This window comes from Oryzias latipes, chromosome 18, assembly GCF_002234675.1.
Source record: "Oryzias latipes chromosome 18, ASM223467v1".
Classification (NCBI taxonomy): Eukaryota; Metazoa; Chordata; class Actinopteri; order Beloniformes; family Adrianichthyidae; genus Oryzias; species Oryzias latipes.
In genome coordinates, this window is record NC_019876.2 from 24,402,726 (window position 1) to 24,474,472 (window position 71,747).

The 71,747-nt window shown below is 42.5% G+C and overlaps 2 protein-coding genes across 10 annotated transcripts; one reads left to right on the forward strand and one right to left on the reverse strand.

The window, feature by feature from the left end:
• Window positions 1-10,098: 10,098 nt before the first annotated feature.
• Window positions 10,099-34,291, forward strand: nat16 (N-acetyltransferase 16 (putative)). 9 transcript variants are annotated; one of them, XR_002875290.1, is made up of 7 exons: window positions 10,099-10,414; window positions 19,112-25,686; window positions 26,435-26,660; window positions 29,714-29,938; window positions 30,054-30,397; window positions 30,518-33,569; window positions 33,617-34,291. XR_002875290.1 is itself a non-coding variant. In XM_023966156.1 (7 exons), exons 4-7 carry the CDS (start codon window positions 26,445-26,447, stop codon window positions 30,744-30,746), a joined length of 1,014 nt encoding a protein of 337 aa, XP_023821924.1. In that variant the 5' UTR covers window positions 10,099-10,414; window positions 19,112-24,456; window positions 25,642-25,686; window positions 26,435-26,444; the 3' UTR covers window positions 30,747-34,291. The 9 variants fall into 9 exon arrangements, 8 of the variants coding, with proteins under 8 accessions (XP_023821924.1, XP_023821922.1, XP_023821925.1 ...); XM_023966156.1 differs by having other exon boundaries at window positions 19,112-24,456; window positions 25,642-25,686; window positions 30,518-34,291; XM_023966154.1 differs by having other exon boundaries at window positions 19,112-19,285; window positions 24,246-25,686; window positions 30,518-34,291.
• A 2,064-nt stretch (window positions 34,292-36,355) lies between these two features.
• Window positions 36,356-53,787, reverse strand: LOC101168276 (peroxisomal acyl-coenzyme A oxidase 3-like). The gene is made up of 19 exons (XM_023966137.1): window positions 53,660-53,787; window positions 52,107-52,269; window positions 49,627-49,724; window positions 49,419-49,554; window positions 47,441-47,515; window positions 46,650-46,739; window positions 46,424-46,567; window positions 45,469-45,557; window positions 45,136-45,232; window positions 43,444-43,626; window positions 42,585-42,707; window positions 42,337-42,457; window positions 42,144-42,266; window positions 41,842-41,955; window positions 41,210-41,325; window positions 40,027-40,201; window positions 39,894-39,961; window positions 39,731-39,817; window positions 36,356-37,696 (listed from the first exon to the last, which is right to left on the reverse strand). The coding sequence occupies exons 2-19, from the start codon at window positions 52,224-52,226 to the stop codon at window positions 37,577-37,579; spliced, it is 2,079 nt and encodes a 692-aa protein (XP_023821905.1). The 5' UTR covers window positions 52,227-52,269; window positions 53,660-53,787; the 3' UTR covers window positions 36,356-37,576.
• Between the last annotated feature and the right edge of the window lie 17,960 nt (window positions 53,788-71,747).

Genomic DNA, 71,747 nt, shown 5'->3' on the forward strand with positions numbered 1-71,747 from the left:
CAGCAGCAGCAGCATCAGCAGCAGCAGCAGCATCATTAGCAGCAGCAGCATGCTACCATCACAGCTTATTTAACATTATGAACTAATATACAACAATAAAACACAACAAAAACTTTGTGTTACAGCAGAGCAGACAGACACACAAATCATAACTAATGTTACAAGTTAAGGCAGAGCAAACATTTAAGAATAAATATCTTAAAAATGACGTTATTTGTTATATTTGGGCCTACTTCAGTTTTGGTCATGATAGACCAAACAAGAGATTTTTCCTCTGCAACGTTGTTGTTGTTGTAGGGCAGGTAGCATTCGAATTTAGAAAACGTGCATCTAGCTATGCGATAATAACCTTTTCTTTGTCTCTTTTCTCCTCTTCTTCTCTTTTCTTTCTAAATTGGGCACCAGCTTTGACCTTTTTTCTCCATATTTCAGATGTTTTTGCATTTAGCATAAATGTCCTGACATAGGTATCAAGTCTGTCGACTAAACCAACTGTCATCTAAGTGAAGAATTTTTTTTGTTTTTCCATTTTTTATTTGGGCATTTCACACCAAAATAACCCAAAAAGCATGATTTTTTTATACCTTTTTTATACCCGCAGCCCCCCCCCCCCCCCCCCCCCAATTCGCTACATGGCGAATTGGGGGGGGGGGGGGGATTTCATTAAGCACTGAGCCGCGGCCCGCGACCGTTGCCCCCCTGGAAGAAGATCCAGCAAGGTTTTGCGCATGCGTTTTGCGCTCCGTGCTCACCTCTCAGCCTGCACCCTTCACCCCGCGCCCCCTCCCTTCTCCTTCTCACACACATTTGCGTCTACTTCTCAAAGACAGGAGGGAGCGCAGCTGCGGGGCGGGGGCGCCGCCAGGTTTCAGGCTGTTACAAACTCTGTGATATAAGTAAACCAATAGTGGTGCATAAAGTATTTTACAAGAGCTGAGCCGCTGGCGCCGCCCCTCCGTCATTTTTCCGCCCCGGGCGATCGCCCGTGCCTAAAACCGCTACTGTTTATTAGTTAAAGGTTAAATGTTGACTTAAATTGACTTTCAACAAGCAGAAAAACGGTTTTGTATCTGGATGTTTTTGCTAGTTGGTGACTCATAGTTTTTGTTTTTAAAAGTTAAGTTTCACACGGTCAGTGTGTTGTAAAACACAAGCTGGTGAAAATGACCTAAAAATCACTAAAAAATGATAGAGTATTGCAGTAAAAAGTAACGTGTTACATTCAGTCATTACTTTCATAATGTCTTATGTCACTGGTTTTAGTAAGTTTGATTGAAAACAGGCTGCCGGACATTTGAAGTCTGGATCATGGCAGAGGACACAATTCCTCCTCCGCTTTGGAGAAAAGGCTACAGTTTGTGGAGGGATTCCCCCCATTAGAGTACACAAGGACGATTTGACTTCCGTTATCACCACAGTAATATTATCCAGGAGGCTGTTAGAGCATTTAAATTCAAAATTACAGAGGGCCAGAATGAAGCAGAAAACCCAGATGATTGTTATAAGATTTTGTCTTCTGTTAATGATAGAGATCGGTTTGCTAACTGAAGACACAAGGTTGTAAGTGGCATGAATAGCATGGATGCAAACAGATGAAAAGTTGCCACACTCACTAAGCTTAGCACTCTTTGATGATCCAGTGACAAAAGCAGAGATGTTGGATAGAATGATTAGCATTTTCATTAGAGAATGGTCCAGGGTTCCAGCTACGTCAGCACTGTACCTTGATATGGACGGACGGCAGAGGCTGGAGCTTCGTCTAACAGTATAAATGTGCTAAGGCAAGACTGGAGACAGCCACATCACATCAGGGTTCCAGCTGTGTCTAGCACAGCTCCACACGTTTTTGCAGGAAGGAAGTGGAAACCAAAAGACGCAGTGCTGCAGACTCAGGCAGCACATAGAGATGTGGATGGACAGGAGCAGCATGAACGTAGTGGCTTTGGTTTAAATTGATCTCAGCAGTCATGGTGCAGAGCTGCTCGAGCTATCAAGACAAAAATGGTTGTTAATGAAAAAAAGGCAAGAAAAGGTTGAATTATGAGCAAAAGCAGCAAATGAGATAAGGAGGAATATAGAGTAGGAAAGTGTCATGGAGGGGTAGAGGAAGGCAGAATGAAATGTTGTTAGGAGAAGAATTTGAACAGATGGATGAGGACCCGTCATGTTTACTGTCTTCAAAGGCAGCCTCACTGCAGCACATTTCATCAAGATGTAAGGAAAGCCTTTCACAGGGGAGACTTACATGAAGGCCTCATCAAATGTCAGGATGCTAAGTAGCAGCAATTGAAGGCGAACACATAGAAAGAAATGCAGAAACAGGGAAGGGCGTTTGTTCATGAAGGAGAGAAGTGCAGCATACTGACAGTCTGTGGGAAAGACACTGATCAGTTAGGAATAAGACAGCCATTAGCAACTAAGAAAGGATTTGGGAGGATTTGGTTATCGTTCCTCAGACTATTGCCTGCACAAATGTAACACTAAATTTGATTGTATCATTGAAGTCAGAAGATCTCATAGAGCTCACAGTTCCCTGGGAAAATTCTGTAATTGATCCAATGTTTCACTTTTTTCAGTGTTTGCTGGCTTCTAGATGAGGTGTGGGGTGGTGTCCCGTCATTATAGAACTAAGGAAAGTTAATTGACTGGAACCATTGACCTGGTTTGGTCTTATTGATTTTTGGGGGGATGAAATGATGTTTAGCTGTTAGTTGCATTTCAATTGAATGTTTTTTTGGATGACTTTAGTCTAGCTAACAGGCAGCATTAGGGCCTGCTAGTGGTGGAGCTTTGCAAGTTGTAACTTGATTGCCTTTTGATGACTGATGTCATAGCTCCACCTGTCCGTCGGTGCGTCCGTCCGTCCATCCATCGTCTGCTCATCCGGGACTGGGTTGTGGGGCAGTTTAAGCCAAGATGCCCAGACTTCCCTCTCCCTAGCTCCTCTGGAGGGACCCCTAAGCGTTCCCAGACCAGTCGATAGATGTAGTCTCTCCAGTATGTCCTGGGTCTTCCCCGGGGGTCCGCCCATTGGGACATGCCCAGAACACCTTCCCAGTCTTAGGTGACTGGTCCAGATGCCTCCTGGACACCTCTACTGGCTCCTCTTAATGTGGAGGAGTGGCAGCTCTGTGAACCCCCACCTTAATGTGGTAGAGGACTTTGAGAACTTGAATGATGTCCGGGCCTTTTGCCCCTTGTAGGATCTCCCATGGGTGACGAGCCAGACAAAGTTGAGAAATACTCTGCAAGATGTCGCTAAGTCGCCTCTGATTGGGGTGGCCACTGGGCCCCCACTCTGGAGCCAGGCCTGGGGTTGGGGCACGCAATCGAGCACCTGCTGGCCTGGGGCTCCTTCCACAGGGCCTGGTCGGATCCATCTCAAAGAAATGAAGTGGGATCACTCTCCTGTGGGTCCACCATTTGCAGGAGAGCTCAGAAGGGGCTGGTGCGTGGTGTGGGTGGCAGTCGAAATCGAGTGCCTCAGTGGCCCAAACCCTCATGGAACTTGGATGTCACAGGCTTTGTGCTAAATCTGCCTCTTTTCTTCTGTTTCCTCGTCTTTTTTTGTAGAGACTTACAATGCCAATAAGCCTGACTCAACTGAGGAAAGTTTGGTTTATCCCAACATCTCTCTCTATTAATAATAAGAATTCACATGTTGAAAAAACAACCTCCAAAGTCACACAAACGAGTTCTGGAATTGTGTTTTAGCTTTATTTTTCTATACCACAAAAACCAAAGTGTTCTTGTTTTAACATTTTCTTATTGTTTTCTCTGTTAAACCTTAATATCAACCAGCCCAAAAACGTTTGAAAAATACATTTGAGAAGAAACTTGTAATGCTGCTCCTTCTCATTAAAACTGTTAGTCTTGAAGGCCTTTTTTTCCCTTTTTAAAACCTTAATGAGAAGTTAATGTATGACAGCCAATCTGACAATAAACTTGTTTTTTTATTACTATGTAAAATGTTTTATTATTTTGAAGTGTTTTTATGTTTGCTGGTCATCTCATGCCAGGACTCCAAACTTCTGCCAATGGTTCATTTCAAGCAATCAAAGCCAAATTGATTCCCACTCAATGTCTGTCACGTGTGTTCACTATTTATAGAGAATTTTCAGAATACAACAGTCTGTTGATCTGCTTTTATGTATTGAAGGAAAACCGAACAATTACAATTTGAACTCAGAAATGTTAACCGCAGATATGAAAAACAAAAAATTCAATTGCTTCAGGGTTTTGCCGCTGCTCCTTTTTCGTTTCTTTGTGTTTTCTATCCCAAGAATCCAGTCAGAATGGGACTAAGACCCCTTTTGTCCTGCTTAAAGTTAAAATATACTGTACTTCTTTTGATCAGGAGAAACTCCATCCTTCCAGGGCTCTTTGAAAAACACCTTGTGTTAGCACACAGGAAGGAAGGAAGGAACCAGCAGGCTGTGAGGTCCCACAGGCCTGTTAATGTTAATCACTGCATTGGTCTAACAGGCATTCATTTATATTCAGACTCCCTAACTGTGCTCCCTCAGTATAAAAGCACCCTTCTCATTGCAGGCGTCCTCTCATTCATCCTTGCTTTGTCTGCTTCTTCTTAAGATCAGGGGCGTGTCCAGAGGGCTGGATGGGGGAGGGGAACAGGTCCCTAAAAGCTCATTGGTCACTGCAGTGGCCACCCTCACCAATAACCCTGCTTTGATTTGTGGTTGACCGTGTCCGTCAACTCACACAAGGCGCCATGCATGCAGAGGACAAACGCTGATACTGGTTCAGATCAGTTTTCCATTGACCAATGCTGCAGTCGGAAACTGGTCTGGTCAGGGAGTTTCCACCAGATTTCAGAAAGTTAGCAGCTCAGACTTCTCTCATATGAGGCAGTGCAGAAATTGTAAAGCAGAAGTTCATTTCACACAACATCATTTTTTTGTGTGACTTTTTTCACATAACCCTTGTGCTATCTTAGTTGACCCCACCCTTCCATTGACGTGTTCTCCCTGCTATGACAAAGGTGGATAAATGTGGAAAGATTTCATGTAATCTATGGACACCAGTGAAGATCACAAATCATTGAAGAAAAAACGTTCAGCGTATTGTGGGTCTAGATGACCCAACTCCCAAAGTTAAAGTGCTTAGGATTGCATAAGGGATTGGAATTGGAAATGGTTTATTTCAACCAGTCAAAGCAAAATTAATACGAAACAAGACAAACAACAAAAATATATATGTCAACAAAGATTTATCAAATTTAGGATAATTAGTCACAACAGTGATCTGAAAATAAGCATGCACCCACACACACTAGTTAATAATATAATTATTACTCCTGATCATAAGTAGATATATTAGCTCTTTTGGATACAACACATGACACAATGAAAACATTAAATATTATGTTTGTCAAAAAGTGTTCAATATATTGCTTGAAAGGTAGTGTTAGGAAGCAAACTTGTAGAAAAACAGTTTGTAATATTATGAGAAATTAGGTCAGAAAAGATGGCGTTTAACCCTCAAGATTGACAATTTTTCTTTAAATTCTAAACATGTATTTACCCTAAAAACACTGCAAATGAATTTCATGAAAACATTCATACTGTAGCGACCTGGGGGTTAGCCCCGCCTTCAGCCCCTAAGACTCATGGGAAGTGGGGAGTTTTGGGGTGAAAACCTTGAGTGAGAGGGCTGGAAGCATAAGTGACTTCCATGCTGTTTGGGCTGTGTGTGTGCGTGCTTGACTAAATGGGTTTGATGTTGAAAAGGAATCTTTGGTTCTCTTCCTGTTTATTTTCTCCTTGAAACTATCTGGTGTTGTGCGGTGTATGGGGCATGGAAAACTCTCTAATGAAGGCACTTCAGTAGCAGCTTGGTTTTCGTTCCCTCGCTATAGTGACGCACTGGCAAGGTCGTTACAATACATATGTATCAGTCTAATTGTGGTTAACTGATATTGAGAGGCCACAGGTTGAACATTTGCATTCCAAAGTTGACTCAACTGCCACCTTCAAGTTTAGCTTAGCTATGACCATCTGTGCTTAACATTACAGTTCACTGTAGACACCTTGATAGAGTCTAGTATACACCTCAACAATATTATCCTTTTTCTTCTCTCTCCATAATGCTGATCACTGTTTCTGTCTTGTGATTTCTATTTTTGAGCATTTTTTGTCATCCTGAAGAGCTGTGGAAAATGCATTTGTCATTTTCACAACATGTAACACCTCTGTATTGGCTCCAAGGACAGAGGCATGACAGAGAAGCAAAACGTTTTAAGTGAACGAACCATTGACTGTATATGATAACTGGATTGATTACCCCCTCGGGTTACAAATGGAAAGTACCCCCTGGTCCAAGAAGCCAAAATCCCATTGACTTCTACAGAGAGAGAAACAGTTGTTACTTGGCCTATCTTTTTGTCAGAATAATATTCTGGCTCTGATATTTTTTTCAACTTGTTCTTGTTTATCCTCTTTTTTCTGATATTTTTTCTGTAGTGCCATTAATTCAAGTTATAAACAAGCCAATCAGATGCCTCAATGAAAGTATCTGGTCTCACGTTGAACCTTCAGACTGTTTGACTGACAGATCTCATGTAGCCCACATTCAAGTGGTAGGGGTGTGGACTTCCAACAAGCTCACTCCTGATTAATTAGAGTGGTTGCCACACAACTGTTGACACCTCAGAAAACATAATATACATCCATTGTTAATCAATAACCCTTTTATTACTTTTTTTTTTTTAGCTCAATTTAACCTCTATGTAAAATGTCTTTAGCGTGAATCCTTTGTGACACCCAGATATCTCCCTTTTCACCCTTTTTTTGATAGAAATGTAGTGGTAAGCTCTCTCGCCTCAAGGCGAGAAGACCCTGGTTCAGATTCCGGCTGGGACCTTTCAGTGAGGAGTTTTCATGTTCTCTCAGTGCCTGCATGTGTTTTCTGCGGCTTCCTCCCACAGTCCAAAAACATGCACTGTTGGTCAGTAATTGTCAGTAATTGTGTGTCCCTGCGATGGACCGGCGACCCATTCAGGCGCACCCTCCTTTATCCAACATTAGATGGGATAGGCTCCAGCAATCCTGTGATCCCAAATGGGATTAATGATGTTTAAAAAATTGATGTAAATATTAAAAACATCACACAAACACACACAAATCCACAAACTCTGCAGTTTCATGGACACCATGCTGTTTTATACGATATTTTCAATGCGACATTCACCAGCAGACAATGAAAAAGACAACAAATGGAGCAATACATTAAAAAAACACTGTCTTTCTGAGTCTAGTTCCCAGAGGCTCTTTTAAAAAACTCAGAACATAAACAAAATTCATCTGTCACAAATATTGCTATTGGATATCTTTTTCTGACAGGAACCAGGAAGTGAATGTACAATGTAGACGTACTGCAGATCATCCATAAATGTTCTGCTTGTGTTTGCAGAGATGCGTGTGGTTAATGAGAACATGCTGTCAGGGTTTGTGTGTTATCGCCAGACGCTTACATAACACAGCACCGTGTTGTTGCTTTGGCTTGAAGCAACCAAAAAAAAAAAAAGAAGAGATTATTAAAAAATACTGATTTTTGCAGAATCTGGTCAAACGCTCAAAACAGCAGAAGCAGAGGAAACTAGGGACTCATCGGTGCTTCTTTCTTTCCACCCAAAGACCGCATGGAGGTGGACAGCTGGTGTGTGACGTCCCCCACTTCTTTGTGTTGAGCTGATCTGAAGCCAGTTTTTCCTCTCTCAGGTTTTTATCTACAAGGTAGATAAACATGAATTAAGCTTTATGCTTGTTTTGTGTCTTTGATTTAAAAGATTCAAAGAATATTATGTATTTGAACATTGTGTTCTCTCTTAGGCAAAAACTCGTGTTTTTGCTCCGTATCTGGTGTCCTTGGTTAACCCATGAAAAACCAGATAACTGTTCCTGAGAGTCAAGCAGGATCGAGGAAGTAGCTCCTAATTATGAGTATTTGGACTGAGTCCACTGTGGATTCAACAGTCTACCACTTGTCCACCAGGGTGGAAAAATGCTATTAAAATTCTCCATAATTGCAACTTGACATCATCTTTTACCTCTTCTCCTGGGTTTTAGTGTATCTGACCAAACCCATTTAAAGACCCTCTCTAATGAAAACTGACCCTGCTCTGATCTGTTGTTATGCATCCACTTCCTGACAGACCCGTGTGCGTCTTTGTTTTCCTCATCCGAGCTGGCCACTGAATGGCTGGATAGCTCTGATATTGCTTGCCATTTTTGTTGTACTGATGAATTAACTTTGGGGTTGTAAGGGGGTGTAAGTTAACGGTAGAGAGTGCAAATAGAGGGATTATGGGAAATGGGGTTGGCTTTCTCTGTGCCAACAGTTCTGCTTAAAACTCCCATAAACTACACCTGCTCATGCAGAAACTATATCCTCAACATGATCGTTTATTTTAGACTTCTTTCACTTTCGGCTTCTCCCATCAGGGGTCGCCACAGCGAAACAACCCTCCCTCAAGGATGAGTTGCATGGGTAACTTGGCAATGTTTTTACGCTGGATGCCCTCCCTGACGCAACCCTCTCAATCCAACTGGGCTTGGGACCGGCACAGCAGCAGAGAAGGGTATAGGTAGCAGACCAGATTCGAACCCTGGTTTCACGGACGGAAGGCGCCACAAACCAGCATGAGCTAAACCGGCCCCATAATCGTTTATTTTAGACTAAAACAACATAATCATAATCAAAAGACCAAAGGAAAAATGTTTACAGTAGTTCAACAAAGGACTGAAGTGTTTGTAACCCTTGTGCTATCCTAGGCACTTTAACGTTGGGAGTTGGGTCATCTAGACCCACTAGACAGTGCTCTGAACCTTTTTTCTTCAATGATTTGTGATCTTCACTGGTGTCCATGGATTACATGAAATCTTTCCACCTTTATCCACCTTTGTCATGGTAGGGAGAACACGTCAATGCAAGGGTGGGGTCATCTAGACTGTAAAGGACTGTCTTACAACCCCTCTGCATCCTGGGCAAGGATGTGGAAGCGGTCAAGGAGTATAAATATCTGGGTGTGACTATCGACAGCAGACTGAGCTGGAGGAGCCACAGTTCTGCTGTGTACAAGAAGGCCTGCAGCAGACTCTACTTCCTTAGGAAGCTGAGGTCATTTAATGTGTGCAGCAAGATGCTGGGGATCTTCTACCAGTCTGTGGTAGCCAGCACGTTATTCTCCTCTGTGGTCTGCTGGGGAAACAGCATTGCAGTCAGTGACACCAACAGACTGAACAAGGTGATCAGGAAGGCGGGTTCTGTCATTGGCTGCAAACAGGACACCTTTGAAACAGTGATGGAGAGGAGGTCACTGAACAGACTCCTTTCAATCATGGACAACCCAGAGCATCCTCTCCACCCTGTTCTGGACAAACAGCGTAGCTCCTTCTCTAGGAGGCTCAGACAGCTCCGCTCCAAAACTGCCCGGTACCAAAAGTCAATCATACCCAATGCAATAACCCTGTAGAACAACTCACTATGCAAAAGATAACCTTTGCACATTTTTTTATTTTTTTTTATTAATTAATTTATTTAATTATTTATTTATTTTATTATCTCTTTATTTAGTTGTTTTCTATTTTGCACATTTCTTTTGCACATCTTTTTACTTGCACTGTTCTGTAAATAGCTTTTTGAATTATAATACCTTGATGTCTGTATTTATGCTACATTTTCTTGTTCTTGCTATTTTTTTTCTTAATTCTAAGTATTTTTTTCCCTCTGCTGTCAGTTGCTATGGTGACAAACAAATTTCCCACGTGTGGGATCAATAAAGTATCTCTGATTCTGATTCTGATGTAAGATAGCACAAGGGTTACAACATTTGCTGTATTGGGGCTTATAGATTATTATTCATCTCCATCATCATCGAATTCTCCGTGAAGAGGGTGATTCAGTGCAACCTGCTGGTACATTTGAATGTGAAATTATTCTGATTTGAGTTGGGATTGTTGGATTAAACATGTTTGTGGTGATTGGATTATCTCTCTGAATAAGACATTGCTGGTGAATTAGTGCTATAAATAAAATAAAAATGAGAATTTCTCTGTATTCCTGTCTGATTTTCACTCTTCAACTGAACTATCGTGACGTGTTGTCCACAACAAATCGGTTTCATAATGTTGGCATCACGGATGCAGGAGGCTGGCGGCCCGCGAGTCGATGGTGAGCCGGGAAGATGCTGGAAACTGGAGTCAGGTCAGACGTGACGTCAGCCCCGAGGGCGGGGCCTGTCCCGCGGCTCTTCCACAGAGAGCGGCTCTGTCATTCATTCATCCCCGGACCGGAGCATCGAGCAGCGGCGCAGCCGGCACACCGACAGCCCCCCTCCATCGCCTCGCTCGGATCACCGTCACCAGGCTCAGCGGACGCCCGGCCTCCCTCAGCGGTAAGAGCCGCACGGTGCCGGCCTGCAGAGCGTCTGCGGCCGGCGGGAGAGACGGGCGAGCCGGCGCTGCCCCGACCCCCGGCCCGCCGTTAACGTTAGCATCACCGTCCGGGTCCGCGGCTGAGCTGAGGCTCCGCTCGGTAAGCCCTCATCATAGCGGAGCTCCGCGCATCGGATGCGTCGATTTGTTCCATGGAAAAATTTCCCGCAGTGGGTATTTGCGCGGTTTTGTCAGCCTCTTTGCGGTGAAACAAGCCTGTGGGTAACCTTGCGGGATTTCCTCCCCCAATCGACGTCTCCTCCTCCTTCGTGGGAACCGCTGATATAAAGAGGACACGCGGAGAACCGGCTCGCGGGGCTCGGTCCACGGAAAACGACGCAAATGAACGAAAGAAGACATAAAAAGAGAGAAAAAAACAAAATCAAACGTGAAAAAAACCTCCGTGAAACCAACACGGGGGAGCCGATCCGTGAAGGCTTCGTGACGTGGGATCGAGGTCACCCTCATTCATCTCTGCTGCAGTCCTGCAACACTGATGACAACGAGCCGACTCAAATGCACCAAAACGCCCCCCCCCCCCACTCACACCTCACAGTATCCCCCCCCCCCCCTATCTAGGGTCACGTGGGCCTCCTTTTCCCCCAAACTTTCAATTTGTCATCAGGTCAGTCCTGGATCTGCAAGGTCACACTGCAAACAATAAATAAAAAATCCTGACATTTAGGGGGGGAAAAGCCACACGTACTGTAAAATGTTCGTTTCATGTTGATGAGGTTCTGTACATCATGCTCCCTATTGGTTCTGTGTCAGCATGAAACCACAGAACTGTGCACAAATTGTAAAGCTCAGAAATCTGAGTTCAAGTGTCAAACCTGTACAGTGAAACAGTGAAAAATGTTGTTAAATCGACCTTTTTCTCCCTGGATCGATGAAGACCAGAAAGAAATGCACAAAGAAGGAAAAGCAAAAGCCTGAACCGTGGGTCAGACCACTCTGTGGGAGGGGGGTTTACTGCAGCACAATCAATACAGCATCATTGCAATTACCTCAATTAATGAGATAACACATAAGTACAGAAGCCCAGAGAGGCCATGCCAATAGGAGTCTATGTGGAGACCGTCATCCTCAGGTTATTAGTGGTTTATGTTATTAGATAATTAAGCTTCCCTTCTGCTAATATCTTTATGTGGGTGATCATCTTTATTCCTTCAGTTTGCTCGAGATGTAAGAAACCCAAGTTGACGTGTGTTGGAGAAATCCGAGTAAACTGTAGATGACCGGGAAGTTGCAGTGACAGATCCTTTTGCGATGAAGGATGCTACAGTTTCCCTAAAGCAGATAATAAAGGAAGCTTTTAAGCTGCTTAGTACGTGGAGAATTCAACCTGCTGTTATCAACAAACCTCTGGTCAGTGTATGATGTATGATTGAACTGCATGCAAATATTAGAAGTAATAAAGTAACAATAACTTCTTGTTCTAACAAAGAAACAGACAATAAAGTAATAAAAGAGTTCAGGTCAAATCCAGTCTACAGTCCATGGAAAACGATTATACATCCATAGATCTATGTGCGGTGTTTAGAGTGAATCTCAATTCTACCCCTTAGTTTGACCCCTTCATTTCAAGTATGGGGGTGGGGGAGTCTTTGTTCTGTTTGGATGGGGAGCAGCAGGAAGGTGGGGGGCCAGAAGGGAAGAGCTACACAGCCCTTCAAAAGAAAGACCACACGAAGGACAACACAAACTACCAAAGGGGTAAGAGACATTTCCCATCTCCTTTGTTCTGTTTAATGTTGCATCCAGTCTTTGACCGTGGGGGCAGGGGGCCAACGTTCTTCTGGAGCTTTAACACTGGGTCTGGTTGCTTATCCACGGTGGAACACACCTGACTCAGGTAATCAGCAGCAGGTGGGCTGAAGGCGTCCAGGAAGCAAGAAGGATGGGAGTTGGATAGACTGTTGGGTTCTCTAGTGTTAGTTTGTCATTCCTGCTGTTTAGCACAGCACTAGATCAAGTTCACACAGTCAAACTTGCAACCATCAAGGTCTGTTTCATGAAGTCCTCGTGCGACTCCATAGCCTCCATGTTTTGTGTTTACTGTCACATTGTTCAACCAGCTCAGAGGCCGGGAACCAAGCAAGGACAAAAAAAAAAACGACAGGACGGCTGCTGAGGTAAATATAGCTCCAGAGCAGGGGTGTTCAACTCCAGGCGTCCAGGGCCACTGCCTTGCTTCCTGTCGAAGCACCCCAACCCTCACAGCTTCTTATTGGCTGAACACATCCAGATTATCAGTGGTCTGACTGCAAGAAACAGTGGACCATAAGGACTACAGTGGGACGCCCTTCTACCGAGTCTGTCAGTGCTTGCAGTTCCAGCCTGTAGGGTGGAGCTTTTGGAGGAGCCCTTGGAGGCTCCGCCTTAGCCCGATAGGGGTAAGTGCCAGGGAAGGGCAGAGGGGTAGAACTGAGATTCAGCATTACTGTGAGATGGATGTTAAACCGACCAGTGTCCTTTTGCTGGGAGGTTCACAACAGTTTGTTTGGAACATGAAGTAATCAGACTAATAGATGACGATGAAATAAAAACCCTGTTCCAGGTAAGTGTAAACATTGAGCTACTTATGTCCGATTGACTGAGCTCTGCAGGGGAAGACCATTTACTGAGAAAATGGTGCAAAGGTCTGCGTACTTACCGGTAGTTAAAAATGCCACTGCAGGGAAACTGTCATGAGAAAAGAGACACAAACGAATAGTTAATGTTCACCGGAGATCAGAAAAAGATGGAAGGAAAATCAAAAAGACACGACGAAGGAACCAACTTTATGTCCTTTCAACAGATGCAGAACTATTGGGTTTTAAGCCCAAACAAAAAATAGACACCGAGTATGGAAATCTACATTCATACATGGAGATTTTACAGACAAAAAGTTCTGGAAGATAGAAAATATGCAAATGTTTTCTGATGTTCCACACTGGAAAAACAATTTACATATTTTAGCTATACTTTCACTGGGGTGGGGTGGTGGTGGTGTGGACTAAAGTAATCAAGAAATATGCAAATAAGTGCACCATTAACTTGCCTAATTGAAACATTTTTGCAACCAATAAAAAACATTTTTTTGGAGAGAAAAAAAACTACAATCAGGCAATTAGCCAATGATATTGTACACATGTAAACAGTGAGTTATTTTGGACGCCAAGCACTAGAGAGGTGATTTCTTTTCTCTCTTAATAATTCTAATTCTTCAATTAGGTAGCTGAAGATTTTTGAAGCTTCATTTTCAACCTCTCATGTTAGATAATTTCTAAAAAAAATCAAAGAGCGTCGGAACTTCAGTGTACTGGCTAGATCTAGAACAGATAATGCTCTGATGCTTTGACGGAGCTTCTGTTCTGCCAAAACAGGATCCAAATCTAGACTCCATCAGCGCTACAACAACAGCACGGGTCGCTACGTACACTCCCAGCACAAACAGGGTCAATGCCATCCAATGTGAAACAACACGGAGAAAAATCCATCGCTCATAGAAGACCATCCATTACAAAAATACATTTTACGCTCAATCAATTGCTGCCAGAGCGCGATGACAGATGGATATTAAAATTAAATGAGTTCCCTTTTTCACAGATGAAAATTATATTAATTGACTTGGAAAAAATCGATAAACTATGTGATATGCTGTAGCCCTTGTGCTATCTTGTGGGGTCCGGATGACCCCACCCTTACATTGACGTGTTCTCCCTACCATGACAACGGTGGACAAAGGTGAAGAGGATTTCATGTAATCCATGGACACCAGTGAGGATCCCAAATCATTGCCTCCGAGGCACGTTTACGTTGGGAGTGGGGTCATCTGGACCCCACAGCACAAGGGTTACAACATTGGGTTTTAGAAGGACAATAATGAATAATTATCTTGCCTTTTCAAAAATGATCAAAATACCCCTTAGCTTTATTTTGTGCCCATATGTGCACATGCTTTGGACATCCAAATATGAACTCCCTCCTCTGTTATGTAATATATTTAACTTCCAGAGCTCTATTCAGAAAAATTCCTGGCACTCACTGAGTCTAGGAAGCAACTGCTATCTTCTGAGCAGTGAAAAGAAAACGGCAGGTGCTCAGGGTTTCGGGTGATGGATGGCTCTCATGTTTCTTACTCTCACTGTATGGCGCAGAGGGGCGAGCTATAGAGACACCGGCACAAGTTTAGAGTTTCCTGTTTCCACAAGCATGCAGCCTGCACCAGCATGGCGGGAGCTGCCGTCAGGTCCGATGCTTCCATCAACTTTTTGTCGTTTTAACGCTGCGTTGTTTAAGACAAAGTTGATGGAAACGATCATCCTGCGGTTAAGATGTGTCTACCGAGCCCCAGTAGTTTAAACAAAATGCTGCCATGACCCTCAGCGACTACCCCCAACCCCTTTTTGTAACAGCATACGGTTTATCATGCTGACACACCTCACATTTGTCTAGGGGGGCAAGCTACAAACGTTTTCAGAGTAGGAGGCTACTGAAGAGAAAGTAGGAGGGTACCCCCCCCAAGTGCCAAATATTTGGAAAACTAGGGCCCTTTATATGCATTTTCTAACTGTAAACTCATATTAAAGCATGCTGAGAAATCAAGGACCAACCTACTAGAGGGTGGGCATCTTGACAGAAAATGCACTTTTTATTTACTTTTTTTATGACTTCAGGTGATTCAATTTTATACCAAGTCATAACAAAACAGACTGAAAACATGATCTGGATTCTTGCCTTTATGGCATTGAAAGTGAAGATGCAAGCATCTATAGAGGCAGTCTGACACGGTCTCACTAGGGGCTTTTTTTCAGCGTAAGACCAGTGCTGTATGTTGTGTTCTCGGATCCCGTGTGCTTGTTTACATTGTGTGAGCACAGTAGAAGAAGAGCATTCAAGAAACTCACCAAAAAGAGCGCTAATAAACATGGCTAATTTAGTGCAAACATCTATGCCTCCTAACTTTTATTCCCCTAAATGCTCGTGAGTTGCGAGTGAATTTCGGACCCTGCATACATGGATTATCTGCTGCATTATCAAAAAGTAGCTGGCGACTACTGCACTCACAGGGGGCCAATTTTCAGCGGATGCCGGCTACTTTTGAGGCCCCTGATGTAGAGAAATCACCCCAAAAAGTTACCATAAAGTAATACAGTTGATTAAAGTTTAGAAAACTTAAAATGATTAATGATTGTTTTATATTTTTGCTGTCTTTTGAGATACTGTTCACTGACAGTGTTCATTAAGCACCACAGTCAAAGGGAGATAGAAAACCTTAATGTCACCCATTTGGCAGCAAATATAAAAACAAATGTATTCAAAAGATTCCAAAAGGTTTAGGATCTGTTCTTATTTTAATCTCAGTAAGTCAGAGAGTGTGAAAAACTTTTTGGGGAGTTGGTGACAGGTTCAGGACGAAGTCAAAATTTCCCCTTTTAGTCTGGAGACAGGCACTGACTGGCCCAGCAGTGACACTTCCTGTTCTCATTGGAACTGTGAGCACATTTTTCTTCAGATTTTGGTAGGAGTTTGTGCAAAATGTGTTCCCAATTAACAAAATGTACATAAAATATCAACCGTCTTTTGTAAATTTAAAAGAAATTGGCTTTATATTGATTTATTTTCCTACCACAAACTGGATGCAACAAGAGACAACTAATTGTTAACACTTTTTTGCAAGACAAATCTTGCATATAGATTTTTTTTCAGCTATTTCTACTGAGACCTTCCTAAGATTGATGAATTACTAAAATCAATGCTCCAATTGGTTCAGAAATGATCATTTAGATTTCTACAGGCAACATGCAAAAATATAAATATTTTGTATCAAACATTTCTTTAGCTTTCAGCCTCAAATTATTCCAGTTTAAGGAAGCCAAAGAAAAGGTGAATTCAGAAACGACCACCATTCACTGAAGTCGATTTATTTCTTGTAAGTCTGAAATTTGATCAGTGATTCCTGTTAATCTGGTTTCGCCAGCAGCCGCCATCGCCCTGCTGCTTCATACCTTCATTATAAACCTTTTTACTTTTCAGTTGTCTATGATGACTGGGGAATGTAGGGCTTCTCCATTCTGTGTGAGCTCTTACAGCTGATGGGAAACAAGAGAGACAAAGAGAAAGAGGAGGAAGAGGGGAGGATGAATGTGATCTGATATCCTTTGACAGGTGGTATTTGGAACTGAAAGACTGCAGGCTTTATTGCATTCATCGTGGATTGAGAGGAATATAGGGAAATCCTGTTTGCTTCATGTTTTCCACACATTAACTTCAGTTGTACAGTCTCTCTGCTAATCAGACAGGATTTGTTTTTGACACGTATCCAGTCTTCTTTACAGTTTGTATACCGAAAATATGTGACAACAAAAATTTGTTGTAAAGATCAGTCAAATGAAGTCTGAAGTCTGAAATAGATGCTTGCAATAAGAAAATTTGAATGTGATGTAATGATGATCTAAAGGTTGTGTCTCAGTGGATTTGTCTCTAGTTTAGCTGAAACGAAAATAAGAACATTTGAGCAGCAAATCAATTCTCAAAGTTGCTGGAAATTTCTTTTAAAATGTTTCATCAATGTATTGTTTCCAAGTCAGAAAGTGTTATAAATGGAGGGCAATTTTGTAAGATGTTGATGATCAACAAAGGTACTTTGTAACATATGGGAGTCTAAAATGAGAATTGACCTTGTGTTTTAATACTACCGGTACTCTAAATGTATGTGAACCCCTGGCATATTTTGCCAACTTTGTGTAATAATGTCCCTAATTTCTCTACTTTTGTGCTTTTTTGCTTTCAGCCAGTTGCTAGTGGTCAAACCCACTGAGATACAATCCTGAGCTACTATGAGAGAGAACGCAGCCCTCGCTCATTGGAGTGATAGCGTATGTTTGTAGAGTACCATGAGGGTAGGCTTCATTCCCCGCTAAACCTGAACAGGATGTTGGCAGTGTAGAAATGGATGGACGGATGCTTGTGCATGTGTGTTTTTACCAAACAAGGATAGTGGTTTGATTGATTATTGCTGGTCAGTTTGAGAGTCACTCTCAGTCTATCTTGTTAGCAACACATCTGCGACTTACCCAGAAACAACTCTCTTTTCATCTGGATCCATCTACCAGTAGGATGTTCCAAACTAAGGCAGTTTATGGATCTTAAAAAAGAGTGTCCCATCCCGCCACCTGGAATACACCCATGAAGATTGCACCTTTTGCTCTTTTGTCTTTTAAAGAATATTTGAGTCTTTTCCCTTCACCGATGCTGAGGTGAAACATGAAACACTGACTTGCTGAAATTCAAGCTGTGTCCTTAACATGGGCGCTTTAGGCCACAGTGTTTAATCTGTCTGTGATCTTCTATTCTTCATAGGGACTGAGGGATTTTGTTTCAGTCATCTGCCACATCTGCTCCGAAACGCATTGGATTTAAACTCCCATATGCTCACATTTGTGCCACTGTGCTTTACATTATGCTCAAGATGAACACACTCACATGTCAGTGTATGTAAATAATAAATGAAGACACTGTCCCACATGGCCAAGAGGCAACTTGAGCCCTTTTAATGAGGCCAAAGATGGAAAACGGATTTTTATACATTAAGTGTTGTTTCTTCGGCAGATGGTACAATTATAATTAACGAGAATGATCTGGGATCTAATGGGGTAGGATTTGGATCTAACAAAGATTAGCTCTCACTGTGTCGCATCTTCAACCCATGAGCTGAATGACTTTCACATGGATCCAAAGTGCACAAACCTAAAATTAACATCTTACTGTGGAATCAACTCATATAGAGTTGTGATAGTTTGGACCATCCATCGTGAATATCCTCAGTTGGACCTAAGCTGAACTATCTACAGATACCTTCCGGCCTTTGATCAAGAAGTTCTAGAAGACTCCAACAGGGAATAACAGGAAGGAGCGTCCAGTTGTTTCTGAGAAAATGGATCTGTGTTTGACGTTAGGAATCCGCTTGGAAAATCCCAATTCAAACAACCTAAAAGGAAGTATACCTGTTATAAAAAGGTGGGACCCACTGCAATCAGTACCGGTAAATGGATTCTCCTACTAGGACAAGGATAAGAGTCCGTTAAACATTCTGGTCCAGCTGGAACTGGAGCTCCGCTGAGGTGTGACAGGAAATACACTGAGTGAGGTTTGTTCTTATGTATGATTTACTGAGTTATGACACTCAATAAAGTGATGGTCTGGATATTAACAGTTTCCTTTTTCAACTTCAATAAATCTATCATCAAACATTCTACCAAAGACAAACACCTTTTTTGTTGTTAAAAGATATGAAAAACTAGCACAAGAAAACAAATCCTCAAAGGATGTTGGACAATTAGGGCATTGCTATTGATGGTCAGCTCATAAAGTTGTCTTTCCACAAGTATTTGAATCAAAAGCTTTTTTTTAATTTAATATGACAATGTTTAGAGTTAGGTAAGTCCTGTATTATTTTGCTTACCTCAACTAAACATTCGAGCAAAGTGCTTCTTAGATGTTTTCCTATTTGCTTAGTTTTCTCAGTCTTTTCTTGGTGTAGAAATAAAGTGACATGCAGAAACTCACAGACATCACAAAATATCAACAAAATTTTGAACGGTGACATTGGGCAGAGTTACCAACTAATTAATTTCTGGTGCTTCTCTGTCAATGGTTTCTTTTATGTACAGGCGGGGCTACGTGGGAAAATGGAGCTAGCTATCGTTCAACACAATGATATGCTAGTGTGTTTGCACCAACATGGAGCCTTCTGACAGGAAGCAGTGGAGCCAAGGATCTGCCTGGGAGACATGAATGATTTTGTGCTCATCACTTGATCAACAGGACAATCTGCTGAAGTCATGGTGTGTTACTTTCAGTTTCAAACTACTCCAGTGCTTGAGAGACTTTTTCGGTTTGGTTCTGTTGGTGCTGTGCTAAAGGTGGGCTAAAAAGCTGGCTGGTAGTACACATCAGAAACAGTCTTGTGCAAAGTTAGTTCCATCTGCAATTCCTCAAACAAAAATGAACCCAGAAAGATAAAAAAAAAAAGAAAACAGGGTTGGAATGGGATTTTTAGAACTGCTCTGACTTAACAGCTTGCAAATCCATTTGTAGCAATGAAATCTTTCCTTTATGACTTTATTAACCTGCCATAAAATTGTGGAGGAATTTTGTCTTGTTCTTCACAAGACCTTTTAATTTGTTATTGTTCTTGGACATTTATCCATGTAGTGCCCTCATAAGGTCCTACTGCAGCTTTTGTTACGTTGAGGTCTAGGCTTAGACCTCATCATAGGGCAACGCAGATTATTTTTTTCGGCGATTTCTTTTTTAGCTGATTTGCTGTTTTGGGGACATTTATTTCCATTACGCGACCCAGTTGCAAACAAGTTTCACTATCATTAAAAGTTTGTGGTAAAAGACAAACTTCAGGACATTCTGGTACACAGGGGACTTAAGGGTTGCCTCATTGGCTAAAACAGCTACCCAAGTCTTGTGACTGCAAAACAAGCCCCAACCATCACCCTTCTACCTCTGTGCTCCATAGTTGGCACGTGGTGTTTCTTCTGATTTTTTGGCACAGATTTTCTCAACTTTGGTGTGGTGCATTCTGACAAAAGCTTTAGTTGTTCATGCTTCCGTGTTAGACAAAAGAGACTTTCTCCTTAAAACTCTTCCTACAAAAGTCCCCTGCTCAGTCTTTTCCAGTGGTGCCTTTGGGGATTTGAACATTTAACACGGTAACTGAATCGTGCTCGTACGAGGTCTCTGCGATGATGAGTTTGCATTTATCTGAATCTAAACTTAAACATTTGCACCTAAGAAAATCTGAGAAGTACAATAAATCTTTCTTAATGTTAAATAATCTTTTCACCATAATGCTCCAGCCAACTTAAAAGCTACAATATAAAACAGCAACAGCTGCTTCTTTAATAATACTGTTGAATGTCTACGTATCGTCATTCAGGAGGTAACACACATGTGACTGCTCTAGAGCTACACACCATTCCAAAAGTCAAATACTGCAAAAGCCTGGTGAATATCAGGTCAGTTAGGTGGGATGAAGTAGGGGCATACCTAATATTGACACGTCTTTCTGGCTTCATTTGAATGAAATGCATAATGTCATGGGGAAGTTAAAACTCACTTCAATAAGACGACTCTAGAAAACGCAGACAAAACTATTGGATAAATGAAAAAGGATCTGACTTTTGCACAACTGTGAAAATAGGGTTGACGAGTTCTTAATGTGTTCAGGATGAACTATTTAAAGACCTGAACTGTGACAAAGAAGCTGTGATCTTTCTGTAGTTTCTAAACACGTGTAAATCCACTGTTCAGCCATGAATCAAAGATTTATTGTTTCTGTTTTATGAACCCCCAGCTGTTTTTTATAGAGGATTTATTGTTTGTCAATGCTTGCTGCATTTTTTTTTTTTGGTCCGAACTAGATATAGCATGTGTCCCTGAGGCTTAAACTGTCCTGCAGTTGAAGTTGAAGTTATTCTCAAATTTAAAAACAAACCCCACTCTCTTTTAACTTTAGATGCAGTGATGTACTAAAAATGATCTGGTCCTCAACAATGACTCCAAATAGATCAATACAGGCTAAAGTGAAGAACTACAAATGAATTCTTTACATATTTACACAAATGTAGGACAAACACAGAAAAAATGTAAGGAAAAACTAAGTAAACAAAATAGTCCTTACATAACCAGCTTTCACAGAGACACTAATTGTTTCTGTGAATGTCATATGTGAAAGCAATCCAAACCAACTGAAGATTTACCATTTATCACCATTCTCATCCCATCCCAATAAAAGAGACTGTCTTGGCGAGATAGCAGCGTAAATAAGCTTTTTATGATGGGCTTAGTGACAGCAGGGTGTTCAGGGACTGTCGCTGTCTAACAAATTCACCACCATGCTAAACAGGAGCACTGGTTGGCTGAATTGCTTTAAGAAGCCAAATCTATAAGTCTATTAAAAGTTTTTCCTATGGAGACAGTCTCCATCTATCCTTTTGGTATTTTGTGCTTTAGAGATGGTTGAGAGTATTCCATCTGCTGAAAGTAAAGACCCTACTCCATTCTACAATGTTTTAAATCAGAAACCAAGAGCTCTGTTGAAGTCGACTTCTGAAAGTCAATAAGGTGCTACAAAACCTATGTGATGGCGGTTATCTGCTTCTTTTCTGTATAATCAATTGAATTTACCTGAATAATCTCTGGGAATGACCCCATTGCTCAAAGAAATACAGTTGAAAGAGTTTTCTTTATTCTGATGAAGTGCAGTCTTTCATTCAGAGCATTGACAGTGGAGCTTTCCGCAGAGTGCTTTTTACTTGCAGAGACAAACCATGAAAATAGGTCTAATATGTGTGCCTCCTTGGAACCTCAGCTTTGTTCCACATGGTGCCCCCCCACCAAAGCAAACTTATGTGGCACTAGCGCCGTTAGATTGAGTGGAGGCCTGTGTTTGAGGGCCGTTCCACATTCTTTGCAAACTTGCCAAATTCCATTTTGTCTGGAGTTCACTGCCAGCCAAAGACAGGAAGCAAGCGAAAGCGCGAGGGCATGAAAAGAACAATGACTCAGTGAGTGTGAGAGACTGCATCACAAAAACACAACGGCCCCGCTCTCATCAGCCGGGGCCCGAGTACCCCAGCCAAGTCTGACAGTTCATCTCTGAGCATCAGAGCATGATGGGAAAATACCAGTGTCCCAGAGCGGGCAAATGTGTGTCTGCTCTGACCAGACCTTGTTTTCACTGCAAATGCCCTTCAACTCACTTGGCCCTAAAATAGGTTATTGGAAAATGTTAATCCTTTCTGTGTCAGCCTCAAAAAAACCAATTATGTCATTTATGAGGCCGGACGCTTAACACCTCCTCTTAGAAGACAATTCTTTTGATAATCTAATAACCTGATATTTATAACACCAATACTATTTAGGAGAAAGATCTGAACACGTTTAGTGTTCAGTGGTTGTAGTTGCAGGATATTAATACTTTGGACCTAATGATTAAACATTTTGATCAGAGAGAAGAAAAGGGAGACCAACCTTTTAAGAGTTCTTGCTCTGATTTAACCTCAGAAACGATGTTTATCTTTGGAAACAAAAGAAGAGCTGAGTTTTTCAATTTTTTTCAGAGTAGATTTTTCTGTTACATTGGACTACATACTTCATAGTTTCATTCAATTTAACTTAATTTGTCCCTTTTCCTTAAAAGCCAAATCCCACTATACCGTCCATTTCTACAAGTAAATTGTAAAAAAATACAGCACAAAATAGAAGCAGTTGAAGAAAACTAAAATATTTAAGAAAAAATTGGATCTAATATGCAATGACTTTTGCAACCTATATTGTCTGTAAAGATTTTGTAAGAAAGAAAGTGTTAGAATAGGTTCTTTATGACCAATGCCTCACTCTGAACTGTGGATGTATTGTATGCAGATGTTCAAGTCCAAAGCTGTGTTTCCATTGAGCTGAACAGTTCAGTGCAGGTCACAACAGTAATCCCTGACAGAGCAGACAGATGTGTAAGCAGATGTGTAATACAAATTTATATAACAGTGACATCTATTATTCAAGTTAAAAGTGATGACTGGATAAACGAAGGCTAAGGCAGTATCTTTAGAACAGAATCATGTTTTTCTTCTTCATGTGTGGCTTTCAAAGATATTTTAAAGATTCCGGTTTAGTCAGGATACAGCTATACAGAACAGACTGGGTTTTTGGGTTTTCTTGCATGGATGTCAACCATTAAACAGTCAGTGGTATTGATCTTTTTTACCCTGAGGGTTGTTTGTCACTGGACTGTCATTGGAGGATTCAGATTCATGAACAGCGTTTAGTAGAAATGCACTGATAAATCAGCCAGGCACCGGGATCAATATCTGCCCCGCATGACCGACCCTGACTGGTGACCTGCTGATCTAAGCCTTAAATTCACTATCCGTTTAGAATAGTTCCCTTCCTGCTAGCATTTATGTCTATCTTTGGAATTCAAACCTTCATACATTTTCTTTTTTATAGAAAAAAGATGGTTGACATTTGTAAGAATCCATGCTGTGGAGATTTTTACATTAAGAAAAGCAGAATAATCAAAAATTGGTATTGATGGATCAGACTATTTAGACATCAATAAAATGGAACCACAACAAAAAAAATGAGGTGCACAGTTTTGGAGCTGGTTCCAGCAGTTTAGACATTCTTTGTCTAAACTGTCAGAAATGTGAGGAAACCTTACAAGGTAGAGGAAACTTGCAAAATGTTTGTCTCAGTGGTGACAAAAACAAGAATCAGACGTTTGCTAGATGTAAATATCAAATGACTCTACTGTGTATATCGTAGAATAAGTGAAGTGGATACATGCATCATAAGACTTGTCTTGGTAAGTTAGCGGAAAAGTACCAAAAAGATAAACTAACAAATTAACTATTTATTTTACAACTTCTAAAAGTGAAAACCCCAACAATGTTCTGAACTTTAAAACTTGGTGGAAACATGGCTAAAGACTGATAGTTACAGACTCTGCAACAACTGTAATTTTCTAGGTGTTTTCTTTTCTTTTCAAAGTTTGGAATATGTAAACTCCACTGTAATCAGAAAATGGATTATTGCTGTGTATTCAAACATGTATTCAAGCTTAGTTTGTGCACCGAATAAACTGTCCCTCCTGTGTAGAAAAAATCCTAGAATTCAGTGAAATTGTGAGAAATCAAAGTGCATTGTTTTTCATGAAGAGATACAACTCTTGCAAGAATGTGATTTGAACATGTCCATGTTATTTAGCATGTTTTATCACTTATACCTCAGATGTTGGAATGGTAGCTGTGGTTCCAGAGTCAAGACCGGGAGCTGCAACTGCACTGGTTTTCCTGTCCTTTCTGGATATTTTATTTATTCTCTCGTTCTTGCATTACTTGACATTCCGAGAGTTTAACACATAAAACCACAGTGTCCTGCTTCATGCCTTCAGGCTTTATGTCCAGATGTCAAGGTCAACGGTCTGTTGATTCCTTGATAGGTAAGAATCTTCTAAGAACAGCCTTGATTTTAACCCGATCATTTCTTACACCCCCATTCCGATATCTGGCATTAGCAGCCATGCTAAATGTTCTGCCAATTGGAGGGTGTGAGGCTCATTGAGCCAATGATGCAACACTTCCTGAGATACAGACATTCTTGTGGGTAGTAAGGTCTCAAATGAAAGCCAATGAACTGCTGTGGCAGATGGGTTATTAGGTAAACATGAAGAGTCCCAGGAACACCTCTGGAGACAAAATGTAATTATCCTCCTAAAAACCTGAATTCTAAATAAGTGACAGTAAAGCATTGTCTTGGTAAGATGAGAAAGTTCGACCCAAACACGCCTCTCGTTTGTTGCTTTGGGCCCATATTTGATGGATGGTGTTGGCGTTAAGAGGGGGTAGTTGCTCTTTTAAATCCGCTCTGGAATTCATGCATCTACCAGACGTGGATAGAGGTTGGATTTTGTTTGGGCCACATTAAAGCTAGTCTAGACACTTGGCTCATGCAATCCATCCCGAAACAAAATTAGAACCATGTCCTAGAACCAGGCTAAGTCTACTAAACATTTTTAAATGGGTTCAGCTATGGAGGTGGAGCTACTGTAGAGCCAAAAAGATGGTGGTTCGATTCTTTATTTGAAAACATTGGGGTACACTTGAATGAATGTTAAAAATAGACCTTTGGGGACAAAATAGAAATATCTTGCAACTGCATGTTATGGTTATGGTTAAGTAGGGTTGATTGGTCAAACAGATCATTTGAAAAGTGCTGAAACCCCCAAATTTCCAGCTTATGCCAAAACAGGAAAGTAAGTATGCCATATTTAGACCCAATTGTGCAAACTGCAGTTTCTTGGTCTTTGTATGGACCTTTCTGTAATATCTCACAATGCTCGAGCAAGGCATGGTGTGCCACTTTTAGAACTTAAAAGCCTTAGAAGATTAACAGTTCCATTTGGAAAACTGTTTTCTGCAAAATTTTGAAAGTTGTAAGATCTATGCAGACTAATCAATGTATTGTTGTATATTCTGTCTATGGAATGATGTCAAATCTTATAATTTTCTTTCACTTTCCTTTTGTTGGTCTTCTGCTTTGTAGTACATCATGTGGATTGTGTCCTGTCATGATTAAATGAAAGAAATCCTCTCATGAACCAGTACCTCGTTTCTGTTTTCTTCAGAGAAGAGTCCTAACACCTGGCGGCTGTGTACAAGGGTTGATGCAGGTGACTTTGTTCAATATGCTCCTATTATTCAGTATTCACAAATAGAAACTGTTTGTTCACAACACTGTTTGGAGTTTTCTGAGCTTGTTCCAATATTCACAATGTATCTGATGCTCAACTGTTCTGTCCATGACACCATCAAAGGAAGGGTTTCCTGGGGAAATGTACTCATCTATTTTTGCTACTATTACATCACCGTTTTATAATCCTTTTATCAAAAAATGAAGAGAAGCTGGTGTTCAGAAAAAGGAAAGGTTATTGGAGAGTATTAGTTCAGGGATCAATGGGCAAAAGTGAAAATCTACAGACATGATTTTCATTTCTCAGTTACGTGTCATCTCTTTCTTTGCATTTCACCATCATTTTCTTAAACTTCTCTCTTCTGCCTTTAGTTTTTATTTCCCTTCCACCTCTGTCTGGCTTTCTGACCCTCTGTTGCATTTGTCTATACACTTCCTTTTTTCTACACCATTTCTAAACTTTAATTCAGCCATTTGGTAGTTATCACGTGTGTTTGGTTGCCTTTGATCGGTGCTTTGTGACCATGTTTTTCTTGATTTAGTGTGGTTTAGGCAAATCTGACTAGCATTTCAAATTAGCGCAGTTCTTGTGCTCTACTGAATCCTGGGACCAGTTGGGTGCCATTTGTGCTTGGTCATTCTTGGTAAGAGAGAGAATGACATTCTGCTTTTTGACAATAAATGAATCGTGTTCATCATATTCTAACATTCAATTTTTGTTTTATCAGTTACTTCAAGATGAAGATCGATACCAGTTTGACTATGCCCCTGCTCCCAGAGGCCCTGTCCCAAGCCGGCCTCCAGTTTTCTGTAGCCACCGAAGAAGACTTTGATGAAATCATGGGAATGAGCAAAGATATCTATGGTGGCCTCGACTACCTTCCTACTAGATACACCAGCTGGATGCAGGAGTCTAATCGTACAGTCATCCTGGCCCGTAAAGAGGGGAAAGTGGTAAGTTTTATTTCTAATTGTAATACCTACTAAAAAAGAACTTTACTTCAAAACTGACATGGATTCAGTATAAAGATAGTAAAACCTTAAAATAGGATAAAAACCACTTGACATGTTTTTGGAAAGAAAGATAGCAGTCGTGAGGTCCAAACTTAAAGTCCCTCGCTGATCATCTTTTGATCTATTGTCAAAGCCTTCCCAGTGGTCTTTTAATTAGGATTTTGCCATTTTTAGCTAAAATCCAAAAATCTGTGTCATTTTCTAGGACATATTTTCTGCAGAACGGCAGAACAGGGTTTCTTCAAGTTAAATTTAAGACAGTTTTAGACCTTTTTAAGACTTTGCATATTAAAAATTAGGACCAATTCCTAAGCATATTTCATAGGCCGGCCGATGAAGAAAAATGAAATCCTGCCAGAACATTAATTCCTTAAACAAACAAAACCACAGTTCTTCTTAATATGTAATATAAAATAAACAACGAACTAAAAAGTAATAAATTAACATAATACACGAACAGAATCAGCTTCTTAATTCTGCACTCATGGCAGCAATCTCTGTCAACTAGAGCTACTTCTGCCTGCTTCTCCTTCTGACCTCTCCTAAGGAGGTTGGGCCTCGATATTAGATCAGTTATCTTGCTCCCTGCCTTTCCCCCAGCCTCCTGCCTGCCTGTCTGCATCCCTGACCCTCATTTCTTGCAGGCATATTCTCAGCTTTTGAGCTCGTCCTCCATTCCCTTCCTCTAAGGGGCCTTAGTGGCGAGAAATAATGACTAACTCATATGAATGTAACTATTTATTCCTTTCAGGTGTTTTTGAGAGATTCTTGAGATTCCCTTTTTTTTGTTCTTATCACATTTTCTTCCTGAATCTTGCACTCTGTAGACGGTCCCTTGGCAGCCGTTTCGCTACTGTCTCTCTGTCAGCAGCACAGAGAAAGATATTCTAAAATAATACAAAAATTAAAAACAATCAAGACACTTGCTTTCAGTTTTTAAATGTTTTTTAGCCCAGAGGTCCGAATATCTTGCTAACTTTACCAAACTAGGTTTTGATGATCTCACAGTCCGGCACCATCTACTTAGAAAGTTCGGAAATGTCCTCATTTCCATTAAAGGACTGGTTTTTGGTAATGGTGTGAAGAATCCACACCTCTGCTTTCAGCATCGGTGTGGATCCAAAAGACACGTGCAGATCGACCCAAACATTATTTCATCAAAGGAATCATGGTTGAACACTTTCCTTTTTGATGAGAAATTATGAGACAATTTTAATCTCAATTTTCTTTATATTTTTCCTCCATCATGAGAAAGATGCTACTAGAACATGGGAAAAACACCAAAAACACAATTTTCATTGAGTGGGTCTCTCTGCAGTCACAGTACATAATTAAAGACAATTGATTGCAAAAATGCTTGATGCTCAGAGCGCCATCTGTTCTTGAAAAGCGATCAAACCACCAATTTATGTGAAGATGCATTTTATTTTGAAAACTCAAGATTCCCTTATTTCGGCTTTCCATCCCCCTTGTTTTTTCTACATTAGAATCTAGCCACAAAATGGCATTACTTGTTGTAGAAAGGCAGCCCAGCACTTTTTGGATATTTTCCTGTGTGACACAAATCAGTATTACTTTTTTAGTTCGTTTTATTGGAGCAATGGAGGAAACTCAGGCAATGGCAGTGCCATTAGGTCTACCATTTTTTAATAAAGCAGTGAAATCAAACGGTTAAAACATAGCCGAATGCACCGCTCGAGTCTGAAACAGAAAAGAGAGCGGAAGAAGGCTCAAGGCAGCTTCACTCTGTTTCTGAGGGAGCATAGCTAGTGTTGCTGTTCCTCAGCCCATTAACAACAGACAGGTTTGTGATGTCACTGTCTGGCCAAGCCATGGTTTGTAACCTTGTAATGCTGCAATCCAACCTCAGTCAGAAGAGTTGGAACAACAGCCCCAAGGGCTGGAAAAAGAACAGCACAATGGGATGAAATGGGAAAACCATAAATCAGTCTAGACCAAGAGCAAACAAGACAGAGAGGGCTTCTGGGTAAACAGTTATGACCAACACTCCATGACACTCAGTACTAGATTACTGGGCCTTTACAGTTTGATTAGACTGGATAGTGACAGCTTGTTGTGGAGACACAAAGTTACCATGAAAAATGAATGGTTAATACTTTCACTTGGAATCCCAGAATAGCTGCATTGGCTTAATGCAAAGATTATAACAAAGGCCTGTCAAATCAATAACAGTTATGTAAGAAAAATTCTCAGTTTTGTCTCAGATGAGTCACATTGTAGTTTCACAGGACACCAACAACGCACATGGTCCCATGGTTGTTTTAAACTAGCCTGAGACACCCTCTTTTAAAAGTGCCGTGCAGTACAAGAAGTGATAAACACAGCACAGCACAGCGTTAAACTGAAATAATGGGACTCAACAAGAAGTTGGAAATATGCTATCATGGGGAGTGCATGGTATTTACAGGTATTTATTATTATGTGGGTAACGGAGGATTTGCGGGACTGGTTGGGTTTTCTTTATCCCTTGTGCTATCCTAGGCACTTTAACATTGGGAGTTGGGTCATCTAGACCCACTAGACAGTGCTCTGAACCTTTTTTCTTCAATGATTTGTGATCTTCACTGGTGTCCATGGATTACATGAAATCTTTCCACCTTTATCAACCTTTGTCATGGTAGGGAGAACACGTCAATGGAAGGGTGGGGGTCATCTAAGATAGCACAAGGGATAATGTGTATTTTTTATGTGCTGCTGGAGTATCACATCTGAAGCTAAACTAAATTGAATGAAATAATGAAAATGAAATGTATTCTCTGCCCATTTAAACTCAGTCCATGAGATTCTCCTGGTTTATATGCAAGCATATTGCTCTGAATATGTAGATGTCACTAGTCAGAGTCTTGGAGATATTTCCGACTCATTTTGGAAGCGTAAACCTAGTCAGGACAAATCAAAAGCTTTCTTTGATAAATGATAAATGTCAGTTTATTGTTTGATGCTTTACTACTTTTTTGCTGTTCCCCCGACAGATTGCTCTGGAGTCGGTGGTCGTGATTGATGATGGCGAGACCATGCTGGTGGAAGGCCTGCGCGTTGCTCCTCAGGAAAGGGGGAAGGGGGTGGCGGGAGTCCTGCTGCGCTTTTGCTCCGAGCTGATCAAAGCCAAATACCCGGATGTCAAAGTGTGCCGTCTGACCCGCGATGACCAGCTCAGGCCCAAAGACTTCGAGAAATACCGCATCATAACCAAACAGGTGCAAGCAACACACGCAAACTAAAAATCAAACTGAGCAGCTACGACGTTGTAACTTTTTGTTTGAGTTCATATCCTTCTGCAGCAGTCTTTCACGTTGGTATTTTTACGTGTAGGGCATTCTGCTGGTGCGCTTCCGAGCTGAAGAACTCAAACTGCGTCTGTCTGAGCTTGGTTTGAGTGGAGGTATCCACTCCTCTCTTTGGCCCACCACCTCCAACGCCGGCCCTGTGCATCTTAACCACACCACCGTTGACCAGCTCTACTTAACCACTGACCTGATGAAGGGGCTCCTTCCCAACGGCACCATCATCCAAGACTGGCAGCCTTTCAAGATTCTGCGCAGCAACCTGGACATCCTGTTTAAGAAAGACATCGACTGGTTGGTGGATGATGAGTCCAACCCTACAGTGGCCAGTCTCTGTACCTTTCCTTTCCCAGTGCCGATTGGAGAAGACTGGTGAGTGGTTATTCTCCATAAATTCCACTTGATGTTCCCACATTTTGTCGTTGACCAAAGACATGCAAGTAATGGTATAAACTTGTGACACGTTTTTACAAGTTGCTTTTTTGCTCCAAGGTATTACCTGAACATCGACATGTTTGGAAAAGACCTGAACTTGGCCCGGCAACAGTTCCTCTACCACCTGCAGCGTCACACCAGCACCTTGAAGGGCCACGTGATGTGCCAAATGTTCCTGGACCCGCCCCTCTGGAAGCCCATGGCCGACTTCTGCCGCAATGCCCTGAAGGTTGAGCGGGTGAAGGAGTACAGGGAGCAGTGCGTGGTGGAGGCAGATGTCATCTAGTGGAAGTGGGGGGAGGGGAAAGGGCCACAAGGAAGCCAATAGCATTCAGCTGAAAAAAGAAGAAAAAACGCAACCCTCTTCATTGAGGAGATAGAAACTAAGCAAAGTCAATATTTTTACAAAGCAAAACTAGTACGAATGCAGTAGTTTTTTAAAAAGTTCAAACATGCATAATGAGAACATTTAATGTCATCGACTTCATTAGATTTGGGGTTTTCCGAAACCACACCTTGCATGAAAGTCCCTGCATGAGAATTTAGCTTTAACACGACAGATTCCTTCAAAACAGCATCAGTGTTAACACGAGGGCCAACGGTTGAGAAAAGAAAACAACAACAAAGGCTCCAACGACCTCAAAATTATAGGATTTCATTTGAGTTTGGCATTATGTGAACACTATGGAGGGTTTTGTTGCATTTTAGCTGCAAAAGCTTTGAGTAGAACGCCTAGCTCGTTAAAAAAAAGCCTCTACAACAGCTGTAGACCTAACCTAAAAACAGTTCAAACCTACAAATGCTCTTCCTTTAAAAAAAAAAAAAAAAGAAACAAAAAAAGAACACGGATGCGTTCCTTTGCAGTGTTTCAAACCTCACTGTTCTGTTCTTTCTGTAAATACTGACACATGTACAGAAGCTGAGTTGGACAACGTAATCTGCACAGCTCTAAAGGCACTTTATTAAAACGACAGATAGGTTGCATCTATCTTAGCAAGTGAAACGCTTCATTTTAGTTATCATCTTCTTAGTAATATTAACGAGTGTTCACAAAAATATGACAAATATTTGAGGATTTCTTGTCTGTTAAAACCACACCTATGTGTTTTTTAGTTTGAAAGCGTTGTAAAATAAGCTGTATATTACTAATTTAATATTTTCTCTGAAACGCTGCAATAAAAATACTTCTTGTGCTGCAGGTAAGATCTAGGCTTATATCTGTAGATCCCTACATCATGGGAAAAGCAAGGTCACAATCTTTAACATATGCTCTTTTCACTGATTTCATTTGAAATAGAAACAGCTAGAACACTATATGCAGTAGGCGTCCTCAGGGCACTTCATTACAACCACACAAAGCTAGGCTTAAGCACTGATGCAGTTTTAATTTCATGCTTTTTAACTACTTCTTAGAGGATCTAAAATTGTTTCCCGTCTTCTGATGAGCTGTAAAATACACATTTCTTATTGGCATGTGACCCAAAACCCAGGATGCCCTGCTGGCTGGGCATCCTCTTCTGGATCCTTCGAGTGGATGGATGAAGATTGGGTTCCTTCAACAAAAAGCATTGCTGTTAATCAGAACAACAGGGAACTGTCCTTTTGCTCATATTGTTACCTGCTTACAGGTGGGGACAGCTCCATTCCTGTGTCACTCTAAAAATGGCCATCCATTTGACTATCCGATAGAGTTAGTCTCCTTCAGAGCTTGATTGTAAATTTTAACTATGAAAAGAGCCGAGGTTGTTAAACATCTAGAATTCCACTGTGGGACCTTTCTAGGATGTTGCGTCCAACCTGGAGAGATTATGTCCCTCAGCTTTCCTGGGAACGTCTCAGGATCCTCCCAGAAGAGATGGTCAGGGAGATGTTGGTACTTTGGCCAAGACAGTTGCCACTCTGACCTGCAGCTGTGTACTGCTGATAAACAGAAGACTGTCAGACGTTTTATTATGTGGGTCAAACCGAGGCATTGACCAGGACAGTGAACAGGAACTGGTAGGATCCTCTTTCATTTTTTTGGGGTTTTTTCATGCACGCATGCCCAAACCAGGGCTTTTCTGTTCTAGATATTTCTGCACGCCTTGCCATGGAAGACTTCTTCAAATGCACAAACATAAAAAGTTAAAAGTTTGGTTTTAAATTAGGTGGCACATTCCAAATTGTGAATGCTCTCTATTAAAGTTGTATCCACAGAGCTAAAGCGTGTTTTAGCACCCAGAAAGTCAAAGTTGGCTGATGTGATTGTGACCTTTAAAGGGTTTGTCATCTAGCCGATTGTTGTTTTTCTGTTTTTTTTTTAAATTAATCTTTATTGTTTCTTGCTGCCTGTTAAGGGGCATGTAACATTTTTTTTATCTGAACTTTTACTCTTAAAGTTAAACCCAAATCTTTACTAAATTGAATGAGTCACCTGTCTGGTTCAAAACTCTTAGAAAGACATTGTATTTCAAAAACCATCCTCTTTCTTCTTTAAGCCCACATCTGCCACAGCCATTCAAGAAGTCATCCATCACGAGGCTCATTAAAGCTGCGTCAGTGCTCCTACTGTGTACGTTAGAGATTGGAAGTCAAAAATCATTGTAACCGTTAGAAATGATTGTTAAAAAGACTTTCCATCCAACACCTCATTGTCGTCGAATCAGTTTTCTGGCGAGTCCGGTCAAGCTAGGATCGTGCAGTGCCTTGTGACGGTATTCTCTATTTTTTGACAGTTTCACAGCTCTTTACATTTCCTATGTGCCGAACACTTTACTTTGTTCAGATGAGATGCAGCTATTCCTCGCGGTTATTCTCAGCTGGTACAAGCGTCTCAGAGTAATTCCAGATCTGTGTTTAGGGGGGAAACTGCAGAGCATCTAGGCTAATTTGGATCAAATTTAGCACACAACAAAACATGTTGAAACTATCAAAAGTCAGGCTTGTCCAACTCTGAGAAGCATGGTTTATTTGCAGCGATGTGAACACATAAACATGGATTTGAAAAATCCAGTTTTAGTCGGACCGCTAGTACAAGGTGCCGTAGAGCTTCTTGAATAACCTTGTGTTCTACTTAGCCAATCCGACCGGGTTACGCAAACGCCAAGACGTCGGTCTTCACGATGAACATGTCGGCATGGCGACAGTGTGTTGCTTAAGACTCGATAACAATGTCAGGTCCTGCTAGTGTCGTTTCAGATCTGAAGCTTTTACAGGCAGCCATGTTTTCAGCTTCGTAGCCATCTTAGCATGTTAGCAGCCTTTTGTTAGCATGTAGCAAATACCGCAACACTTTACATTCTTGAATCTGTAGTGATGATTTGCCATGTAAATGATCATACAGGGGTAGTCAGAGCCACACAGGAATATGTTTTGGACATATGACTCAGTTGGTGTAGAGGTATTTTAGCTCCTTTTTTTGTGGTATGCTAATCGCAAAACTTTAAAGTCAAGACTCTTTTAGACAAAGGGATTTAAATTATCAAGTGCACATTCATTATTAGCTTAGTTTAGTTTGTCAGTAGTGTAAGATAGTAGGTAACACTTTTATTTAAATTAGAACTTGCTGTTGATTTTTTTGTAGCTAACATGACCTTCTGATTAAAGCTGGATTGCTTAAAAATGTCCGTTTTTACCAGAAGCTGAGGCTGTATCAGTTTGAGAAGATTGTTGTGTAAAAAAAAAAAACTACAAGAGAAACAATGTTTAGTCATTTTTGGTATATATTTTAACTAACAGACGTCACCATGAAATTTACACAAGACATTAACCTTTTGTATTCAAAGTGCTGTGAAAAGTTTATGTGTAAAAACCTAAATATAAGAGAAATACAATGTTTTGTGATCCCGCTGACTCTGGCTGTGTTTTTCTTTGTCTTTGTCTCTGAATTTGGGACTGTACTTCCACAATCTGAATGTGGAATTCTAAAAACCATGAAAGAAAATCCCTAAACCGCGCTCTAGAGTCCGGTCCAGAAGCAATTAGCTGTGTTGGAGCGCAATCAAACTGCTGTGCGTCTTCTTTTCACCAGATTGTTCTGGTGAAAGTCCAAAAACTTCCAAAAATCCAAGTGTAGGTGGATCAGCGCTGAACAGCGCCCCCTATAAGCTGTCAGTGGTACTGCTCACATTGTTACGATGAGGTTTCAGTACGTTATTTTGATCGTCTCTTTGTAGACTCCAACAGGCAAATAACAGTCAAAAGTATTTAATTTTCAATGCAAATAGTTTTTATGGAATTTACATAACTTCTTACTACGGTTTTTAAACTCACTTTAAATATAGAAGCGCTTTCGGTCATGTTTGTACACTAAACAATGACTGGAGCTACAGAGTCTGTAAACAAAAATACTATTTGTTTTTATGAAATATGACGTCATTAGAAAATCCTAATAGCTTCCTAACCAGGATGTAAAAAAACAACAACAAAATTCTCATTGTAGAACAAAGATCTTTAATGAGCTCGAGATAAAACACTTCTCCAGATTTATTTTGCAGCAGCAGTTTCTCTGAAGTTAAATACACACACCGGCCACACGATGCAGAATTCCAGAACACGCTTTTATCACACGGTCTTCACACTGGACTGTCGCCACCCGATACTAGTGCACGTGCTCACAGTAGGAAGAGGCTTGGTGCAAAATGTTAAAGCAGTGTAAATGTTGTGAGTCTTGCTCCAGGCTTTGTCTTTCACAGCTCTATTTTGATTTATGAACGACTTGGTGTCATAGAATTCTAGCCGGGCACAAACAGCAATCGATTTCTATTTCAAATGGTTTGTACTTCCGTGTTGGTAAAGGACACTACCCGTACGTTCGAGTCCCTGTTTGGTCAAAGTTCAACTGGTTTAACTTTTGACACGCGTTCAATGGCAGCACATTTTGTACATGGAGCCCGGAAATGAACTTAAAAACCTACTTAGAGGCGCATGGACTGGAGAGTTTGGAACGCGAAACACTCCAAAGCACGTTTATGCATAGACCTTTCACTCAACTTTAATATACCAGGCAAGTGTTGCGTGCTCCAGAACGCACTATTCGTGGTTTCATAAACGCGCGTTCAGCCCGTGGTGTCCACACCGGAACAACCATGGAGCAGCAGGCCAGGGCTACTTCTACTTTGAAATTTCTACTGTTTCCAAGCGCATGTCCACCACCTACAGTTGGAAAAGGCTGGCGAATCTCGCTTCAGGCTTTTTCTTTCTACAGCTCTATTCAGATAAATCAAAGACCTGCTATCGATCCTTCGTGATCACTTTTCAACTGGTTGACCCTTAAGTTTTGAAAAAGGGCCTGTCCACACATCTCTACCAGATCCAAGTCCCTGATTGGTCAAAGTTCAGCTGTTCTGCGATTCAACAGTCTGATTTGTACATGGAGCCCACAACCAGACTTTAAAACTTGCATAGCAACGCATGAGAGTTCTGAACGCAGAAGCCTCAGAAGTTCACAGACTTTTCATTGGACGTGGCCACTTAAACGAGTGAATGTAGCTTCAGACAATGGCTGACCTGGATTCACTTTTAGAGTTGCTTTAGCTTCTGGTGTCCATCTGAAGTGGTGTTTTTGTGCCATTCTAAGCCTCATAAAAACAGATTTGCTCAGATCTTCTGCCTTCAAAGGATGGTAGGAAAAAGGTGGGTGCAGAAATGAACTAAAGAAACTAAAATAAGCAGAAAGACTTAGCAGGAAAAAGAGAGACAAGTAGAGGTCAGAAAAACGACAGGAGCTGTGCAGAGAGATGAAAAGCCCCCATGGTTGCCCTGGAAACTGGCACAGGTCCAACTTCACTCGGCTGTGAAGGGCATGCTGAGGAACTTTGTAGGAAGTGTCTTCTGTAAAACCTCGGGTGAGGAAGAATCTGGTTCTGACCCCGTAAGAAAAGATCTAAATTCAAAACCAGACACACCAGGTGAATAAAGGCAGAGACCAGTTTTATTCATTTTTAGTTAACAATTTTGTAAAATAAAAATGTGAGTCCGTTAAAAAAAAAAAAAAATCACTCTTCAGGCTTTTAAAAAGATCGAGGGAGTCTGACGTTTGTCACAAAAGTGATTGGATTACAAAATGTATTCATAATGACACACAGAGATTAGAAAACAAAGCTTTCAGTGAGATTTTTAATCCTGCAGGGGGCAGCAGAGTGCAGCTCTGTCACGTCACTGTTTTCCATAAGGCAAGAAAGCCTCCAATGAATCACCTGACTTCTAAATAAAGCTCTGCCTGCACCGATGATACAGAGCCTGCTCTTACCTCCTCACCTGATTCCAAATATTTAAAAGTAGACATTTATTTGAATTAACAGGAGGAAATTAAAACATTTCCATTCAGAGCCCTTTAATTCTGAGAGAACATCATATTTTTTATGAGTTTAATCATGGACTTCACTAGAAAAGCAAAGTTGGGGGCGTGCGGCATTCGGCCTGTCCGACACGAGGAAGTGACATTGTTTAAAATGTTTACTGATCAAACAATCCAGTTTAGTTCAAACAGATGTATGACTGCACAGAGATGTTCTACTGCGAAAGTGACACTGTGCACACTCACATCATGACAACATCCTTTTCACGCTAAAGCGCACACACTTCAGAATTCAAAGTAACCTGATCACAAGGCGCCTCATGTGCTTTGAAGGCCCCTCACATGTGGTTCATTTACAGCCAATGATTTTGTTCTCCACACACAGAAACATCTCTGGCTGCAGTTTAAACTTCAGACATTTCCGCTCCGCCTCTGACCGATGCTACTGGGAGCTGGACGGTTCATTTTTGACACATCAACCTGATCCCTTCCACCAAATTTGATCCGTATCCACCTTCAAGAACAGGTGTGCAATAATAGAAATAAAACAAATTCATTCTGGCCTTGACAAAACGCTGATTCCAAGGTTAGAATGTGGTCACAAATGTGAAGACAAATCACTTTAAACTCAACCGGATTCCAGGTTATTTTCCTTCTCAACTGATCTGCTGATGATTGTTTGGTGTTCTTACAGTCAGAAACTGACCAGCTTCACTGCTTCTCGTGTGTGAATCTGCTCTGAACCTGACAGTAACCCTGATACTGTCTGGACACAAGATTAGTCAATTCAGAGAAGCAGCAGAAGGCCGCTGCTCCGAGGACGAACATCTGAAGAAGATCTACAGGTTTGAGCGCAGAGATCCCACCACCGGTTTGTCCCAGCAGAACTCTTTCCACCAGGAGGGGCGCTCCAGCACCTGATTGTTCTGCAGCACCGCCGACCACATGTTCTTGTAGAGCTGCAGGAAGAAGCAACATGGAGATGAATCACAGGATTTCGGCTAAAAGAAAAGGTTTTATCATGGCTTAAAAAGCCAGTTTCCCTAAAGGTTTCGCTTAAATAAAACCATAAAAAACAGCCAAACCTGGAGTCATTAGGGATCAGGAATGATTCAGATGTAAAGGGCATACATATATCATGCTAGTCTTTATTCATATATATGCAGTCAGGGGACAGCGACACACAATCCCCTCAGTATCCTGATTACAATGAGCAGATTAAAGGTCCAGAGTTTTTGAAGTGTGCTGTGTGCATTTGGAATGTGTTGCTGTCGACTCTCAAGATGAGATCCAAAGAGCTGCCACTATCAGTGAAGCAAGCCACCATTAGGCTGAAAAAAAAAAGGAAAACCATTAGAGAGATGGCAAAAATATTAGGCGTGGCCAAAACGACGTTTGGAACATTCTTAGAAAGAAGGAAACGCACAGGAACGACCCGGAAGACCACGGAAAGCCACTGCAGTGGATGACTGAAGAATTCTGTTCCTGGTGAAGAAAACCCCTTTCACAGCCCTTGGTCAGATCAAGAACACTCTCCAGGAGGTAGGGGTGTGTGAGTGTGTGAGTGTGTGTGTATCCAAGTCGACAATCAAGAGGAGACTTCACCAGAGTGAATCCAGGGTTAGTCGGTCACCTGACCTGAATCCGATTGAGCCTGCGTTTCACTTGCCCCAAGAACCAGCAGGAACTGAAGCCTGATGCATTGGAGGCCTGGCAGAGCGTCTGGTGAGCTCTATGCGTTCCAGACTTCACGCTATAACTGACTGCAAAGGATTTGCAACCAAGTATTAAAAAGTGAATGTTTGGTTTATGATTATTGTTCTGTCCCATTACTTTTGGTTTCTTAACAGGTGGGAGTCACATATGCAACTGTTGTCATTCCTCCACCGCTCACCTGATCCGGATGTAAACAGCTTTAAATTAAAGCTGACGGTCTGCAGTTAAAGCACATCTAGTTCGTTTCATTTCAAATCCATTGTATGGAGAGCCAAAAATGTTGGAATTGTGTCGCTGTCCCATTATTTATGGACCTGACTGTTTACCGGTACCTTTGTCTGCGTTTCGTCCACGAAAACAAACAACATCCGGACTTTTGCTAAGATGGATGTGCATCCTGCGTATATGAAACTAAAGCGTTTAGCCAGTGACCGCTAGCTCCACAGAGAAAGTGGGTGTGTCTGTTAGCCTGGGGGCGGTGCTGGCAGCACAGACTCTTCCTGGAAGGGGCTGTTCTTCACTTTTCAACGTCAGCTCAGCTCCTGAGAACCTGGTCGTTTTCATTGACTGGGAGGGGCTGGTGCTCAGAGAGCAGGTTTTTAGAACAATACCCAGAAATGCGTGAATGGATCAAAATACCAGTTTGGAGATACTTTTCGTGAGATATCCACGTAAAAGCTCGATTTAGCAAAGTATAGACCCTTTAAGTCAAACAGTCTCACAGTTGGGCCTTTTCACTTTCAGGTCTAAAATGTCCTTTTTCTGTGTTTTTGCTATTGTCTGATTGGTGGGAAATCAGTCATCTGCCTGATATGAACTCAGAAGCAGGGAAAGAAGGGGGGTGGGGGTGTCTAGTCGTGTTTCAAACAAATGTATTTTTCTAAAGAACAGAAATGGGCCTATGATGGATCCCTGAGGTACACCATAGTACAAGTGAACTGTGTGGTCAAGGAGGAGGAGTTCCTGCCAGGAACAACACCTGATTATTGTTTGCACAAACACAGGAGGAGGTGGATCCTTGCTTCAAATCTGAACCCTCAAAATCAGGTGTGTCCATCTCCTGAGGAAAGAAGCTCACTAAACTAGAAACTTCCTGCTGAGCTTGGAGAAATGGAGCCTGGATCATCCAGAAACATCAGGACTGATAAAGAACAAGTCAAAACCATGAACTGCAGACAGGAGAGACACTTCTCCATCAAGAACAGCCATTTCTGCTGAAACATGAAACATGGTATGAAGAGATTTTCACTGCTGTCGGCTCCTGGTGATGCTCTCACCTGTCCGTCTGCTTTACCAATAGGAGAGTTGAGGATGAAGTCGGGCGGAGCCAAGACGTCCACCAGAGCAACGGCGTCATCCTTCAGCTGAGCCACAAACAGATTCAGCATCAGCATCATCAGCCGTACAGTCATTGCTCTGTGGGTGGATGTCTTTGTGTACCTGGGAGCAGAGAGCCAGGATTGCTGTCTGCAGCAGCTCTGCAGGCCTCCTTCCATTCACATATCCGCCTGCACACAGATCACCTTTGTGTTACCAGCTCTGCCTCCAGCAGACCGCCTCCTTCTCAACATACCCTGGTACAGTGTGGCCATGTGGCTGCTGAGGCTCCACAGTCCATACAGGGAGAAGAGCTTGCTGAGAACGGCTCTGAGAGCAGCCGGCGTGTCCTGATCTGAGATCAGCTGCTGACAGTTCTGCAGACAGCAGTGCTCCATGAAGGCGATGGCCAGAGACCTGCAGAAGTAAACCTGGACAAAGACGGCCGCAGCTTCAACGTCTGAACCCAGGAGGACAAAGTAGAACACCAAAGTGTTGGCCTATTAGACTGGAATTCTGTCCAAAGCGCCACACTGTGGTCATCAGTGGTACTTCACTGCAGGAATTCTGTGATCAGGAGCCGTTTTCACAGATTTCAGACTAAAAGTGATTCAGGAAACTTCTCAGAGCAACAATGGAGAAGAAAAACAGAAGTGGTTTAACCTGATCCTATGAAGGATGAATCATTTTAAAAAATCTAGGAAAGACTTGAAACAGGGAAACCATCAAATGTTTTCTGCTTGAATAAAAGATTTGTTCTATTTCTAAGCTCTTTATGAATCTCTAAAGCAGACAAAAACCTTTTTTATTACAGTTTCTTTAAGAAAGTTTAGTATCAATGCCTTCAATTTCTTCACATTCTGTCAGCAGAAATATTTTCAAAAAGAAATAACCATGACTCCTACTGTGATTTTGTTTTATAAACTAATTTCATCAAATATTAAAGGATAATTCAAGAGGTTTTCATGACCAGATGATGGTTTCTATGAAGCCGTTTCTCTGAAATTATTGTTACATGTTTTTCTAACAAACTGAATGCAGAGCTTTTCCATCTTCCTGCATCTGTCCAGCTCCCAGCTCCATTTCAGTCATATTAATGATATATAATGTCATCTTTGCTGGAAGCCAATAATTGGACCATGTTGAAAAAAAATCACTGGAAAATGGGAAACATTAATAAAAAATAAAAAAACATCTGATGATAAGATAATTTTCACAAAGAGACACTCTCAGGTTCAACATAGTGATCGCGGCTCCAAGTCTTCTTTTCTGTGTTCATCTTCACTATGTGTACTTTACATTTTTACAGATTGGAAAAACAATACAGTGACTAGTCTTTAATGTATTGTTCCCATTTTTCCCACAATTCCCAGTACATTTTTGGATAATCCATCACGTTCTGTGGGAGTTTTAGTTTGAAATGAAGCTGCTTTTCCTACCTGGCTGTTGTTCCGAGCCTCAAAGTCGTCTCTGCCTGCAGCTCTCTCCTGCTCCAGCCTCTTCTGACTCTCCTCCATCAGGAAACAAACCAGCCACTTATAGGCATCCAGAGGCACTGAGGAGACAGACGAGGGCGCTGTTAGACTGCAGTAGAGACACTGCAGAGACAAAGACGTCAAAGGAGCTTCTTCTGCTTCTCATCTGTTGGTCTCTTTAGGTAAAAAGCAGCTCAAACTAGATTCAGTTTAACTCAGAATTTCATGTCAGGAAAATAAATGACAGCAGTGGATTTTAGTGAAAGTATTGAAAATATTTATCAACAAATGAAGATGTCAAATTGTTCAGTCTTGACTTGAAAATTCAGAAGCAAATTTTTAAAGGTAACATCCATAAACTGCATTGCTGCTGTGAAGAGTTACCTGATGGGATTAAACAGTAAGGGGCCGAGCACAGAGCCATGTGGTACACCACAGAAATCTCTGAAATGAACATTTGATTTTTTTCTCTAATGTTTATCTAGAAATTCTCTAAATTGATACTTTGAAAAACTAAACTCTGCTTTGAAGAAAACTCTTCGTTCACATAAAAAACTGCATTTGTCTAATAAATGTGATTAGTTTGTCGTGAAGACCTTGTAAGTTCAGACACTCCTCCATTGTTCCTGCTGTGAATCTGGTCTTCAGGATGTTCTGATAATCGTCCAGAAAGTCCACAGAGTGAAGAGGAGACTGAATGTGAACGGCGTCTGAAAGCAGACAAACACAGAGGTGTTATGGAGAAGCAGAGATCCTCACTGATGGTTGCTGCAGCTGCAGCCTCAGCCTCTGCTGCCACCTTTCTGTCTGCAGTGTTAGAGTCAAAGTGACTGAAGGAAACATTCAGAGAAAAACCCGGAAACTTCAAAGCTCATCACAGAGTGAGATGGACACTGACTGTGCCGTTTGGCCTGGAAACAGCTGAGCAGGTAGTTGCTGGTCTGTTGCAGCAACACGTTGTTGTCTCCCTCATAGGTGCAGTTTGGGTCGTTGTCGTCACGCAGACTGCCGAGTCGGTTCACTGAAACGCACAAGAACAGCAGTCAGGTCTCAGGCCCGCTCAGAGTCTGAGCATGTGCGCTGAAGCTGACTGGCGAGGTATCCGTGTCCTCCGCAGGCCTCCCTGCACTCCTGGATCCCCCTCTGAGCCGTCCAGGAGCCCAGAGGTTTACAGGAACTGGTGATGGCGTGGATCTCCCGACCCAACTCGTCCTGTGGACGACACCAGCAAAGTCTGACACTTGAAGCTGCTTGGTTTCTCCAAGCAGAGGCCGTGAGTGAGCCTCTGATCCATCAATGACCTTTGCCTGACGTCCAGACATGCAGCGTGTCCACTCACCTGTCTGTCACTCTTGTCCTTCATCATCTGTCCCATCTGGAACTCTACAAAGTTCATGAAGACAGATTTGGTGAAGAAGTCCAGAGCGTAAGCTGCTGCCAGGTAAGGCATGAGACGCCATTGCTGCAGAGAAACCAAAAGCTGTGATCCGTGATCAGCTGCAGCCACATCCTCAGCTCTGGTGGACTTTTCTCCTCTGAGACTCAACATCTGGGGTGGAGCCTGAAGACTGAGACTCTTCAGGATGTCTGCTAGGATCCTTCAAGCTGGAACGGACTTTTATTTCATGCTGACTGGACCGAGTGTTTAGTAACATGAGAGCTAGAATTCCTTTGAGTTTTGGAAACCTAAGTGTACTCATTCTTTCCAGATTACAGCGGGGAAAATAAGTATTGAACACGTCAACATTTCTCTCAAAAAACACATTTCTATCGAGCTATTGACACGAAATTTTCACCAGATGTCAGCATCAACCCAAGTAATGCACACATAGAAAGGAATCCAAACATTTATGTCCATAAATTAAGTTATGTGTAATAAAGTGAAATGGCACAGGGAATTCTGTATTCTCTTTCAAAGTAATTTGCTTAAAGTTTTCGGAGAAACTAGTTTAAGGAAAGTCAAAGCACAGCTCTATCATGAAGGATTAAATCATTATTATAGTTATCATCATCATCATTAGATTTATGTACTTTATCAATAAATATAGAAAATGTATACGATACATGCTCTACAATATTAGTGCGTCAGCTTTTTGTCTTTAGTTACAGTTTAGTACAGTACAGAGTTTCATTCATTGGCTGACCAATTTCTTCAGGTATTGTGGAATTCAGTGATCAGACAGTTTGATCAAACCCACCTGTAGCTGGTACTCCAGCACTGGAATCTCCTCCGTGTCTTTGGGTCCAAACTGTCTCCTGGTGGCTGAGAAGCGGATCGCCACGGTCAGAGCCAGCTTTAAATTGACGACACCCATCCTGCCGATGTACGCACGACCTCCAGACAGGGCCCCCAGAGAGGCCCCAAAGCGCTTGTTGGGGTCCTGCAGAAGAAAACAGAAACTTAAGACTGTAAACTCTTCAGTACACAAACTGATTTCTTTCAAAGTTGTAATAAAACTACAGTCAAATGCTTCCACTTTCGGCTTCTCCCATCAGGGGTCGCCACAGCGAACAAGTCGCATGGTAAATTTGGCAATGTTTTACGCCGGATGCCCTTCCTGACGCAACCTTCTCAAACCGGGCTTGGAACCGGCAGAGGTAGAGAAGGGAACAGGGAGCAGCCCGGAGTCGAACCCGGGTTTCACGGACGGAAGGCGCCGCAAACCAGCACGAGCTAAACTGGCTCCCAATAAAACTACAGTCAAATCTGCTGATGAAATCGGAATAAAACACAAAAGCTAAATCTCTGAAACACACTAAATGACTCAAAGTAGAGCTAAACCTGACAGATGTATTTCCATTTCATTCTGAATCGGGGTTTATTGATTCAAAGGGCCTTTATCTTCCTTTTCTTAGGTCTTTTAGAGTATATCCATATATATGATAATATATTACCTTTGCCACACTAAAGAACATTTTTTTTTAAATATGAGTTCTTTTTGCAGTTCATTTTCCTTCCTAGAAGTAAGACGACTCGATCTCTGAAACTCTGCCTTTCTCTCCTTGTGGGTACCGCCCATTTGATGACGTCATCCCAGAGTCGGCCTCGGCAGCGTTTCTGCCTCTCACCCACAAAAACAAACAACATCTGAACTTTTGCAAAGATGGATGAGGATATTTTGCATATAAAAGGAAAGGGTTCAGTCGAGCTAAACAGAGAAAGTGGGCGTGTGTGTTAGCCTGGGGGCGGGGTTGGCAGACTCTTCCTGGAAGAGGCGGTTCCTCACTTTGTGAAGTCACAATGTGAGGACCCCCTCGTTTCATTGAGCTGGGAGGGGGTGATGCTCAGAGAGCAGGTTTTTAGAGGAATACTCAGAAATGCGTGAATGGATCAAAATACCAGTTTGGGGATGTTTTTCACAAACAATGATCATTATAATACACTTAAAAGTTCAAAATATTGACTTAGCATCATATAAGCCCTTTAATGTTAATAGAACAGTCCTATAAACTTAAAGCTATAATTGAAAGTCTAATTCTGTTACAAAACAGTCGTGTAAAAACATTAGTGCAGCTAAATTGAGCTTCTTGTTGTCGGTTTAACACAAAAAAGCTTCAATTGTAAACTTTCTCCACACAGACACCTGCATGAACATAGAAGCAGAAAAAGAAGTGAAAACATAACCAAAGATGATGATTGACACCAACTTTTCTTCAGGCTCTTTAAACCTTCATTAGTTCAGCAGGAGCTAGGAAAGACAAATGATCCAAACCTCTGTGAGAACCTTCCACCCATGTCAACACCCCCAAAGGTGTTGAAACCACAGAAAGACCATGTTTCTTTTTGAGACACGAAGCTGATAAATGTAAAGATTACTGGTCAAACTGGAACATCCACCTGAAACATGGGATAAATGGGAAAATCCTCATTCGTTCAGCAGAATTCTGACCTTGTACGGAGTGACGTAGCGTCCATCAGGGGTAACGTCTCCCGTCTTGTTCAGCAGGTTTTCTCGTGGGATTCTCACTTTGTGGAACATTACAAACCTGATAGGAAGGAAACAAACTTTGTAATGACTCCTACATTTCCTATTAAGATATATTTAGCTGCATTTTAATGCTAAAGCCTATCCGTTTCCATGGTAACAATTCTGTTAAATAAATTATTAGTTTGTGTTCTGTGTCTTCCACCTCCTAACCCTTCTAGAGAAAAGCTGGAAGCTTAACATTAGATACATACAAAATAAAAACACAGAAAGGTGTCGGTCTCTGGTCTCACTGACCCGTTATCCAGTCCGTTCTGGCCCAGTTTCTTGCCCATGTCTCCAACAACAACCCCTGGCAACGCCAGCAAGGTCTTTGGGTCTCTGACCTGCAGCAGAGTTGAACATCTTTGATCACTAAATATTAATAAAGTCAAGCTCATTCTGAGTGCAAGTTGTACAAAATATAAACACAAAAACGGATCAAACAGCTTTTAAGTTTTGATGTTGGAGATATTTGAGCATCAGAATGTTTCTGCTGTGTTCCACAAGGCTCTGACTCAATATGAAGGGAGGGATTTCATTTTTCATCTCAGTTTTTACTACAGGCTCTATAATTGTACTCACGTCCCTGTTCATGACTTTATTTTAAGTCTTTGCGTTTAGAAAAAATTCCAAAGTTTCAACTATCTGTCATGTTAGTACAAATAAACAAAAATAGATCAGAATGGAAATATATTATTTTAATAGGGAATCGGAAGTTTAATTACTAAAGAAAAAACCAGCATAAAAAACAAATTTGTTACAGTTCCTACAGTTTTAAAGAAGTATAGTTTAACATGATGGAAGTGGTCCAAACTCAGAGCCCTGTGGAACACCATAACTAATTCTCGGTTGGTTCTAGAGCTGTGACGGTGTGGGATTTTTGATCACCGTGGTGATGAACCAGCAGTCTAAGCAGATGGCGTTCAGGGGAATTTTCCCACAAAGGATTTGGCATTACATCCCTAGAAAACATTTTGAGCTGTAAAAGGGGTAAAGCTCAGCCAGCTTTCCCTTAAACAAATATTTAAAAAAATCTCTTGTTCAACAGTGTGACAACTGTTTTTATTTTTGTTTTTTTCTATTTGACAATGCCATCTTATCTTTTAAAGTGTTGTCCTGATGATGCTGTGAAACAGAACTAAAACTGAGGGCTGTGCTGGAAAATTATTGTGAGAACCATCATTACATCTGTGAGACAAAAAGGACTTACCGGCACAACAAAGGCATGAAGGCCGTGGCAGACCTGGTCCGGTGTGTAGAGCTGGGCATACAGCACAGTGTGGGTGGCGTTCTTCCCCAGGTTCCCCACCCAGAACTTGGCTGCCTCGAAGTCTGGAGAGTTGATCACAAACTCCTACACCAAACCAGAAAGAAGTCTCTCTATACTCTATGATTTCAAGCCTTGGTGTTTGGGATGATGGGCAGAGTGGGCTGACCTGGGTGGATGGGTCGTATGTGGCTGTGGTCCTCAGGGCTCTGGTGTTGCTGCCATGGCTCAGCTCAGTCAGCGCGAAACAGCCAAAGACCTGAGAACACGTAGGTAAGTCATTCAAAGACAGCAAAGCCTCATGGGAGGAATAACTCAGGAGTCACCGATGTGGCATCAAGTGTTTTCTCAGTGCTCAGCTACCCAACCCTGATCCTCCAATGTTACTCACAATTTTTTTCGAATCTCTGGAAAAACAATGCTTTTTTTGTAACAATGAATTTAAAAAAATCAATTCAAATGAATTTTTAGACATAATCTTTACACATGGAGTGGATTGTTTTTCGTGACTTTGATAATGCAACCACAAAGGGGCACTATCCAGCGCTTTGGTGTCAGAGTTCTAAGTTTGAGTTATTAAAAATAATTATTTTTAAGGAAAATGTCCTCCAGTGTAACTCTAAAGCCAAGTAAACCATGTAAATCACTGACAGAACTTCCATACTGGGTCAGTTGTGGTGCAATTGATTCACAAGGTGCTGGTGGAACATTGGGGGTGGACTTTGCTAAACAACCGGCCTGTCTAAAGTTGGCCTAATTGCCTCTCTGCCTGTCATTAATTTTGGGAACGCCACCATGTTTCCGTGTTGTTGGTTTGCACTTCAGTTTTTGTATAGGAGTTGTAGTCTTCTGTGTCTTTCTAAAACTTTTGGACCTGCTGGTTGAACGGGGAGACCTTGAGGACCAGAGTTGGGCAGGTGCTTTAAAACCAAACAGGAACTCCTTAATCTTTCTTCTTACCGTCATGTCTTCGCTGCTTTCAACAAATTTTCTGTGCCTGCTTGTTCCTGAATTAGCAATAGTTCCTCCAAACATCTGAAATGAACACATTAACAGGAAAAGGGTAGAAGAATGCTAACACAAATAATGATACAAACTTAGACTCTCTGAATCAGTGCATAAGTTCACGATTTGATTTATAGTTTGATCCATCTCAATGCTAATACTATTTCCTATAGCTTTATTTTTTTGGTGTAAATTCATATAAACTGCCACCTTTTAGGGGTGTGAGAGCTTGAATTATCCTAGGGACTATGCTAATCTTGTAAAATGCATTTACCAGGAGCTAATGTTCCTGGTAAGGGTCTCCCATGGACGATGAGTTTGAGGTGACAAACCAGACTAAGAGCACTTCAAATTCCCCTTTTGGATATTTTAAAACAAGGCCTGCTAGATCGCCTGGACTGACATCAACATAGTCCCAGCCCGGAGCCAGGCCTGGGGTTCGGGGCTTACAGGCAGGGACCTGGTGGCTGAGCCCCTACCACAGGTCCGGCCAGAATAGGCCCAAAAAGACCACATGGGATCACCTTCCCATTGAACTACTGCCCACAGGAGGGACCCCAAGAGGCCAGTTCTGAGTGATTTAGGAAACAGTAAAGGGCAGGTGCCTCCATGGCCCAATAATTGCAAATGGACTACTAATCAGGACATGGAAGCCACCTCACTGCCAGGAAAGGCGCTTGTGCTGTCAGCTACAGAAACTGGGGCTCACCTCCACACACCGTTTGGGGTCTAAAACTCAATTCAACCAAGGGGGTTGGACATAGTAGGAGGCAATGGGTTGGTGTTGGTTTGCATCAGGTCCCCTAGCCCAGATGTCATTGGTTGAGGTTCTTCCCAGTTAGTGAGAGAATCACATCACTGCCATTCCGTGTCAGGGACAGGTCTCTACCTGGGATCTTGGCTTCTGAGGCAAACTTTAGTACAGAGTACCCAGCCTTCCTGGAGTCTCAACGAGAGGTATTAGAAAGTGCTCCAAATGGGACTCTATTGTCTCACTGGGAGACTTCATTGCCAACATGGACAGTGACAGTTATACCTGGAAGGTCGTGGTTGGGAGAACTGCTCTGAATCCCAGATTTTGGAATTCTGTGTCCCAGTTTGTTAATTACAAACACCGTGTTTGAGTACAAGGTTGTCCATCAGTGCATATGGAACCAGAACAGCCAAGGAAGACGGTGAATGATCAACTTTGACGTTGTGTCATCTAACCTTCTGTCATGTGTTTTGGACATTTGGGTGAAAAGAGGGGCAGAGCTATTAATTAATCCCCCACTGGTGGAGGAGAAGGTCGGACAAGCCACGAAGACTAAAAAGTATTGGGGGAGTCTTTTGGGCATATTTTGCTGGGCCCACTGTCAGAAGGGTCCTTAAACCCTTGTGAGCAAGAGCTCTAATGAGGTACCACTGTCAATGCAGCTAACTGACGGCGAAGATTTCTGGTATTAGTTGGGGCGGCAATACACAGTTTTGGGGACTGTCGCCAAAAGTAAGAGATGCCATCAACCTGTAGGAGTCTTATGGAGATGGGCTGACTTCCGGGACTCCCAAAGCAGTCAACATGTAGTGATAGTCCAATTAGCATCCACTACAGTTAAATGAAGAGGCAAACATTCAGGTGTAAGAGGAGTTTGGGGGGGCCATAGAGAGGGACAATTGGTTGGAATCAAAGAAATTATGGCAAGCCATACCATACCTCAGGAGGGGAAAACAGTTCTCTCCCAAAACTGTCTACAGAGCTGGTGGTAAGCTACTCCACTCAACTGAGGACATTGCCAAGAGGCGGTCGGAATACTTATACTCGCCGACATGCCTTCCACTGAGAAAACATAGGCTGAATAGCCAAGGGTGGGCAACAACATCCCCAAGCTGTAGTCAATGAACTAGTCAAACCTCCTTGGTACCAAGGCACCCAAGGTGGATATCACTGACTCACTGCTTTGTTGAGGAAGAACTTGGCGAGGCAGGACCAGTCGTACATGCCGAGGCAGTCCTCCAGGGTTATCAGCTTCCAGGGGTTCCCCATCGCTTCTTCCATTGTCAGGAAATTGTAGCGAAAAATTTGCTTCACCCTGAAGGTTTTAAAATTCTTGTCAGGAAATGTTTGTGAAGAACAAGATCATTTATTCATCATACGTGTTCACCTGAGGAAGTTCAACTCTCTCATTTTCTCTACGGAGAGGTCTTCTCCTGGCTGACGGGCAAACAGAGGATCATTCTCCAGACTCTTGAAGATGTATTCCTGCATGAAGAATACAGAATACATGCAGACAAAACAAAAGGGCACCACATTAAACAATGTAGTGGGACCATAGACTGTAAAAACAATGGACAGCTCAACCCCTCCCTTCTCGTCTTCCCAAACAGGATGTACCATTGCTTCCGGGTATGGGCGCCGCCATGTTGAAACCAGTCGACAGTGATTGGTCTGAGTCGCAATGTAGTTGCCATAGATACGATGACTCAGAATGACACAGACCATTCACTGGCGACTGGTTTCAACATGGTGGCGCCCGCATCAGGAAGTGTTGTTTTTATGTTCTATGAGTGAATGTAAAACAGATTAGAGCCCTGCGCCGGACTATTTTCTTCATCCCGCTCCCGCCCGCTGAATTTCTGACCAATCCCGCCCGCTCCCGCAATGTATGCGTTACACTCCCGCCCGCACCCGCAATATGTATGTCCACTCCCGCCCGCACCCGCAAAACTCAGAGAATTTATTCCTGCACAGTAATAGAGATGCATTGATTTTGTATCGTCTCCCATCTTGCAGGAAAAAAAACACGTATTTTTATTGATATTATTAAAGAGATTCATGTCCCTCCCCCAGCCTCATCTTTTCATGCATTCCTCTTTTGTGTAATGTGCAACTTAAATATTAAATATATTTTCCCAAATCCTGTTCGGTTAAAAGTGTGCGTGTGTGCGCCCGCAGACAGACGGCCTGAAGCGCTGCTCTTAGTAAGAGGCGGGGCGGGGCGGGGCGTTGCACACCCCCAACAACAGGTTAGATGACAGAGGCCATTGGGCGTCTCTACCTGGTCCCTTCACGGAGCTTCAGTACATAAGAATCCAACAGCTGCACAGCCTAACGTAGTCCGCTAATATATATTCATGAGATATTCATGGCAGCACTGATCCCGCAGGGTTTTTTTTTTGCCGCCCGCAGCAAAATTCAAACCGCCCAATCCCGCGAGATTTGGGTTGGGTCCCGCGGGACCCGGCGGGACCCAATCCCAATGCAGCCCTCTAGAACAGATACGTTTATTTCCAGACACTTTTTACAGGGAGACTGTTTCAACCAGGAAAAGTTTCATCAGGTTTGGTTTAGTCAAACGAACATAAAATTAGTCAAATGGAAAAGCACTGACTTTCAAAACTCTGCACAAAAACACAATAAACAACCTATGTTAGGCAACAAAATATAAGAATGTAGATTAATACAAATTAGGCCTGCACAATATACCGCAAATTTATTGTTATCGCAATATCACGCAGAGCAATATCCATATCGCAAAAGTCAGCAAAAATCGCAATAAATGGTTACCTTAGATGTGCTAAAACAATCCTATTGCAGCTTGAAGCATTTAACGAATCAAATAAATCCATTTATGCATTTGACCAATCAGATGAGCCCTTTCATGTTAGATGTTTTCCTCCTACGTCAACGAGGGTCATTTGGAGTATAATTTTTACCCTGTTGCAATGAAATGGTAATGATGTTTTTGGTTGTTTTGCTATTTGTTTATACACCGCAAATTATATCGTTATCACGATATTGATCACTAACATCGCATATCGCAAGTTTTTCTCATATCGTGCAGCCCTGTTACAAATTATTTTATAAAACACAGTTTGATAATAAAATTTCCTTTAAATCTTAAATGCTCTTAAAATGTAACATTTTTCAGCTCTTCGAGTTAGAACGTTTTCCAAAAAACCACTGTAGTCTTTTCTTTCACTTCATACGAACTAGGATTCAGATGCTTTAAAGCTACAAATCTGAACCCAAACAGCCTTAAAGTTCCACTCTGATCATCTTTAAAGTTATTATAAAAGTGTTCCTCATGGTCTCTAAATTATGAGAAGACAGTTTAAGCCAAAATGGAAAAGAACTGTTTTATTCCTGTATCGCTTGTGCTATCCTAAGCACTTTAACATTGGGAGTTGGGTCATTTAGACCCACTAGACAGTGCTCTGAACCTTTTTTCTTCAAAGATTTGTGATCTTCACTGGTGTCCATGGATTACATGAATTCTTTCACCTTTATCCACCTTTGTCATGGTAGGGAGAACAAATCAATGCAAGGGTGGGGTCATCTAAGATAGCAGAAGGGCTAGTCTACCCATTGCTGAGAGCTTGGAGCAGGGAGATTGAACGTCACAAATTTGCTCTTTTTCCAACGGTATTTTCTGTTGCACTCCTGATTGACACCAGTTTGAATAAAGAAATACTCAGAAGTTCGATTTTAGGCTTATTTTTCTTCATAAATGTCTTCCATCATCAGAAAAAAAAAATCCTTAGAGTGGGTCTTTACACATCAAGTTTCATGTTTACAGACTCCAGCAAGTGAGACTGAACTACCAATGCAGATCATCAGCAGGAGCAGAGACTCTTAGTTCACCTTGAACTGGAGGATTTCATCTCCATCCATGAAGACGAGCATTTCCTTCCAGTCGAAGGAGGCCTTCTTCCTGTAAATATCCAGCGGCCCGCTGGGGAAGTCTGCTATTTGGTGCTTCATCTTCTTCAGGCTGCAGGAGCTCAGACACACACCTGGACGACACCTGCAATCAAAAATATTCAACTTCCTCTGCCATGTTGGGATTAGTCGTGTCAAGTTTTACACCCATTTTTGTTTTCATGTATTAACTCTGCTGCTGGTTTTCCATCAAACTGTCCAACAAGAATGTTGGCAGCAAAAAAAATAAATAAATAAACAGAAGCAAATAAACAACAAACAGCAGTAAAACAATAAAAACATAAACTTCTTTCAAATATGAGATTAGAAGGATTTCAAAGCAGTAGTTTTCCCGTTGACAGTCAAAAATACTCAACAGCACTTTGATATCATAGTTATTATAGATTTATGACAAAGACACGAGTGCACATCAAAGGGTTCCCTTTCAAAAGAAAAGACCTACATTAATACATTTGCCACAATGTTCCTTCATCTAAAACATTCATCTAACTTGAATATCAGATTGAAGTGGATTCCATTTTCTTTTCATACTAATTTTTAATTGTTGAACATATTTTTGATCATTCAAAGTATTTTTTTTACCACTCCAAGGCTGCTACAGTTTCATTGTATAAATATGTACGATGACAATAAAAGTTTCGGATTCTGATTCTTTGTGTTTTGAAAGTTTGCTGTGATGTTTGACCTTAGTGCTCAAATCAGGTCATCTATTTCTGTCAAATCTCACAGTTATTAAATGAGCTAAAATGAACTTCACATTCATTTATTCATTCATCTTCTTAACCTTTTTTTCCCCTTCAGGGTCACAGGGTTGCTGGAGCCTATCATGGCCACGCGTGGGCAAAGGCGGGGAACATCCTGGACAGGTCGCCAGTCTGTCACAGGGCCACAATCACACAGCCATAGGCCAGGATAGGCTCCAGCAGCACCGGGACCACAAAAGGGTCAAAGATGAATGGCTTAAAAGATGTGTGAATGAAAAAACGACAATAACTGCTCTTTAGAATCAGAGTATATGCAATAAATGCAAAAAAAATTATCGACTTGACAAGTTCTACTTATCAAACAGAGGTGTTTGAAGTTGTTCCTTTTCTAGTTTAAGTCTGGTTTCCTCCTGGGTTCATTTTTTCAATATCGTTGCGTTCGTGTGATGACGTCATTGTGTCGTTTTGTAATCCACTGACCTATAGCCTGATCATTTTGCTTTCCGCTCTGCAGGCTCAATGACCTTTGACACACATGCATCTCTGTGTGTTTTTTGGTTTCGACGGTTCCAGACTAACCCTCACAGACAAACTCCAGCTCAGACTTCCACACAAAAACACTTTTTTTAGTTTAGGAGAAGTAACAGAGTGAAAACAGCAGCAGCACCAGCAGCTGTGTGTCCCGTCACCGCCTGCAGGATTCATGCTAACATCACGCAGACAGAAAACCGGGCTGCGCCGCTTGGGTTCTGGATCGGTTCGGGTCTTTACCTTACTGGTCCGCTGCTGCTCGGGACACACTATCACTCCACAGACAAACCAATGACTCCAAAATCATCTGAGTTATCCAAGTTTACAAACTTCCTGCTGTTTTCACAGACACTGACCAAACTTCCTTTTTGGGTTTTCACAATAAAAGCACCCTCCTGACCCGACCAAACCACAGACTGCCCCATTGCCCCAACTGTGAGCGATTATAAACTTATCACTACAGCAAGTGACGCACCTCACAAAAATTTAAAGTCTAAAGGAGGAATTCCTGCCAAGTCAAGACGTAAAACAATATTTGAACGTTTATTCTGAAAGTAACTCGAATTTGAAAGTAACTTTATTTATAAGAGTATGATTAACAGATTTAAAGTCCAGTCAGATAACATCTGTGCATACGCTGTAAACACAGATAATAATCTTAATCTGGGTCATCTGGTAAAGATTTAAAAGGTAAATCGCTAGACAACATCTCTGTTACAGTTTAATTTTTAATTTTTTTTCTTAGTTGTCAGTTTCATGTTTAAAGGGCATTATGTTGCCTGAAATATTTTTTTAAAACTCCAAACTACTGAAAAATGGTTGCCTTTTGGATGAACGTTTTGAATACCATGTCAACATCAATGCAAACACATTTCAGTGTCTTTTAGATTTGAACATTTCATGTGCAGATAAAAAGGCTTAAATATTACAGTTGAATCCCATTCCTGTCTCTCTGCTGTGCTCTGCTTTGCTTAAAAAAATGTAAATTTAAGAGGTTGGTTTCGTCTGACGTGCTTTATCTGCAGGTTAACCAATCCTCAACGCACACATCTGTGACTGCTCTGTTAATGATCAGCTGGAGTGTCGGCCAGTTCACTTTGATTCAGTCAGAGACGTTCTATCATAACACTTTCAGCCAGAGAACAAAAAAACAAAGTGCCCGTCATTTTCAGAGTTTTGTGCAGCAGACTGAATGCAGATGACACAAGGCTCTCTTAAACTCTATCACTTGTTAACATCAGAAGTTTATCTGAGGGGCATCTGAGGGCTCGCCACCTTGTGGGCTCTCATGCAGGCCTGCAGCAAAGACTGGAAAAAGACATCTTGAAAGCACACCAGCAGCACCGGATCCCTGGGTCAACCCCTTGGGATTACTAATGCCTTGTGATCCCTTTGCTGTTTTTGTCTAACTTCAGGGCATCTTTTCTTGTACCTGGGAGTCTGACAAACAAGAATGAAAGGCATTGGTTAGTGACCAACTACCACATGACAGTGGATGTATGTAATCTCACTTCCAGGACCTTTATGTGCGCAGCAGCCTTATTAATGATCATCAAGGTATATAATGTTTATGTAATGATAATGGATGTTTGCTAAAAGTTGATTGTCAAGAGAAAATCAGTTCATGTGACGATAAACATACAGGTTCTCCCAGGAAATCAACAGTAGAACCAACCCACTGATGTTCTGTGAAATTTATTGCAGATAGCTTGTTTGCAATTCATGTCCCCTTTTGGGCCCCCCAGGTATAAGCAAAGAGAAAAAAGTAGAGAAGAAAACATTTTACACTTAACAAGAGTAAATAAACACAGGCCGCAGGTTTACTCAAATCATTATTAACTGAAAAAACAGGAGCAGACTAAAGCCCACATTTATAGACAAAAGTGTTTAATTAAAAACCTCTGAATCAACAAAGCAAACAAGTACATTCTCATTATTCATATGGATACAATTAAATTAACAATATATATAATATGACTATAATAAATATGACTATAATATGGCCTCCTTATTTTCCTCATCCTATGCTTTTTAATAGATATAGAGTCCTTCTCATAGGGCATTTCTTTAAAGTTTCTCTTCAGTTTTATATTTCATAACCAAATGTTATGAAGTTGGTTAGTTATCTCTTCTAAAAAAACATAAAACAGCAGTTTGATCCATTATATTTTCTGGAACCCTGTCAAAGGAAAGAAAATGACAAGATCAAAGCCTTCCAGGCTGAGATGAGGACTTTTGTCGTGAAATTCTAATGATGGCTCACAAAAATACTAAGCTATTCGTTAAATAAACCCTCAATTTTCATTTATATTACAGCATTTGTGTCATAATCCAAGGATGAGACAGACCCAGATGCTGAAACCCAAAAGGAGGATACAGGTAGGATGTAAGGTAAGTAATTAGATTTATTTTGATCTGGCGTGGTTGGGAGTTTTGGCGTGGCTGGAGGTTCTGGCGAAGTAGACGATCGTGGCGAGACTTGAGGTCCGGATGTAGTTTGGGTTTGTGGCGTGGCTGGAGATCTTGGTGAGCTCGGGACTCGTGGTGTGGCTGGAGCCTAGGACGAGGTAGGTTCCTTCAGGAGATTCAGGAATGGCCCGGCTGCTCGTGGAAGCGTCTGACTCAGGTGACTCTCGTGGCATGAAATCCTGAGGCAGAGAAAAGAAGGGTTAGCTAAGAACGAGACTAGGGGGCCAGACATGGGTCTAGAAAAGACTGAGCACCATCAGGGGCAACGAACTGGCGATGAATGCTGGAGCTGGATCTCCTTAAGTAGAGCAGATTCTTGATGAGGTGAGTAGTCACAGGTGGTGGAGTCAGGAGCAGAGCAGAGCTGGGAGGGGGAGGAGTACTGACAGAGGCACCATGACAATTTGTTTCCTTGAAAGGTAATATCAATTTACTAATGGAAAATTGTAGTTACTGGGGCCTGTTTCAGAAAGGAGGTTCAACCAACTCTGAGGTTAAACTTGAACTCTGAGTTGGTCAATCGAGAGATTAACAACTCTGAGTTTTCTGTTTCAGAGAAGCTGATCGGAGTTAGGTCAATAAATTCTGAGTGGACTGATTCGGAGGTAAGCGTGCGCACCGCGACTATAAGAAGCCATTATCAATGGAGCGCAGATATTACGAGTCACTATGGCAACCGTGGAAGAAAAGGTCTGCGTATTTTTCGCCAGCTGAACTTGACGTACTGCTGCAAAGTTACAGTGAATATGAGCACATATTCCAGAAGACAAGTAACACCGCTGCATCTGCAAGACAGAGACAGTTAGCGTGGGAAAACATAGCTGCCCGAGTTAATGCGTAAGTTTGCATTTAAATCATTGTTATAAAATATTGGCTGTAATAACTTTTGAAATAGCATAAGGTGTGAAATAAAAATGGTGATATTTAGGTGTACTTTTGAAGTGTTATTCCTGGTGTAATTGCATAAAATGCTGCATAGTGTACAGAACCAATCTGGGGGCGAAAATGCATTTAACGTCGGTAATGTTTAGAGGACTTTTTTGTTAACCTTCCCCTCTTGCAAACGTTGGTCAGTTTAATATTAATACATGCAATTGTGTTTTTAAAAGTGAACTTTTGTCTACTGTTGTATTGATCAAGTGGTATAGGTTTATATGGGACTAAGAAAGTAAGCAGTTTTAGCAAATTGTGTTTCCAAAAAGTAATTGTTACATTAATCTAATTCAATGTCCCTGATTTCATTTTCATGTAGATGCAATCCTGCAGGAATTAAAAGAACATGGCAGCAGCTAAACATGAAGTATAAAAACATAATTCAATCAGGTCAAATTTGAGCATGTCATGGATGTAGGCTTTGTTGACAATATTTGACATATGAAACATCAACATAGCAATACTTAATGTTGTTTTCATTGTATATATGTAATTGACTGCAACGAAAAACGGTAACGCTCAAACAAAAACGTATGGGGAAATGACAGGAAATCGAGTCTAGGTCTCAAAATCCTCGCACGACGTAAATGTAATTCTCTACGAATTAATGCAGCCTCCTCGTCTATTGGGTCCTCCAAAAAAGGACAAGCCATTCTTGTCACTTGTCTCTGTGTGACGGAAATGTGGGCAATGAAGGTTAAAGTGAAAAATACCGCTTCGTCTTTAAAAAGGGGAGGGGACCGGCAGAAACCTTGAGTTTAGAGGACAAAACCTGCTCCCGACCAGGTTAGGTTCACAGCGTAAGTAACCATGGATACTGACTCCGAGTATAAGTTACCTCTCTTTCAGAAACGGGTTTGACTTACTCTGCTTTCTCTGGTTTAACAAACCTCCCATTCTGAAACGGAAAACCCAGGGTTTCCCTGATTTCAGGGTTAACGCACTCAGATTTTACACTTAACCTCCTTTCTGAAACAGGCCCCTGGTAGTTACTATAACAAAGTCAATGTTTTCACTGAACATGAAATAAGGATTCGGGTTGTGTACAATAATCCAAAGGTATGTACATTACACTATACAGTGAAAACACTGTTTACATAAACTCAAACTCAACCTTTATTTGTATAGCGCCTTTCATATCAGTAGACAACACAAAGTGCTTTACATAAAAGCAAATAAAATAGTCATAAAATATGGAAATGAATTAAAACAGAAAACACAGGATAATCACACACAACTGTCATTGCCTCAGTGCCCGCCCAACACAGCAGCTCAGGGCTCACTTTGACGGCTATAAGACCACAGAGTTGGACCCAAGCTGCCCTAAGGAGAACCGGACACCGCAGCAACAGCACCCCCTACAGGCGAAGCCAGTAGTGCCCCAGAACAGTGGATCCCAAAGAGGAAACAGTAAAAAAAACAGCAGAATAATAATTAAAAATAAATAATAATAACGTTAAAAAAGACATATCAATAATAGTAATTAAAAAAATAAAATAATATTAACTTAAAAAAAAGACATTATTAATTTTTTTAATAATTTTAAGAAATTATTAAAACATGACTTTAGGGAGCCAGTTTAGCTCGTGCTGGTTTGCGGCGCCTTCCGTCCGTGAAACCAGGGTTCGACTCCGGGCTGCTCCCTGTTCCCTTCTCTACCTCTGCCGGTTCCAAGCCCGTTTTGAGAAGGTTGCGTCAGGAAGGGCATCCGGCGTAAAACATTGCCAAATTTACCATGCGACTTGTTCGCTGTGGCGACCCCTGATGGGAGAAGCCGAAAGTGGAAGAAGATTAAAACCTGACTTTAAAAATGATAGTAATAATGTTTAAAAAGGGAAGTATATAAAAAAAATAACAATACTCCTTATATAAGTTAAAATGACTAAAACATTTAAGCAATTACAAAAGTGATGTAAATGCCAGGTTAAAAAGGTAGGTCTTAGTGTGACAGGATGAGTTAATTGGGTCACAGGTGTAGTCACTCCTATCCTGATGCTGCTAATGAGCATGACCACCTGTAAAATGGGACTGAGCTGCCCCCCCCCCCATCATTCCAGACTGACACTGCCTCTCTTTCTGGGTTTCTGCTCCTGTCAGTGCAGTGAACATCACAATTCCTGGTCAAAAGGGCGGGTCAACTTGTGAAATGGGAGCTGAGCGCATCGCTCCCTGTTCCTCCCTTCAAGTCATATCTAGAGCTGATCAGGTCTTTACTGGGGAACCTGCTGCTGCTTAAAACAGGTTTTGTGGCCTTTGTTGGGATTCATTGCAGAAGCTCCGCGGGTCCCTCTCATCTGCTCCAACGGTCCAGCCCCCCACCTGCACTGAAAACAGTGCCTGTAGAGAACTGCTTTCCCCTCCTGAGGCGCCGCATGGTTTGCCAGAATCTCTTCGAGGCTAACTTATAGTCCTTTGCCATGGCCACACCAAACTCCTCCCAGGACCGAGTTTTTGTCTTCCCAACAGTCCGGGCCGCAGCTAGCTTAGACTGCCGATACCTGTCAGCTTCCTCTGGAGTTCCACAAGCCAGCCAGGCCTGGTAGGACTCTTTCTTCAGCTTGACGGCATCCCTTATTTCCGGTGTCCACCACCGGGTTTGGGGGTTACCGGCCTGACCGGCACCAGAGACCTTGCTGCCACAGCTCCGAGCAGCAGCAGAGACAATGGAAGTGGAAAACATGGTCCACTCGGACTCGATATCCCCTGGCCATCTGACTTTCAATTGAAGTGCCACAAAACCCACCTTTTTTCTGAAACAGGATGACATATTTTTGACCCTGCAACTTTCTTTTCCCTCTTTTTTTGGCATCCTGAATTTTGGGCCATGTCTTTTCTTCCTCACATTTGGGATTCATGGGTCTTTTAGGTAGCCAAATCGTTCAAAAGACTGGCTCTTTTTTTATAGTTACCGTATAGTATAGTATTTTAGGAAGCCAGCCTTTAATTCATTCATTTAATCCTGGAAATAATCACAAGAAGGATTAATGGGCTGAGGTCTGGATCAGCCAGTAAAATTCAGATTTTCCACCAATAATTGAGTTCAAATGATGTTGGAAATATCAATAATAGCTTCATTTGACATGTGTGGACAAGATGTACGTCTGACATGGATTCTCTGTAAATATTCTACTGCCAGCATATACAGTGTAAATGTATAAGGAGTGTGTATCTGTACTTTGAATTATGTTATTAATGCAACATCTAAAAAAACATTTGGTCCAGTGTCTTACTGACAAAACAGAGTAAGAGCCACAAAATCTCATTGCTCTTTATAAAAATACACTATGCGGCCGTTTAATTACAACATGTAGCTTTTAATTTCAATTTTTAATTTACAAGATTTAAAGTTTAACCGTTATATTCTTTAAAAGGCTGTATAACAATTTTGATTTATTTTAATCTGACAAAAGCACATTCAAGTTCCTTTCAGAATAAAATACAGCACCCCTTAAAACCCCAATCTAACCTTTATGGTCGCCCCTTACTAGGTTTTTTTGTTTTGCTTTCTTATTGCAGGTTGTCTGTGGTTTTCATGATTGGTCACAGATGTCTGCAATTATCTCACCTAGTTTCATTATTTAAAGAAGTTCCTCACTGTGTTTGTTGTCGAAGCGTCTTCTGTACTCGGCTGTTCATGATCATGATTATAAACCTTGAGCTCATCCAGTCTGGTCAAGTATTCCTGCTCCTGAGTTTATCTCCATTGGATACTCGTAACACTAACATTACCGTTGCAGCAAAAATGGCAAAGAATGGTGGAGCTATCCAGATACCAGCCCAGAAGAGGAAAACAAAGATGTACTGTATACAAATTTAGTCGTCTACAAATGGATGCATCAGAATGGAGCCTTGTGGCCTGCCCATTGTAGCTTTGATGTTACAAATAGGATCTTTTTTAAACTGCATTCATATGTCTGCTTTTAATCAACGACTTGATTTAAGACCTATTCAAAAATGCAATTTTAAGTTAGATTTTTTAAAAACATATATTTCCTTTGTCTTCTCCATGTAAAAAACCCCCAAAACACAATTTTCTTGGAGTAAAACATTAGGCGTTTTAATGTAATAACATACTAAGTGAAAGTCCAACACAGAAAAGCAGTGTTTACAGAAGGACAGGGGGGACAACATGGTGCCTTTTTATCCTGTTCCCAAGTCCTGGTAGATGCAGAGGGTTCTCAGAAAGGGAATCTAACCTTAAACCAAAGATCATGAAGAGAACTTTCATGCTGGATCGGCTGTGGCTGGTTCTGGTGACCTACAGCGTGTCGGTAGAAATGGAACCACTGTTGATGGAGGAAGCAGAGGAGGAAGACGTGTTTGTAGACAGATGGAGAAAAAGAAAAGGAGGGAAGGACTTAGAGGAGGAACTTTGACAGGAAAACTAGAGAGTTGGCCGACATGATGGAAAGAAGAAAAGTGGATATTCTGTGTTTTTAGGAGACTAGATGGAAAGAGAAAAAGGGACAAAAGTGAATTATTTATCCTCATTTGTTTGTTTTTGGTTTATTAAACAACTGAAAATTAAAGTACAACTAGAGACAATTAAGCATTTTTTGTTTCTCGGAAGTGAGGTAATGTTTTTCTTTAAACAAAAAATATTTGACCTTTTTGGATCTGTTTGAAGATAATTTGCACATTAAGTTAAAAAACATTTTCTGGTTCTCTGTTGTGTATTTATAGTTTTTAACCTTCAGCTTATCGTTTTAAAACTTTTGAAAGCCAAACAGTTTCACTCCATGAGTGTGGAGTTTGAACATTTGTAACTTTATTTGGTTTGCTCCTCAAAGACTTGAAGGGTTGCAAATTACTCAGAAAGTCATGCAATTACTAAAGCTGCTCTCTAGAGGCCGCTATTGCCCTAAACAAGCGTGAAAACTTGTCTCTTTACCTCTGATTGCTCTTCTAAATTCACCTCATTGAACCGCAGTCAACATGACGAAATTTTTCAGCTTTTTTGGGATTTCTGTTTCTCATTTGCACTAATTTTTTTAAGTTTATTCACATTTTGTCACATGTGTGATTTCATCCCTTAGTCTGCATGGTGAATCAAACCAGGTTGAACTATGGTGCACCTGCCTGGTCTGCACCAGGTGAGCTTTCAGACCTGCCAAACAAAGGGAGTTAAAGGAAACTAGTAAAAATTTGTTTTTTTTTTCCATGCATGTTGAACTGACTGAAAACCTTTCTGCTGTGGAATCAAAACTTATTTTTTTACTCAACTACTTCTCTGCACGGCCCTCTTGTCCATCTGAAGTAGTTTCCAATGTTTTTATGGCCTGGTCCTGACACATTTCCCCCTTAAAGCCTCCATGCATCATTTACAGTGAACTCTCAGATACGGCAGCAGGAACCCAAGAGGTGCAAAACAATTAGGAGTTCACGCATGTGTAGTGTTGAACGGCATAGCGTGTCAGGGGTTCAGCGGCCAGCAAAGCATTAAGGAGCGCTGTCAGGGCCCGTCACCTCCTCAGGCAGAACAAGGAGCTCTGTGTTCTGTGAAGTGACAGACTGCTTCACACAAACACCTCCACAGCTGGGTGAGACACATCTGTCTCAGGCGTCACCCTTCTTGTCTGCACAAACAAACCCGGGCTGCCGTCTCTGCTTGGACACTGGTCATCCGCTGCCCCTCCACCTCCTCCAGCTCAGGCATTAAAAACAGCTTCACATCTGTGATGAGTTTGCGGGTCTGCTGGGAGGTTTTGGTATGCTCGCCTGAACAGCAGCTTAAAGGGAGGAACAAACATTTCTGCCAAATGAGGTCATCTGTACAGTGGGTCATTTTCAGTCTAGTTTTTTTTTAGCCTAGTTACAACTGCAGCACCACTAACCACGACTATCTACAGAAAAAACAGTCATAGTACAATTGTATATTTCTAAAATGTACAGTATTTCTGAAATCTGTGAGTTAAAATGATGCCAGATTCAGGATGCACAAAAGAATGTCATGGTGCCTCTGTCAGCTCTCCTCCCCCCTCTCTGCTTGGTTCCTGATTCGTCTCAGCTTTGTCCACTCACCTCATCATCCACCAGACCTTCAAAACGAAATCCAGAACCAGTATTTATTGCCAGTTTGTTTCCCCAGATGGTGCCTAGTCTGGTCTCATGTTATTTCGTGTCCATGTGTCCATGTTCTCGCCTAACGTTTCTTTATGCCTCGCCTTCTGGACATTCATACCACGAGTGGACACCTGAGTCTCCTGTTTACCTGAGCCAAAGAACCTCACAGAATTCCAAGAAACCCCAAGCCACGCCACGACAACTCCAACTCCGACCTCCAGCCACGCCACGAGTCATAGCTACTTCCAGCTACTTCACCTGTCGCTCTCCAGCCCCCAGCCACGTCAAGATCTCAAGCAACTCGGAATTATATTTAAACTCTAACTTACCATCTTACTCACCTGTGTTTTCCTTCCAGGTTCCAGCGCCTGGGTCTGCCTCGCCTAGCTTCCCATGACAAAGAAAATGGTTAAAGCAGTGAGTTAAGGTGTTTAAGGTTTTTCTAATCAGATTACCAATCTACAGGAAAACAACTGAAAGAAGATTATTGGGGGAAAACGTGATTTAAAGATGTGAAGGACCTCTTCTTTCTTCCTAAAACATTTGTGCACACTTGTGGTCTTTTATTTCATTAGTTATTAACATAATATTTTAATATTGTCAACTAGGGTCTGTATGGCGGTGCAGAGGATATCGCTCTTGCTTCACAGTGAAAAGGCTTTTTGGGTTTTCTCTAGGTACTCTGGCTTCCTCTGACAGTCCAAAAACATGCTTCATGGGTTAATTGGGGACACTTATTTGCACCTAGGGGTGCATATGAGCGTGCAACAGACTGGTGACCCATTCAGGGGTATCCCACCTTCGCCAAACAGTACCTGGGAAAGGCTCCTGCAGCCCCATTACCCAAAAAAAGATTCTGAAAATAGATGGAACATTGTCAACTAAATGTCTAACTTCAAGGAAAACAATTTTAAATAGAGGCAGAATTTACATGCTGGAAGATATTTCCTTTAAATTTGTTCAAGATATTTGAGGAATTGAGAAGAAGCTGAAAAAAGGATAAACCATGATGATGTTTTCATGTTATTTACAGAATTGAAAGAGAACTTTGTTGTAGTTCTTCAAACAACCTTTCAAGGTTAGATTCAAAAGAGCAATTTTCCTTTAACTCCAATGTTAAAAGGTCCATTCATATAACAAAAATGTTTTCGGTTACCAAATATGTAAAAATAAAACAAAAAAAGGGATGCCACCACAGTGTAATGATATATCTGTTGTAAAACTGATCAAAAGTAATGTAAAAGAGAACTGCTTGCTTGTGTATTATGCCACCTAGTGGTCATCTGATGAACTGAGTTGGCTCCAGTTACTTTATTCTTTCAAACCAGTCTAACGCCGAAAGAAAAATGCTAATCAAACCTTTATTCTAACAATTTCAAATGCTTAATAAACATATTTTTGGAATGTGAATTCCATCACTTCAGAAAAATAAGGACAAAAAGACAGAAGTTACAAATCTTTCTGACTCTTGATAACATGAACATAAAATCCCTAAACCCCCATCACAGCTGGCACGCCATGAAAGGAACGGGCAGAAGCTGCAAGTTGAAACACATGGGATGCAGTGAGCTCCTTTCTCCTGGTCATAAACATTAATGGAGTGTGACTGCTAAAAGTCAGCCCCAATGGGAAACACTTAATGTTTTGCCAAGATGTTTTTCTCTTTTGATAACTGCAAAGACAACATTTTGTTACTTTAAACAATAATTTGATGAGTTATCAGCATGGGGCTACACACTATGTTGAGATTAAGAAGCGTTTTCTAAAAAGAGAAAAAGTTGACAAATTGCTAAGCTTAATATTTTATTATTATTATTATCAAAGGGGGTGGTTCACACTGTCACCTCAATGCCAGAAGGTTTTGGTTCAAATTCCAGCTGGGTCCTTACTGTGTGGAGTTTGAATGTCCTCTCCATTCATGTGTGGGCTTTCTCAAGACATTCCAGCTTCCTCCAACAGTCTAAGTAAGACATGTTGAGTCAGTGTGAGAGTGCAGGTATGTGACTCTGTGATGTCCTTGGTGTAGCCTGGCTTCATCTTAAGGAAGCTGAGATGGGCTCCAGCAACCTCTGTGACCCTGTACACAATGAAGTGGGGATTGATAACGGATGGACACTAAGGAAAAAACAGGACTTGAGCAGTTCAGGTTTTTCTTCATTCTGTTTACCCATAAGGGAGGAATGGAATGTGAGGTCGATTGATTATTTGCAGCAACGTCTGCTATGATGCAGACCTTATATTACGTTGTATTCAGACTGAAAGAGTTATTAGGTCTGAACAGAACTTAGTCCACCTAATTTGTTCCGGATCGAGTCCTGAACTTTGTGTTCGGTCTGTATTCGGACTGGCGTGTACTGAAGACTTGTGTTTGGAACTAGAGCCTGTACACAAAACCACGTGACTAAAGATCTCTTCAGTCACTGGCCAGAAATTACTAGGGCGGGGCAAAGCAACAAGAGAAAGAATAATGTAATCCTTGTCGGGATAGCTCACTTATTCAAACTTTAGATTTCGCTGGCCAATTTTAACGCGGTTACTGAGGAGGTGACGGCTAAGAAGCTATGCTGATAAGTGTCTGTTGGGAAAACAATGAGAGGCAACATGTATCACGTTAAAAGTTGTTTTCAATGAGCCTGCATTCATACGGCCACATTTTCATGACTGGCTACGGTGGCTGTTTGGTCCAGTTTTGGTCCAGATTCCGCCCCGTGCACGGAGCCTATTCAGACTGAGAAATCTTAGACCAAATTGGATCTCAGTCCAATTGGAAACAAACAGAGACCACCTCAAAAGATGGGTCGGAGAGTGGTTCCTGGTCTAAGCTCTGCTTAGCTGCATTCAGACTAAAAATTTGAACTTTGATTCACTTTAAGAGAAAAAAATGTATCCAGACTGAATACACCTGTAGCATTATGGTTTCCCCGGTGAATGCCGCCAGCAGAAAACTAAAACCAAAAGCACAGGACTCTCCGACACAGGAAACCGAGACTGTGCTTTTAAAGAAATAGACAACCTTTATTTGAAATTATTAAAATTCCTATTCTAAAAGATACCCAAAAGAGTCAACTAAACCATGAGGGCGACCATGCCCAGCCCACAAGTCAGCTGCACCCAGCTGTGCGCTCTGTTGCGGCGCACCCGGCTCAATGCCACGCCCCTTGCATCCAGTGGCCGTAACCGACGCCAGTCCTAGGTGGTGGGACACTGGGCCTGGTTGTGCCTGGGGCAATGGAAGGCCAGAAGGGGGAACTCGCTCCAATAGCTGTTAATCCTGCTCTGTCACACCGCTCGCCAGTGCATGGATGGACAGCAGTCACTGACACTCTGTATGGAGCACACACACACACACACGATCCCCAGAAATGCCGGCCGTGGCACCGCTCTTGGACCACGGTGCACCGGGTTGGGCAGAGCAGGGATGAAACAAACAATGGAAACCAAAACAGCGGCACCTGCTCCCGCAGCTCAAGAGCACTCTGCACAGGAGTTGCATGAGCGGCCAAACACTGCCTGCGATCTACACAGTGATAACAATAAGAATGGTGCGGCAGCAACTTGGAGGTGAACAAAGCACAAACCTACCCGGCTATGGTTAGGGCCCTACACACAGCCAAAGGCTGCACCGCTGCTGCACCTTCCACCTGGAAGCAGCAGGTCTCTGCCTGAAGCTCTACTGACAGGCTTTTATCAGCCCTCTGCTAATGAAGCAGCTGGTGTGCCAGGTGATCTCAATCAAGTGGCCCTCTGCCTGCCACACCAGCCCCCCCGTTTTGTATCGCCCCGACGATCACGACCAAGGCCGAAATAAAGCTGACACGTTGGCGTGTTGCTTCATATCCCCAGCATTCTGCACACCTGCAGCTCTTGGCAAACGGTGGATGTTAGAGTGGTACCCTGCTGTAGACCGAGTCGTCCTCCGCACCACCTGCTGAACACCATCTGCACCAGAGGGACATGGAGACACCGCCTCCACCCGGGACGGACCTGCCTGTGATTTGGTGGCACCTTCTCGGCTAACTGACGGCCCGTTGCCAAATCCAACAGGTCTGCCAGGATCCTCAAGCTGCAAAAACAAGTCCTCATCTGCCGTGTCATCAGGGTCAACGAGCACTTGAGGGGGGGGTGGAGACCTAGGCAAAAAAATTTGCCTCTGAGCCCCCAAAAATGCTTTCAAGAGAGTACGGTGAACTCTCCTGATCTTTCAAGGATCATGCTGTGGGGCGATAGTATACACCACTTGCCCAGCACCCGGAGTTTTCAAGACCTTGTAAATGGTGGAGCTCCAAAGATCTTGGATTTTCTTACAACCACGTACACTGTAATCACGTAGGAGAACTAACTGACCCTCGTCCAGAGGAGCCTCCTGAACATGCTTGTCATGGTTCCGCTTCCTACGAGCAGCTGCTTCAGCCAACCAGTCTTTGGCCACATCGAATGCCACACGCAGGCGCGCTTGATGTTCTTCCACCCACTCATGGATGGTTGACAGGTTCCTTAACCTGTCCCAACATAAAGTCAATGGGGAGCCTGGGTTGCTGACCAAACATCAAAAAGAATGGAGACTCACCAGTTGTTTGATGCGGCGTGGTATTATAACAGAATTTCACCTGTGGCAGACAGGAGTGCCAATCTCTCTTACGTGTTACCGGCAAGGCTCTAAGGAGATTGTGCAACGTTCTGTTAAACTGCTCACATTGCCCATTACCGGCAGGGTGATACGAGGGTGGTCCTCGACTTCTCGATGCCATAGAGCCCACAGAGTTGCTGAATCAGCTGGCTCTCAAAGCTGCGCCCCTGATCAGAATGAAGCCGTGCTGGAACACCAAACTTTGAGAACCACTCTGCGACAAGAACCCTGGCAACTGTGGCTGCTCGCTGGTCTCTGGTAGGGATGGCAACCGCGTACTTGCTGAAGACATCAGTTAAAACCAGCACATTCTTAACTCCGGTCCGTGAAGGCTCCAGGATGGTAAAGTCCATGGCCACCAACTCATTCGGCCTAGATGCTATAAGGTGTCCCAAGGGAGCAGAATGTGAACGGCTGTTATCCTTGGCCAACTGACACCTCTCACAGGCCTGACACCAATGACCTACATCTTTTGACATACCTGGCCAATAGCACCGAGCTCTTAATAATGCTAATGTCCGTTCAATGCCCTGGTGACCATGATGCTGGTGAACCTGTTCCAAAACCTCCGGGATCAATATTTCTGGCAGCAACAACTGGAAAATCTCCTGCCCACTATCTGGCATGAGAACCCTGCGGTAGACCACACCATCAACCTCTGCAAGATTTTTCCATTGCCGCAGCAGGGTAAGGGCCACCTTAGACAGACCCTCACGCTCTGAGTAGCTGGGGTACCGTTGGTCTCGCCAGAAAGGGAGAACGCTTGCCAACACGGGATCAGAAACCTGCAGGTCCTGAACCTCTGCAGTAGTTCGCTGTGGGAACACAGGCATCAACTGTTCCATCTCACAGTGGGCAAGTACTGGCTGTACCTGAACCTGCTGTAGATCTCTAGGTAGTGAAGAACCAGGTGCCATGTTGCCAACCTCTGCTGAGCTATGATTGGGATGTCGTGACAGGGCGTCCGCATTCCGGTTGACTCTGCCAGAGCGATACTTTATCTCATAATCGAACGCCGCCAACTGTGCCACCCAACGCTGCTCCATCGCTCCCAGCTTTGCTGTAGACGAATAACTCAGCGGGTTGTTATCGGTGAATACCATGCAATGATGTCCCAATAGGTATTCACGGAACTTTTCTGTCATGGCCCATTTAAGAGCCAAGAACTCCAGCTTCATAGAGCTGTAGTTTTGCATGTTATGCTCTGTAGCTTTTAGTCCCCTACTGGCATAGGCAATGGGCCGCACACTGCCACCCTGCTCCTGGGACAAAACTGCACCAAGGCCATTATGACTGGCATCCACTTCCAAAATAAAGGGTAGTCTGAAGTCAGCATAGGCCAAGACTGGCGCTGATGTCAATTTCTGCTTCAGAGCATCAAAATTCTGCTGGCACTCAGTGGTCCAATGACCCTGCAGGCTAGATGCTTTGCGCCTTCTGGATTTGGTTCCATCCAGTTCGCCCACAAGCCGATGTAATGGCGCTGCCAACCGGACAAACCCCTCTACGAACAGGCGGTAGTAGCTGGCAAACCCCAGAAATGTTCTTAGCTCTGAGACTGTGCTGGGAGGTTGCCAACCAGCAACAGCCTCAATCTTATGGGGATCAGTTGAAACACCCTGATCAGAGATGACATGTCCCAAAAACCGGACTTCCTGCTGGAAAAAGGCACACTTTGGAAGCTTCACCCGGAGCTTCTCCTGCTGCAACCGGCCCAACACCAACTCCAACCGTTCCAGATGTTCATCTATGGTTGATGAAAAGACCACAATGTCATCTAGATACAGCAAAACAGACTGGCACTGCTGGTCTCCGAAAATTCTCTGCATCAACCGCTGGAAAGTGCCTGGGGCATTACAAAGACCGAATGGCATCCGGTTCCACTCAAACAACCCAAACGGTGTACAGAACCCCGTCTTAGCCCGGTCACCTTCCGTCACCGGGACCTGATTGTACCCGCTGGCTAGATCTAATGTAGTGAACCACCGAGCCCCAGATAATGCATCCAGTGATTCATGAATGCGAGGGAGAGGAAAAGCATCCCTTCGGGTCTTACTGTTAAGTTGGTGGTAATCCACACACATCCTCAAGCTGCCATCCTTTTTGCGGGCCAGGACAATAGGCGAAATATAAGGACTGTTGCTCTCCCGGATCACCCCGGATGCTAGCAGCTGATTGATATGGTCTTTAACCGCCTCGTACTCAGATGGTGGGATCCGCCGGTGCCTTTGCCTAACAGGGACATCATCCAACAAAGGGATTTCATGAGTCATGAGGGTGGTGCAACCAAGGTCACCCTCATGTGCGGCAAAGACGTTGGCATATTTCTGGAGGAGGGCCGGAGCTTTCCCTCGATCCTCCGCAGGTAGCGTCTCCAATGGCAGTGCATCGATCTGCTCCAAGACGACAGAGGCAGCCTGAATGTTAACTGCAGCCGCTGGCCTGGGCACCTCAGTAATCCCTGCTGGCAGGCTCACAATACTGAAATCGCACAACAGACCCACAATTGTACGGGGGTTGAGCCAAACATCAACAGTGCCAACATTCAAGAGTGGTACATACGCTGTACTTCGCCTCACCTGAACCAAGGCGGATGATGCAATCAAACCTGCAGGCAGTCCCTGGCCGACAGGCTGAAATAGAACAGTTTTATGACTAAACTGATCGGGGCACGTTACAGCAACCAGTTTCATGTGCCCCCCTGGAATAAAACATGCATGAGATCCACACACCTTGGCACGCCCTGACACCACAGTTGAGGCTGTTTCAGTGGCAGAATGGCATAACTGAAGTTCCTGCTGAAGGGGTGCTGGGGCCTGAGACACTGGGTCCACGTGGAACCAGGCCGATCCATGCTCCCCAAACAGCTCTGCGTGGCACTTGCGGAGAATGTTCATCCCCACAATCCCTGGTGCCAAGTTAGTTGCACCAGGGGAGTCTTTAATGACAAGTACCCCACAACCAGGTATCACCTTCCCACAGAGCTCAACGCTCAACTCAAGGTAGCCAATATATGGAATGGCTAAACCGTTAGCAGCTTTAAGCTGCAACCAGTGGCACATTTGAAGGCTTTTGTGGCCCCACGGCTCAAAGTGCTTACGAAAAAAGCTTTCCGTCAGTGTTGACACCATTGACCCTGTGTCCAGCAAACATGGGACTTTGACTCCACTCATTCCTACAACAACATGAGGACAAGTGGCGATTAGGTTAGATGGAGCTTCATCAAAAACGGAGTGTGAGCCAGAGTCAACCCCACCTGGCCTTTGGCTCGGCAGTCCAGGGGGTGCTAGTTTCCCGGCATGCCTGGCTTTTTGGACTGCCACGGAAGGGGTCGGGGTGTGCGGGCTCCATCACACTCACGTGCATAATGCCCAGGTTGCCGCCAGCGTCTACAAATCACAGGCTGGGGAGGAGGATCACTCTGAGTCTGTGGTTGATGATGTAACTGAGCGATTGTTTCCGAAAGATTGTTGATTTGCTCCTGCTGATGCTGCAGGAGCTCCCTCAATTCCTTCATCTCCAAATTCTGGGGAGGCTCTAGGGACTCTTTAACATGTCCCTGCACAGAATATTGAAACCCCAGTGAAGGAAGAGCCTGATGCTGTTGCCCTGCAGGCAGACCTTCACGCTCCCACCTAAGTGCTTCTGCTCTCACGTCGAGTAAGATGGCATCTGGCTCGTGGCGAATAAATTGTTTTAAATGTCGCCTCAAGGCACCATCCGTGGCATGCTGGGTAAACTGAGCTCGGAGAAGCGCTTCAGCATTCACCACTCCAGGAGGGGCACTTTGTTGCACTCTGTCCATTAAACCAAGAAGAGCCAAAGAAAACTGTTGGAGGGACTCATCCTCACGCTGCTTCCGGGAAAAAAAGGCTTCCTGTGCTACCACGTATGACTCCTTACAGCCATACAATTCTGTGAGCACAGCAATAATTTTAGAGGGGTCGGAACGCTCTTGGCTCGACCGATATTTAACTTCGTCTCGCGCCTCGCCCTCCAGGTGATAATACAGAAAGAAAGCCTGGTCAGCTACCGCTAAGTGACGGGCTCTCATGCATGCTTGGACCTCCTCCAGCCACTCTTCCAACACCATTCCAGACCTACTACTAAACATAGGGCATTTCCGGTCTCGTGGGACCAAAACAAGCCTCTCCGTTAAAGGACCAGGCCCCCCTTGCCCAGAAGCTGTCGCGGAACTAGGACCGGGATCCTGCCGTTTGCGGAGGTCCTCATTGT

What these genes read in the sequence shown, in the direction of transcription:
- nat16 (XM_023966152.1), top strand. Translation starts at nt 26,445, where the DNA reads ATGAAGATCGATACCAGTTTGACTATGCCCCTGCTCCCAGAGGCCCTG. An exon ending in CCCGTAAAGAGGGGAAAGTG is followed by an intron (nt 26,661 to 29,713) that starts GTAAGTTTTATT and finishes TTCCCCCGACAG; the next exon opens with ATTGCTCTGGAGTCGGTGGT. An exon ending in ACCGCATCATAACCAAACAG is followed by an intron (nt 29,939 to 30,053) that starts GTGCAAGCAACA and finishes TTTTACGTGTAG; the next exon opens with GGCATTCTGCTGGTGCGCTT.
- LOC101168276 (XM_023966137.1), bottom strand. Translation starts at nt 52,226, where the DNA reads ATGAAGCACCAAATAGCAGACTTCCCCAGCGGGCCGCTGGATATTTAC. An exon ending in TTTCCAGGCCAAACGGCACA is followed by an intron (nt 41,956 to 42,143) that starts GTCAGTGTCCAT and finishes GTCTGCTTTCAG; the next exon opens with ACGCCGTTCACATTCAGTCT. An exon ending in TTGGTAAAGCAGACGGACAG is followed by an intron (nt 37,697 to 39,730) that starts GTGAGAGCATCA and finishes TTCTTCCTGCAG; the next exon opens with CTCTACAAGAACATGTGGTC.